Here is a 72,089-nt window from a genome sequence, read left to right as displayed (position 1 = left end):
AAGACCAACAGCGTGTTCTCCAATCGCTTTGGGATCGCTGGTACGATTACCTGCCCATTCTACAGCGTTCTCAAAAATGGCCCGCTCAATATCCGAATCCATCCGTCGGTGACATGGTTCTGGTAGAAGACGACACCTTGCCTCCAATAAAATGGTCCATCGCTCGAGTCCTGAAGACGATTGTTGGCGACGATGCGTGTGGCAGAGTTGCAGACGTGCTGTGTGATGGAAATCAAATCCGCCGTTGCTCAATCCGCAAAATGTGCCCGCTCCCACATTGCGAAGCCTCCGAATCCTCAACAGTCACGGAATCCGAGCGTCAGCCTTCCGCTCCGAGTTGCACTCCCCAACCATCTCCCACAATTGATCTTCAGGCATCATACACTTCCGACTGCAGCTCAATGCGTGCTTCTTCCGACAACACGATTGGTTCCGACGGCGACGGCTACAAATCGGTGGCGAACCAGATTACCATCGGTCATTCATCGCAGCCATCGTGTAACAACCGTTCCATCCGTTCGAGGTCATGTTGAAATGGACATTTCAAGGGGGGCGGCATGTTCCGACGCAGTCACATCGCAGCGATTCGGCATCGACACAAAATGAAATACATAAAATTTGACGAAGAAATGAAATTTACTAATTACGAATGTTAAGTGAAATAGTCTGTAAGAGAAGAAATACGATGTAATTATCATACACAAACATAAATTCCACATTACACTACTTCACACAACACACATTATAAAACGAACATGAATTACCAACACTGCACACTCACAATATAGAATAAGTAGTGAGAAAACCTTGACGAAAAAGTGATACGTGAAGTGAAATGCTATAATTTAAGTGACATGTCAAATATTTATTTGCAACAATAAAATCGCTTTTCAAACCTACTCGCGCGCAACGGACGTGTTTTTTACCACCCGAAAGTTCGTTCGTTCTTGGTTTTGTTCTGCTCCGCCATCGCTGGTCGATTGATGACCGAAATTGTTTGCTGCTCACCCGAAATTCGATAGCCGTTTGGGACCCAATTCGTGGGACACTAACAACGGAATCCTGCGTCCGTACAGTACGCTATCTCAAAATCCACTTGAAAGATTATTACCGAACTTTGCAGACGTACACATTACATTACAAAGTTTATTGGAAATTTTGTTGAGATTATCATTTGTCTTATCCGACGAATCTTCTGGCGATGATTCCGTGGTAGAACGTTTCTGAGGAGGAGAAGCGGTGTTCGATCGTACAGCTGGTGTAGGCTTTTTCTGCTGAGGTGTCTGCTGCTGTTGCTAATTCTGCTGGAGTGGTTGTTGTTCTTTAGGTTTTGGCTGGGTTGTTACGATTTTTTCGACTCCTTTTGTTTTCATTGGAGTAGGGATGGTTGTTCATCTGCTGTACGATTTTCCGAGCCTCGCCTGTTGAAATATTTTTTTTGTCCTAAGTTTAAGTGCTGCAGTTTCGGCTGTCCAGATTGGGCATGTGCGACTTATCGGTGTGTGTCCTTCTTCATAGGGTTACCACAATAGGGATTCTTCTTGCAACGGTTACAAGCTATAGGAGATGTTGCTCTTCGGATGACCATATTTGAGATACGTTCGACATAATAAAGACAACTTGTAATATGGACGAGTTCAAACTCGGAGAAGCCCAAAGTTGATAAATTCGGGAATTATCGTGCTACGGATAGTTAAGATTTGGGTATTAGTGCCTACGATTTTGCTGGAAATCTCCTTCGTGATTCTTCTGACTTCAATGATATTTTGAGACGCTAGCTCGGATAACAATGCGTTGTCTGCCATACCTTCGACCTATGGACACGTGACAACGAATTTGCGCTTGTTCAATATGGGGTGATGCTCGATCTTGACAGGTATCATCATCTAAATTCGTCAACTTGGCTAATTCCCTTCCTAAGTTTTTGTTGCGGATCTTTAGCACGTACCATCCTTGGTCTTTCTCGTAGAACGCACGTTTCAGCTTTCCGTATCGTTCGACGGATCGACTAATGATGAAAGGATTTTTCGAAAGCACATGTCCATCAGCTGCTTTTAAAACCATGTAAAACATACGCCCGTGTAGGTTCTGTAAATCTATCTATTCTGGTAACGTTCGATCGGGGTGGTCCCCCGGTCAACTCTTCTGATGAAAAAAAAATTAGAACCAAATGGGTTGTTGAATGTGAAAGAACTTATTTTTTTTTCTTTGTATATGTATAGTTATAGTGCTATTTTTATAGTCTTTTAGTGATAAATTTTTGATATTTAAAAGTTAATTACATTTTCCAAGAGTAAGCCTATATTAGACAAATAGATAGAAACCCTATCAAATGATTAAATTTTGCAGAAAAAATGAAAATGAAAATAGTGGGAGAGCCTAGATGATTGTGTTAAGGTAAAATTTCATTTGTATTTTTTTAGCTCAAACTATTTAGCAATTGTTTTAATTTTTGCCCCTAAATGTATGCAACAAAATGGTACTTTTTCAATTATAAATATTTTTGAAAAAGAACGTTAAATAGCAAGATAAAATTGATAAACTAGCATTTGTAAATATTATGAAGGAGTTTTGAATCCATTATGATCGAGAAAACTCGTTAGAACCGTAAAAATAGAGACTGATCAATGTAAGCCCAAAGCATCAAATTGAAAACTGACGATATCGATTTTTAAGTTGAATTTAAAGTGGTCTAATAAATTTCTGCAATCATTTTTAAAATAAGAATCATGTCACATTCCCCTTAACAGAAAAAAAATCGAAAAATATTAAAAAAAGTGATCAATATTACCCCGGATTACGGTACAACGACCACTTTAGGACGTTTCGCTCTTCTCGTTATAAGCGCGCGGTAAAAATCGGCAAGTTGCACCGTTGCAAAGTTCATTATACGTGTATGACAATGCCACGTTAGGACGTATTTGCTCTAAATAAAAACGCGATGTACTCGATAGTGTGCGACGCGACGATCATTAAATATTTAACTTTGCTTTGATCACATCCCTTCCCAAAGGAAATCCAGATCTTATTTACCTTCCCCACTAACAAACCACCCTTCCTGTGACGACCGTGGAGATTTAGAGGTGAATTCGGTCTCTAGTAGCAACGGAAGTCGAACTAACAATTCCTTTCCCCGATGAACCGTAATGAAGTGGCCGGCGCCGTTATTGACCATATAAATAAGGAACCTTCGAAACGTGTACACAGAAAATGGTAAGCTAATCCCAAGCCCCATTTATTTGGATCTGTGTATAATTTTGATGGTTCTAGTCAATCACGGAGAAACAACTATTGAAATGTACGGTTTATCTACGCTCAAGCTCAAGCTCAAGTAAGCTTGCAAATATGCAACGTTTGATTTACATATGAGACCCTTGGAACCAAAGGGGTATAAGTGACAAAATGGACAAAATCGAGATAACCATCTAGAACGAATCCTTGACTTTTAAACATCATATGCTATTTCATACATAATTTTATTTCACTATTTTCTTATGTTTTGATCTTGTTGAAAAAATCCTGCTAACTGAAAATTACTTTTTGTTTGGAGCCAGAGGGGTATAAGTGCAGCACTTATACCCCTTTGCCACCAAGTAATATACTTATAACCCTAATGTCATTTCCAGAAGAAGTGTTTTTCATCGGGACGAACAATTTAAGAAAAGTGGAATTTAATTTGCATTTGAAAAGTAAATCATGTTTGAAAATTAACCATTAACAGTTAATCATTTCATTGCATTTAGTGATATTTCTAGTGAACAAAATATTATCAGATTTTGTTTTTTTCACTCTCACCCCTATAAATGAACTCCAAATTCCTGATTTCTGGTCATTATTATATGGAGTATGCCAAAAATTTTGGGCTATGCTTAATACCCGATCAGAAGGGAAAAACAAAATTATATCAAGATGAGATATTTTGATACTAATTTTTTTCTATCTAAATGAGTTATAATTCAGTACTCGTAGGATGTTAAAATATCTCAAATTATATCAAAAAGTCTATACAATCATAGCTAAATTATATCAGTTTTTGATATGCTCCTTTCAGGATTATATCTCGTTCAGATAGCATAGTTTGATATTAGGCAGAACAAAACCTATCAAAATTATAACTTATCAAGATATGAATGCTTCGAGAAAAATTTCTAGTGGAATGTCAATAAACTACATTATATGCTAAAACCATGCTCCATTTTTGGTTTCCCATAAATTGGATTCAATTTTATGGATTTGTTGAGCGAAACTCTTTAATGCACGGTTTGGGTCCTTCCCGATCAGAAGGGAAAAACAAAATTATATCAAAATGAGATATTTTGATACCAATTTTTTTCTATCTATATGAGTTATAATTCAGTACTCGTAGGATGTTAAAATATCTCAAATTATATCAAAAAATCTATACGATCATAACTAAATTATATCAGTTTTAGATATGCTCCTGTCAAGATTATATCTCGTTCAGATAGCATAGTTTGATATTGGGCAGAACAAATCCTATCAAAATTATAACTTATCAAGATATGAATGCTTCGAGAAAATTTTCTAGTGGAATGCCGATAAATCACATTATTGGCTAAAACCATGATCCATTTTTAGTTTCCCAAAATTAGGATTCAATCAATGGATCTGTTGAGCGGAACCAATGATTTTACGGTTTGGGCCGTTGACTTCGATGTCCGTGTTTCATAAAAAATTGTACGTATATCAAAATAAGATATGATCATTCAATTTTAAGACAATTCGAAAAAAAATCTTCATCATTGAAAATGAGCTCAATCTTATTCAAGTCTGTCAATCAGAATAGGATATAATTCAGATTGGAGATACTTAAAACCGAAAATTTTGAGTTCCTAATTATAACTGTATCAGATGTAAATATCTTGGTGAGATAGGTTTGCGTTTGAGTAATCATTTTGATATGCTCTCCTGATCGGGTTGACTTCGATGTCCGTGTTTTATAAAAAGTTGCACGTATATCAAAATATGATATAATCATTTTATTTTAGGAAAATCCAAAAATATCTTTATCATTGAAAATGAGCTCAACCCCATTCAAGTCTGTCAATCAGAATAAGATATAATTCAGATTGGAGGAACTCAAAATCGAAAATTTAGAGTACTTAATTATAACTGAATCAGATGTAAATATCTTGGTGAGATACGTTTGAGATATTATTTTGATATGCTCTCCTGATCGGGTATGTATTTGAATGAGATGATTAGGTTAATGTTAAAGCGCTAGTCGTAAATGTACTGTTAAAAATCAACCTTTAAATGAGCGGAAGTCCTTTTCCAATGTCCAATTTATCTGTTGTAAAAGGCACAGGAAACATGCAATGATTGGGAATTCATAGAAAAATACCTTTCACGAATTATTCTTATAATTATCCTGATGAAAAACTTTTGTTTGAAGAGATTTACTCCAACTGACAAGACAAGGTTGATCTTTAGACATAAAATCTCTCGATTAACTGTATCAGGGTACATTTCCCATCATAACTCTAAAAAATGAATATGTTAAAAAAATTATTTGATTTTCGCCTGATAAAATCTCTATGTTTTCTGAATAAGACAAAATCACCTGAAAATGGATATTTGTTGATGGCAAAGGGGTATAAGTGAATTTATTTGGTGGCAAAGGGGTATAAGTACATAAGTTTGGAGCCAAAGGGGTATAAGTAAAAAAATCAAAAATCACGTGTCGTCTCAATTTTCGTCAAATAAATATTGTTTTTCTTAAAAATGATGCCAAATGATTTGTTTTTATTTAAGAAGATCATACTCATTAAAAAATTTCATAAAAAATATCTATGAAATTGATTGGAATTCAACGAACTCTAAGTGCTTTTTTCTCGAAATCAGCTTTCATGCACTTATACCCCTTTGGCTCTAAGGGCCTCATATGTTTCCATACGTTTAGAGATCCCAAGTTTTGGTTTTTAGTGGAGTGTTTCATGATTTTCGATCTTAGTTCTGTAGTATTTAAAACAATAATTTGATGTTAACAAGTTTAATTTTTTTTTTGTAGCTTTTGATTTTATTTACGATATCGTTATCAATTTTGACTTAATACACTTTTAATTTGGATAATATTGATGATAATTTTCAAATCAATATAATCACAATTAAGCAACGCATCGACCTATTTTCAATAAATTAATTGACATTTCCCAGCAAACATGAAATCGCATTAAAATGATATCTCAAGTCATTAAAAACGTTACGGCGAATCGTAATTCCATCTAACGCAAGTAAAAGGTCGTAAAAATCGTTACTCGAAGTCGCAATAAATGGATATGATAAAAAGTCCGCCATGTTTGCAGGTTTTGAAGACGATTTCGTTCCTTTGCTTTCTCCCGCGTGGGTCAAGTGAGAGAACAGCTTTGTTGTTCTCTCTGCGACCAGCAGTGCAACCAGATTGCTAATCAGATAGTGTATTTGCAAGAATTGCTCCCCAATGCCCAATGACAGAGGCAGCAAATATTGTCGCTGGAAACGGTTCTGTTGAAACTCACTCGCGACGAACGACCGACTGTTTACCGCGACGACTATACGGTACTGACCGCATGGCGAATATAAACAACAACAGAGAGTCTCAAGTGAGAACGTCAATTCGCTATTGTTTCAACAATCGATGAAGAGTGAATTCGTAGTGTTCACTGGAAGTGTTGCCAGTTGAACACTACGGAAACCAATAGAGAAGTGTTGCCAATATGGCAGATAATCCATTTATCAATATCAATCACTATTGTAACCTGACCTTTTAACATCACTTGACATAAATAAAGATGATTACGATATCAGTTTTCCGATACAAACTTGCGTTCTTTATTTTCGATATTACAACAGGTTCGCATGTGTTGAGCGAAAAAAACTGGTGCTCTCTTGCATTCTTTCAGTATGTATGAATATGCTGTCCAATATCGTCCAAATCGTATAATCTTATCGCTTTATCCAGAAGTTGAAAATATGTATGTATATTGCCTCCACTTTGGTAGGTAAATGCTGTTTTTTCGAGTTTCATACGATCATTCCATAATGTATATGAGACGTATAACAAAGTTGTTAAGAAATATACCTACAAAAATGTTTGCTGGGTTTATACAATTTTGAAAAAAAGTTTGATTATGTTTTAGGAAAAAATCATGAGTTAATTTTTTGTGCTGAAGTTTCCCAAAAAGTTCATAATATTTTAATTACAAATTCAGTTTCATTACTTCTCTTGGGCATCTTTAAATTTGACTTTAAATTCATGCACGCGATAGGGAAATCAAGTAGGCAATCAGCTAAATTGCCACTGCCGCAATGAAATTCATCAATAAATGGAATAGGAATTTCCTTAGGAAATATATAGGAGCGTAGGAGGTGTAGGAAAACAAGGTCGCACCGTGTTCTAGAATGGATCCTGATTTATACCTTTCTCTTACTAACAAAACACTCTTCCTTAAATACATAAATATAGATTCGCAGACGTATAGACGGTTTCTTTAGTTGGTGATCCCGGTTTATTCTTGTGTGGTTTTTCCGACATCGCGTTTTTTCCGTCTGTTTTTTCGCGAATAAAAAATTTGGTGAATTCTATGGAAAATCTAATCAATTTCTAAAATTCAAGTACAAAATAATGGTGCAACGTGGACAAACTATTAATAAATGTGATGCAGAGAAAAAATGTTTGCAAGTTGTTCGAAAAATTTAGAGGAAAATAAGTGCAATTATTTCAAATAGCGGAACTAACCGCTAGCTGCGGAAAGCAGAGCAAAATGACCGGAAGTGTAGACTGAATAGATGAGACTGTGAAACGAAGAAAAGCACAAACTTAGCGTGGTGGAAAATTCCTGCTCTAAAATGTTCAGTTAAAATATTTAAATGTATATCGCGAAAAATAAGTTAAAATAAGTGTTATCTTCTGACGAATTGCTGTAGTGCTTCCACGCCACCACCAGTGTGTTTTTTAATTCTACTTACTGCTACCCTCCGAAGATTTTTTCGCAATGCGATCTGTATTTGAAGTTTAAATATCCGAAAATTACAGCATTCATTAAATCAGAAGTCGGGGGATGTAGGTTCACTAAAAGTGTATTGCAGCGCATCTTGCATAGTACGATGTCCATCTACAGATCGTCTACAGGTTGGGGAGCTCGTTCCTTTTTTTCTCCTTGTTTATAAACTTATATGATTTAGCAATTGTATTTTAATTCTTCATCAATCCTACCTGCCAAGTAGGATTTCCTATAAAACAACCTTTCCCCTTCCTATCTGAAAACAGCATCCTGGGTCGTATGAGTTCTCTGCACCTAAAAAGTTTTTTTAGCTGTTTCAGATTATACCCACAATGATAACATTGACTTGTCGAGGTGTACATTGTAGTACCTACACTGATCTTCAATGGCAACACTTGAAATGAGTTTTGAATCCAGATACTCGTTTTGGCATCTTGTGTTGTTCTTGATAATTAGTTGTGCGGCATGTATCAGCCAATGCAAGATGTGTGTAGTCACCCAATGCTATGCTATGCTATGCTATGATATGCTATGCTATGCTATGGTGATACCGGTTTATTTTTGTTTCTCAATATTTCATAATTATCTTTAGGAACATGGGGAGACGAGAGATTCTGGTTAGTACTGTGGTAGATATGTCATGAAGATTTAAATATATGAAATTCTAATTGTTGAAATTAATATACATTGATCAATACAACATTAAAATAATTGAATATTATTTATTCAAGATTATTCATTTGACTTGAATGACCGCATTTTATTAACTAAGCTGATTGATTCAAACTAACAGTGTAAAACACAATCATCTCTTCGCGCAATTTGAGTGGTGCCTGTGAGAGAGAAAAATATAGATGGATGAATGAATGGGTGAGAGTGAACTGATTGAGCGGAGAAGATACGGGGATGAACGATGGAAAATTATTCTAGACTCGATTTTGATGGTGAAAGTACGGAAAAATTACGGAAGGTTTTGTGTGGTCGGAAAAGTGAGAGTTGAAATAGAAGAGAAAGGTAAAATGTTTGAATAAAATACTATTTCGAAGGAGAGTTGCTACAGTTACCATAAGTACCTAAAAAGTATTCAACAAACATTCCTTCCTTTTATCCCCATTGACTACTAGGACGTGGCCGGCGCCATTATTGATCATTTTTGGAAAGCATGAGATTTGTGCATTGAGAATGTACTCTTAGTCCCAAGCACCATTCTATTGGACTTTGCACAAAATTGATGGCCTCGATTAATCACGAAGAAGCAACCATTGGCGATGTGGAACTTGTTCCACTTGTATGGCAAAAATATGTTAAATTGGTCAAAACTAAGTGAACAACTTGGGCTTCTCTCTACTCTTTCAATTATCATGTTACATCCATGTGTCTTCTGGCTACCTCCAAGGACCCAGAGGAGCGTACCATATTGGTGTGCCAATCTCATGCCAAATCCTTTCAAGTAACGTAGTAGAAGAAGCAAAATTATAACGTTTCCTCGAAGAATTGGTTTAACGAAAAGTAAACCAGGCAGATCGGACTGACAATTAAAGTTTGAACGGAACAATGTGTTCTCCGAAATTCAACCTGATTACTTGCCAAATGTATGTGTTATGTAGGTATTATGAGCTATGAGCTGAGCATGTATTTGACCAACAGAGTTGTTCACGTTTGAGGAAGCATTCAAATATGTTCAAGTTCAAGAGATTCAATTCTACCGACTTCCACTCGCTTCTGTGAGTTTTGCGTAACGAAAATTAAACCAATAATAAGAAGTTAAAAATGCAGCTTACCTGCGAAGTTTGAGTGCGTATACATTAACTTTGAAATAATAAAACAGGGTGCAAATGTTTTGCAATTCGAAACTCAACTTGGATGCTCCCGTAGTTGGTTTGAGCGTAGGACACAGGAAAAAAGTAAACCGTCAGAGGAAAAAGATTGAAGCCACGAGCCGGACCGCGAGCAACACGCTAACCCAACCAAACCCTTTGCCCCACCGGATCGCGATTTATGTTTCGCCTTTTTTATTTTTCTTTGAGTGGGACGAACGAATTGGAGGTAACCGAAATTGAGCTTTATCCGTCAGATCGAAAAAAAAAGAACGCCACAACAGAAAGGAAAACACAGAAAGAACAAACACCGGTGATGGTTCTACCGGATCGAGAAGTCCTTTCTTTCAAGTTTGTGGTCACGCACGGTTGATCGGGAGATGAATTAAAGATGTTTGGTTAAATTATCCCCGCGAAACGAACTCTGAGTTAGAGACAGCTGTCCGAGAAGGAGAGATTCACGTTGCTAGGGGGTTCGATTTTTTTTGACTAACAGGAAGTTGATTTTAGTTGGTATTAGTTACGGTTTGTAAACCGCCCATCCGAATGGCCTTTACGTGATCTAAATTCCTCGGTTACAAAAACAAAATTTGGCATATTTACATGCACTAGAAAACGATAGCCCGATAGCTTGACGTCTTCGTCATCGGTTGAAGTGTACGATGATAGGATTCCAATCGGGCCAATATCAAGAGCAAACGGAAGGAAGTGGCATAAACATGTGCATTCGTAATCGAGCTTTGAATGCTGATGAATGGCGATGTTTTCTTTCAGTAGTAGTATACCTACCTTTATAAAATATGTCCATCCGTAATTCAAGGATACTGGGGAACCTAGCCTTAACACTCCGAAATCTGACGCAAATGGCGTTTATTTTCTATTGAACGATTTCTGAAAATTGAAACACTTCCATATCGGTATCACCAGGTGGAGAAGCACGAACATTTTAGTAAAGCAAATTTTTTATTCATCACTCACTGATAACCAGTATGGTCACAGCTGGGAGGTTTCGAATGATTTTAATTCACCTAGATCAACTGCAGTTGTCGGTGCCAAGATGGATATCTTGTTTCATTTGAAGCATCATGTACCTACATGATGATATTTTTTTGTTGGCTCTAGTAACAACGCATCTCCACAGTCAAACATGAAAACCTTTAAAACCTGTATAAATGACCTGCTGCCCAAGTTGGGATCGACGAATTAATATACAGTGAGCGAAATAAGAATAGCACCACTATGTGTTTTGCTTGTTAAAATACGAATGATTGAAAATTACATAAATTTTCTTCCACAGTTTTTTTCTGAATTGCTTAACGGATAAATCAAGCATAAGTTTAATTTTTTTGGACGTAGCAATTGGCGTTGAGGACCAAAAATGTGGAAAAGGGGTGCGAAATAAGAATAACACCACTTGACCACAACAAAAACAAGACTATTTTCAAAAATTTACTGTGTAAAAGTGAATAATAATCCCCCTTATTCTGCGCCGCGCGTGAGGTGACGATAGTCGAGTCGAGTCGGAGTCGCGTGAGTCTTGTCACCTTATTCCCGAAACCGATGTGACAGAGCATACGATTTGTCACTCACGGTGACTACTAGATTAGGATAATAATTCAAAAAGTTAATTCTAAAAGATGTTTCTCACCTAAAGCGACTACTGGAATCGGGTGACTCGACTATCGTCACCTCACGCGCGGCGCAGAATAAGGGGGAATGCTTCTACGAACTATTTGAATAGATAACTGCATTTTAAGGAGTTTTCCAGAATTCCAAAGTTTTTCAAAGGTTTTAAAAGGGGGTTTAAATAGATGCTCCTCTAGCGTTAACGAATTTGATATATGAGATGTAATTTTTTACCAAACTACTTACTTTCTTCATTAGAATGACGTGAAATGATGAAACAAACATTCGGGATTAATTTTGAATCAGAAAAAAATAGGTTGGAAATCAAAAACTTTGATTTTGTTCAGTAGACCATAATTTTTCCAGTTTCAAGTCGTAGATGGCAGCACTATCTTGCAGTTAAAACCAAATTTAGTCTTAATATTGATTTTCCAGGTTTGTTTAGGCCCATATTCATCATTTTGAGGTAATTTCGCATCAGAGTTTTGTGGAAGTTCACGCAGCAGAAAGCTTTTCCGGATTTGCAAAAGAACCACCAGCACAAAAATGTACAACTGCCAAAATTCCTGCTCATCTCAACTTCCGATTCAATTTCAAATCATACCAATAATACTGCCAGCCATCTGATCCATCAAGCTCCATCGGAAAGTATAACTTTATTCTGATAATCAGTCCAAAAAATCACTTTTAGTGACCTTGATGCAATTTTAATTTTTTTTTTAATTTAGTGATCTTAGAATTTCCAAAGCGTTCACACGGTACATGTATTTATTTCTAGACCAAAATCATCCAGCACTCCCTAATTATTACCGAATATTCGAAAATGGCCATGAATTTGGTTAAATAGCAAGATAGTGCTGCCATCTATGACTTAAAACTAGAGAAATAGTGTTTGACTATTAAAAAAACATTAGTATTTTTGAATTCCAACCTGCTTTTTGGATTCAAACTCAGCTTCAAGTCTATGTTTCATCATTTTGCATCATACTTATTAATGTTAATGAAGAAATCAAGCAGTTTGATAAAGTTTTATAGCTCAAATATCAAATTCCTTAACGCTAGAGGAGCGTCTCTTAAAACCCCCTTTCAATAACTTTGGATTTCTAGATAACTCCTAAAATGCAGTTATCTATTCAAATAATTCAAAGAAGCATTATTATTCACTGTTACACAGTAAATTTTGAACAATAATCTTGTTTTTGTTGAAAAACTCAGGTGGTGCTATTCTTATTTCGCACCCCTTTTTCACATTTTTGGTCCTCAACGCCAATTGCTAAGTCCAAAAAAATTAAACTTATGCTTGATTTATCCGTTAAGCAATTCAGTACAAACTGTGGAAAATTTTTTTCGTAATTTTCAATCATTCATATTATAACAACCAAAACACATAGTGGTGCTATTCTTATTTCGCTCACTGTAGCATCAAAAGAATAATCTCTGCAATCAGTTTTTGAATTTAAATAATAAAATCCTGTCCTTACTTACCAGTGATAGTCATTCGGCGATTTCTACCAAAGTTTTACCTACATAATGAATTTTGAAAGTAACAATTATTTTATTACGATTACGGTAACTTAGCTATAGTTCACCGAAATTTTTGTAAAACTATCCTGATGTACAATGAATTTTAACGACATGTCGGTTTTTTTTTAAAGTGTGGCAATCTCAATACCTAAATATAAGTAGGGGAGATAAGGGCATAACGAGCACCCAGATCATCTTAAATACTCCTTTTTTTCACGAAAATACGATTTTTCTCAAATAAATTTTCATGTGAAACAGTTTCGTAGTTCCTATAGTATTAATTTTTCAGCGAAAATGAAATCTCCTTTTCATCTTCACAGAAATATTTAAAAGAAAAAACCAACAAGGTTCTCAAGTGAGGAAAATATTATAATTTTTAAGCACCGGTAAATAAGCTCTTATGATCGTTAAATCCTCTGAATCTATAAGATACAAACTGCAACATGATGTAGGGGAGATAAGGGCATAACGAGCACCCGGGGCATAGTAAACACTTCTCTTTTCTACAAAAGTACGCATTTTCTTAAATAAAATTTCATGAGGAAAAGTTTCGTGCTTCATATAGTATAAATTTTTCACCAAAAAAGAAATCTCCTTATCATCTTTACAGAAATATCTAAACAAAATATCTAGGTTCTCAAGTGACGAATATATTATAATTTTCAAGCAGCATGAAACAAGATTTTTTTTATCTTTGAATCATCTTGATCTATAATGTACGCACTGCAACATGATATACACATTGTTCCTCAATTTTCACCATCATTAATTTTTTAATTTTTCACTAAAGTCAATTTTAAAACGCGTGTTTACTTTGATTTGGTGACTCGGGGCGAACAGAGCACAATTAATCGGGGCACGATGGGCGTTGCCTGCCGTAGCATCTTGCAGCGGATTCAACTCGATGTAAACAACTGAATGGTAGTGCTACTGCTTCACTAACCTACATCTGACGATTTGGCCTATTGATAATTAGAAGACTTGAGTTCGATTCCTGTTCGGGGAGATTTTTTTTTTCATTTACCATTCATGATCGATTATTTTGACTGTTGCATTATATGACTAGTAGCATCTAGGCGGGTGATGCAAAGCACCAAAAAGTTAATGTATGAGTGTGTGTGAAATGTTTGTTTGAGTTGTTTGTTTTCTACAAACAGCAGGGCCGTAGGAAGAACCGACTCATGGGGGGGGTTTTGGTGACAAATTTTTTTCTAAAACATTTTCGCTTGAACAATGCATACACAAGGAGTAGTTGAAAAAAAAGTTCTAGAAGTTCCCGATTTGCCAAGAAGTTTAAGAAAAATAGGGATATGAAGATTCATTTCAAAGAAAAACTTTTTATATTTACTTAAATTAGAAAGTAGTAAGCTTATTCTTTTCAAGCATGCCCATTTGAGGCATTTGTAAAAAAAAATCAAATATTTAGAAATAAAGCTAAGAGATAAAGTTTGCGGTTCAAATCAGATTTATTTTCTTCTCGATTAAAATTAGAGATTTTAGTTTGAACCTTTTTTATGAAGAATCTGCAATATAAATAAAGTTAAACAAAAAACCTGTAAAATATGTTTTCAGTTGAATTTTAACTTGAAAATAAAATACAAGTTCTTTGGCCTCATAAAATTACCATTGATAATTTATTTCATGATTATAATCCTGTGAAATAAAAAAATCCTGAAATTGTTATTTTAATTTGTGATTTCTTCTGGTTTGTGTTTCAAATTGACTCTGATTTAAAATTAAATTTTTATTATTAATCCAGATTGAGAATTTGAAAATGGTTTTTGGAATTTAAGCTTTAGATAATAATTCTCACCAATTTTGAGCTAAAATGCGAAATTTTGATCAGAGTTTTCAATCAATTTTCTATTTATATTTCTTTTTTGAATTCTGAATTTTTGACTTTAAATGTGAATTTTTCTTCAGTTATTTATTCGAAATTGAACTTGTGAATCTGAATGAAAATTGCGAATGATGAAACTGTTTAAGATTTTTCAATTTTGGATCAACATTATGAAACTTTCTTTAGATCCAATTCTACATAAGAAATAAAGTGAAAATTTCAAATCTCAAAAATGGTTTGTTGTTTTAAACACTTTCTCTTAATATTCCGAAATGATGAGTTTCGAATCAGGATTTTTGCGCAATGATGATCCAAACTGAAGTTCAGTAACAATAAACCGGATACAGAATCCGAACTCTCATCACAGACATTGAGTTTTAATTCAAATTATTTTTCCGCTAGTCTCCGGGCCGTGCAAATTCGGAATATTTTTACCAATATCGAAATTTTTAATCAAAAATCATGAAGAAAAACACTCAACTTTTGTTTATCGAAATACATCAGTCGGTTTCAAATCGCATATTGAGCTTTCAAAAAAACGATCATATAATTTTGTTAAAATTTACTCAAAAACTTAAAACACGAAATACATCATTTTCGTGACTCAATTTGAATTTTTGTTTTATTTTGCAAATCAAGTGTAGAAATTCTGGCAAAATCTGAGTGATTTGGCATGTTTAGTCTTATCCTATTTGAGTAGGATATTCGAGATCAATTTCTTTCAACAAGTTAGAAATTTTAAGAAAAATTGAAGTAGAATGATTGACCTGGGATATGATTATTAGGTTTTGTCTTTATTTCTGAAAATATATCGTTACTCTGGTATAATAATAGTCGATCATTAAAATTTTATTGGAAATACGTAATTTTGAGTATAGAGAAGAACATGACATGACAAACAGTCATACATTATTTTAGTAATGCTTTGTTTGATGGACCTACGTCTCACCGTTTAGTGTAAAATGCATCGATCATGAATGGTCAATGATAAAAAATTACCTCGAACAGGAATCGAACTCGAGCCTACTGATTTCCTCTCCGACATCTAACCAATAGGCCAAATCGTCAGATGAAACAAGTCAAGCTGTAGCTCTATTATTCAGATGACTTCATCGAATGAATTTCGATGCTAGATTCCACGGCAGCAAACCACCCGGATTAATGTTGCTTATACCGCCCCAGCGGGTATTCTCATTATGCCCCTACTGTGACTGGTTTTCAGCTTTCGGCAAAAAAATTTAAATGCATTTTTAAAGGCTCTTATCTACTTTCTCACCTAAACAACCATTTGGTGGGTATTCCTAATTTGCAACACACATATACTTGCAAATATACGTGTAAACATATCGTATGTAATGCAGCAAAATCAGTATATACGCATCATTTTGGAGGCCATGTAGGTACATTAGCACACATATTCTTGATTTGGATTGTATTGAATTACGATTTGCACAATTTGTCATGCGAATCGTTTACGACTACCCTGATTTTTTTTTGGAATTTTGGAAAACTTACTATGGGGGCATCCATAAATTACGTAACGCTCCTAGGGGGGGGAGGGAGTAAGCTCGAGCGTTACAAATTGTGACATAGGGGAGGGGGGGAGGTATGCTCATCGTTACGTAACGATTTTTTCATGCAATGTTTGCTGAATGATAATCAAACTAAAATCCGCTTAAAATTTGTAAGCTTCAACATGATTGAAACTGGTTTGTAACCTTTCCTCTTTGAAGATTCTGAGATAGACGGTATTGAATATCTGTGAAATAACCGTTGGAAAACCGATCATTATGTACATTTACCCCCAAGAACTCAATTCAACCTGATGACGGATATTTCACTATTTTTTCTCAATTGATTTAAAAAAGCAATATTGATTCTTCCAACGAATAATACTAAGTAGAATTTATTTTGCATGTTCCTTTAACAAAATAAAGTAAACAAGGTACATAGATCATCAGTTAACAAGCAGAGCAGCTCGTAATGAGACAATCAATTTATTAGAGAGTTATCGAAAATGAAAACTAAGGAGCGATTTGGATACATATCAATTTCGTTTAGAAGAACGTTGAAAAATTTTGTTAACATTTTTATTTTAGCTTCAAAAATCAGTATTCAAAAACATGATAAGATGGGAGGGGGGTAATTATCAGCGTTACGTAATTTTCAGAGGGGGGTACGTCGAAGCGTTACAAGTTGTGACATACGGGGGGGAGGGGGTCAAAAAAGTGCATTTTTTGCGTTACGTAATTTATGGATGCCGCCTATGACAATTTACATCATCATAAAGATGATTGAGGCTGTAATCTTGTAGGTCTTCGGTCAATATGCGATTGGGAATATCTTTATATACGACATTTTTCGTAACAATATGGAAAGTTTGACGACTCAGTTGAATAAAAATAAGATTATTTCAAAGAAATGCGTTTTTTGCTATCAAATTCAAGTTTTTTATCGTAGAATTTATTATTTGCCTGATTGCTGAATTTTTTCAACGTTCATGTACTTAGTTATTGTAGTACCCGGATGATACCATCTGCAGCTCATGATGATTCCTCGACGCTATCTAGAATATATAAATTCAAGGGGATTTGCTTCAAAGGCATTAAACCAAAAGCAAATCGTATATTTCTATAACTGAAATCTTTTTAATCGTATAACACGTCATCGATGATCTAAAAATAGACCAACATTTTGGAGCCAACATTTTTGCACATTATAACAAATTGATGAATGTTTAAAAACATCTGACTTATTTTATGCAAAGCACGATAAGATCTGTCAATCACGGCTGATTTCTTGCGAATTGTCGTACACAAAGGTCGAGTTCATATGTACATAAATACTAGTCTCTCTTCTTGTCGTAATAACATTTTATTAAATAACATTCTATACGATATAATCACCCTTATTCTTGTTTACGGCGTATCTGACTTTCGTTCGAACGGATACTTTCGATCGAATTCGAAAATGGTATTCTTGTTTTCGTTCGAACGCGATACGTTCGATGTTGGTGTTACCAGATGAACTTCGAAATTTCTAAGCAGCCCTGCTGTATCAAAATGACATCCAGTGCCAGTCAAATGTAAACAATATTCAAATGTAATGTGATTTTGTGAAATTTGTATTATCGGACCGGAGTACGGCAAGGAAAAAGAAATCTCCTAAACCACCCAGGGACAAGGAAGAAAAGCAATCCAGGCTCGAACGGATCAGGCCCATCAACAAAACCTCCAACATGCAGTGATTTCAAGAAGACCGAAAAATCGGAACCCATGCCATTCCAGTGGAGGTGGTGCTATCGCTGTTGCTGTTGGAAAGCTGCCCCGCTGGCCGTAGGAGATCGGAACTCGAGGCAGAATTTTTATAATAAATCCAAAATTATTTTCATGAAAAGGAGTTTTTGTATTCTACAGAAAATTTGGTTATTTTCGAATAAAAAATACCATTTTGTAACATTGATCCCGAAAAAAATTAAATTTAAAAACACATTTGGACTCTACAACCGGTCTTCTAACCGGCAGAGGTTTCCATGTCAGTTGGCTCAATTCGGTCTGGATCGATTTTTTCTTATGTTTAGTTCAATTCAAGTATCACCTTTTCTCATAAGATTTGCACAAAACCACTTTTGTATTTTTTAATCTGAATTAAATTTCACCAATTGCTTTAAACGGTCATCATTCGCAGTATTAGACTCGCGTTTGTCAGTCCATAGAAAAAATACTTTCGAACGAAAACGGGAATGCAATTTTTTGTTCGTACGAACGATGTTCGAAAGATCGAACTGTTCTCATTCGTTCGATCGAAAACAAGAATACGAAATTGCCAAACTTTCGAACGAATGTCATTCGATCGAAAACAAGAATAAGGGTGAATCTGTAAAATAAAATACGACTTCTGGTTGCCTGGGCAAGTATCAGCCAGTTAGAAAATAGACTTTTTTAGTGTCTGAACACGAAACAATGATGTAAGTCACATATAATGTATAGCTGTTTTCTATGGTTAAATAAGCGTCTTCCTTAATGTGGTCATTATGCCCTTATCGCCCTTATCTATGTTTACAAAATCTGAGCTTTTCTAAACGAGCTGATTATTTCCAAATTTAAAGCTAAGCATTCTGAATTTCAGTGAATTCAACAAAAATCCTTCAAATTATCGTATTTCGATAAGTCCAAAATGCTAATAGTTTTTTTTTTTATTTCCCCAAAGTTTTCTCACGGTGACCCGGAAATTCAGCTGAAACTGGAGAAGGAGGGGGGGGGGGGGGGGGTGAATGAAAATGTTTGAAAACCACTGGTGTAGACAGATGTTTCCTCTTGAGTGTCTTAACCCTTTCCTTCCCACGAGGTTTTTCACGTTTTAAAAATAGAGATATCTATTAACAACTAAAGTTCTAGAACAAAAGATACATTATTTTAGTCCATTTACATGATCCTGTTGATAAATTTTGGTTTTAAGGTGGATCATATATGCTCCATTGGGAAGATAACAACACTGAGGGTGCAAATGAAAAATAAGAAATAACGGCAAAAATACATGGAATTTCATCACCTCATTGATCACTAACTTAAACGATCCTAATTTGTGAAATATTTCTTGGGTATATCCAGCCCTCAAAAGTAAAACTATTGAAATTTTTGAAATTTTCATTTTTGCCCTGAACAATGGCGGCCATGTCACTTTTCGTCAGAGAAACAAAACATGCCGTTTTTCGAAAAAAAAAATCAAGAGCTTTTGCAAATATTTTGAGACATGTAGTCATTTCAGTAGATGAAATACCTATCCTGAAGGGAAAATACTTTTGACGGAATGATTTTCATGATTATTGATAAAAAACTTAGCAAAATGAAAAGTACCTTTTGTTCCCAGTGTATCACCTGTGATCCACTTCACTTATTCGAAAATTTATAAGTTTTAGTAGGAATCTAAGCAAACCATCATTTGATTTTGCTTACACAAGCAATCTTCTGCACGTCAGTATTTTTATTTGAGGATAATTATGAAAACTTGTGAAGTTATTAAACATCAAATGACAACTTGATTAAAATTTCAAAAAAAATCCAACTTTAACGCAGCTTTGTCGAGCAAAAACTTGTGAATCGATTTTCTTCAAATTTTGTGCAATGATTCTTCATTCATACCTGCACATTCGATGAGAAAATGGTGTTGATCCAAAGCGCCCAGTTCAAATGCGAGCTATGCGAAGTTGTGGATCACCTGTGCTACCATGGGAAGGAAAGGGTTAAGAAGCATGCGTTTGAACTCTGGTTTGGTGACCTTGCTTGAAAAAATAATGTCTTCGACTGGCTCTAATATTCTCATTAATGGTAATCTTAATTATTCTTTCCCTATCCAAAGGTCTGTACGTCAAGGTGATCCCTTGAGGCCCTTGAGTCCCTTGAGTTTCAATGAAATTGGATTGAAGGCAAATTGATATTCGAAACATTGGAAAAACCAATTTTATTGACTAGCTACAAACTTCTTCGGAAATTGTTGAAACTGTAACATTGATTTTAACTGTTTTAAAACAAAACGGCGACAAATTCTATCAGAAATATCGGGCCTTCGGCAGAGGCAACGAAAACGGGTACACTCGTTGATCATTCATCGTGAAGCAGGTATAATCGTATGGTAAATTTTCCGGCAGCCCCGTCGTTTGTGTCCTCACGATTCCACTGTCCTGAACTTCTTCAACGTTGGATCCGCCAGAACAGTGATCGGCCCAGAACGAATCAATCATCGGCGATAGCTCGCAACGCCAGTGCTAGGTTGGTGGTAAAGAGTTTTAATTTTTCATCGAAAGTCGCAGAAAGTTAACAAGTTTACCATAACATTGTGAAGCACTTTTTCTCCGCACAGCAAATCATTTCGACTAACGGCATATTTACTGATCTTTTCCATCGTTTCAAGATTTTTCGGTTTGGCGTGTGTAATATGCTTGTAAAACATTTTCTGAAAACGATACCTGGGTGGAAAATTAGAGGGTTATTAAATTATATTGGGATACCTGTTTCTCTACTTACTTTGCTTCGTGGCACTTACTGATTTGCAAGGCATTTTCTATATTTTCGCTTATTTTGAGAATCGCAGTCTTCAATTTAGCAATAGCTATTACGCTACGAGATTCGATTTTATTAACCAGGCAAAGATTCAAACCCTCCATTAAGCGAACAGAGGTATGTACATTGATCATCGAATCGTGAGGTGTGAGGACGAAAACTGCCTGCAGTTTATTCATCCACGTGTCTGCCGTTTCCCAAGCACCATTTCTTACACACCAAAGCCAAAGATCGGCATACAGGCGATTAACTGCGTAGGCATCTTTCTGATAACCGAGGGCTTCGCAGTTTTCTAGCACAAAACTTTCGCAAGATTTGTAAGATTCGATACAACAACTCGTGTCCAACATAATGTCCATAGCAATTGCATAGTACCAGGCTTTGCCGGCATCATCCTGATATTTGGAAGTGCGTTCCTCAAAATGTTTCAGCATTTCCACAGCTTCCGGTATTCGTTTGTGGGACAACAGAAGTTCAGCCAGTATAGGAATTATGTGCCACTCTCCGGATTTGTATTGCAGTGTATCAGTAATTTCCAGCACAACTTTACCTAATTCTATCGATAGTGTTTTCGTGCTTCGAATAGTTCTGCAAATACTAGGCGTGAGTGAACTGTTTTCAAGCCACCTTTTAAAAACACTTACTGACACATCAACAGAGCCGTGTAATACCTAATAATGGATTTCATATAATCGACATTGACTTCATAAACATTGGATGCTATTATCTGCAGGGATCGCTCTTGCATCCAAGCAATACTCTCGGAAAATCCCATGTGAAATGCTTAAGCAATTTACAGTTAGTATTAATTTAACGAAAACTTACTCCTAAAATCAAACTCACCAATCTGGAACAAAGCTGCGAAGGCATCCACTAGCACTCCTCCATTGCGTCGATATTTCAGAGCGTGCTTCAGGCTCCAGATGGCCGCCAGTTGAGCGAGTTTCCATTTGCTTAGTTTGCGAAAAAGCCCGAACATGCCTCCGAAACAGGTCGACAGCTGCGAACAGATCAGAGCATACCAAATCGGCCGGGATTGGGTAGAAGGTTTCAGTTCATTGCGTTGAAGTATTGCCTTGACTTTGTAGAACAGGATGTCGTACTGAATCTTGGCAAGTTTACTGTCAATGCAAGCAGAACAGGGGTGGATAAGCACATTTACAAAAAGAAAAATCTTATTACTGATTGTACATACTTTGATTTGGGAAACTTCACACCAAGAATTTCAGCAGATGTGTAGAAGTACTCGGTTGCCAGTGTGAACTGTTTCAGTTCGAATCTACAAAGGGCCAACAGCGTATAGAGCCGACCTTTCAAATATGTCATCAATGATATGTTTTCGAAGCGATCGATGTCCTGTAATGAGAAAATAGAACATTAATTCTTAGGTACATCTTGGCAATCTTTATATAGGGCTAGGTGGGGTAATTATGAACAAAATTTCTTCATTTGGCACACTCACAGCCACCATATGTTTATTTCTTATCATAAATTCTGAATACCTGCCAAAAATGAATGTTTCCGTGCTCTTCATCATTCTGTAGATCAACTTTTTTTTTCTGGTCACAACCCACGTCCTTGAGACGTCTGTTCATAATTACCCCGTCTGTTCATATTTACCCCCCTGTCTAGGGGGTAATTATGAACACGGATTACGGACTTGGTCTAAAATTTTTGAAATGTAAAAGTATTTATACGTTACATTTACCCATAGTAAGCAGTGTATGGTGATTTTTTACTTAAAAAATTATGTTCATAATTACCCCAAACCCTGTTCATAATTACCCCGAACGCTGTTCATATTTACCCCGAGACTTGTCCAATATGATTTATATGGTGTCAGAAAATCTCAATTCATCACCAAATAATGAAAATAATAAGCAGTAATAAGAAAATGGGTTGTTTTATAAAAACTCAATTCAATTCATGTATAAAACTTTTAAAATAAACAAATGTAATCAAAATTTAGAGGTAAAGCAACGCCAAAAATAGCTATTTAGTGTTCTTTTGTATTGATTTTTTGTATCTTTTTTTTCGGTAGTTCAATTTTTTGTTGCATCTTTTACGTTTTTGTTGGTTTCTTTTTCTTTCGTTTCTTTATGTCGTTGCAGATCATTTTTATTTGATAGGACCTCTCCATACGTGTGAAATTTTAGGCGAGTTAGGCTACTCGATAGATTTACATCCGTTTTAAATGTCCTGCGCAGCAAACATCAAGTTTTCACCTAAATGTCGTGGGTTAGGCTTTTCACGTACGTGCGAGACATCATGAAATCGAAACCTATACATATACAGAAAATTCTAGTTTTTTTTAAAGATGGTTGTATCACAAAAACACCCATTAAAATCTTCTTGGATCAGTGAATAGTCATATTTTGCAAGGCTTGTCAGTTCTATATGATCAACTGTTTTGAAAAATATTTATACTAAATATTTTTTTTACACCTGTACGAAATTTCACATTAGTAGCTCTATTTTCTCAAAAAATTATTACTGCAGAAGTTTTCCTCGCCAAACTGAAAGAGAAAATCTTCAACCAAAAGATTTCCATTTTGTACTAAATTTAAAAACATGTATTCGAACAAATAAAGATTGAAAAAAGTAACTAAGTTTAAAAATAAGACAGCAAGAAAATATATTTAGGATCTTTGCTCTCCGAATGTAACTCATAAACAATTATTCTTTGCTATAATTCTAATGCTCTGAATACCAGCACGTTGTCCAAACACACAGGAAAATTTATCTTTTTGATCTTCTTTTTTGTGGACTTATTCACCTATTAAATTTATCATGGTTTTTCATATATTTTACTGTTTACCACAGAGATTTAAGGTTTATAATAATGTGAAGTTTCACGCGGTGATGAATTAAAGCTCCAGCAGCAAACCTTTTGTTAAAAAATGGTAAATTTTATTTTTAGTAAAATTAAAAATCAACAAAAAGCAAGATCTTATCACTTTTTTTTTAAACAAAATTAAGACTCGTTTAAATGCGGATTTAGCTTTTTTTCAAAATTTCTGTTTTATAAATTTTTTCCACCCTTGAAGTTTTATTCAGTTTTGATAGAATTGTGTTCAAATTTTTTTTTCAAAGACTGAAAAGAGCTGGCATAGCTTTTTTTCTAAATCCGAATCTCATTTTTAGAAAAAAAAAAAAAAAAACAATTTCTCAAAAATTCAAAACTTAAGTACATTGCGAACCTAATTTTATTATGAAACTAGCTTACCCGGTGGGCTTTGCTACACCCTTCAAAAATAAATGAAATTTGTAAAAATTTATTCAAATTTTAATTTTTATAAGCATTTTTTTAAATCAAACCTCATCATAGTTCAGAACCAACAATTTTGAAATGAGAGCTGCAGCTGGAGTTCCAAAATGCGATTCAAAGATGGTATATATTATTTACTAAAACTTGATCTCTAAATTTGTTTTTCACTGCTTGAAGAAGGTAGGCTGATCTACCCGGCTTGAGTTTACATAAATTTCTAATTGAAAGAAAAAGATTCGCATAATGGAATTTATTGCATATTGTACTTTAAGGAGATAGAATTTTGAAAACCAATCAAAAGCGTGAATCGGGACAGTTTTTTGAGTATATTCCTAATATTCTATATTATGAGAACAGCCAGCTCCTGATTGGCTTTAGATGGTATATTTCTTGAAGTTGAAGCAATAAGCTATAGAAATTTGAAAAAAAAAACAATGAAAAGGGTTTTTAATAATCATTTTCAAACAGCTTTTTTCACCATCCTCGGCCTTCGAAGCAGTTTGAATATGCCAATTTTGTTTTGCCAAAGTTATGTTAAAAAAATGTTTCGCCAGAAGCTAAACTCCTGGACATGAGACATTACAGCTTGAAGTTTTCATACCAGCACTTGACATGGTATGAAAATAATCGATTTTATACAGTGAAAAGTTCTTTTTTTTTTATAAATTTATTAAAGCAAAAAATATAAATATTTAAAAAATATATCAGTTGAATCACTAAATAAATTCTCAGCGTTTTTTATTTTCTCTTTGAAAGTCAAATATTCAAAAACGTTGTCAAAAACAAATTTCTAAGTTAACATTTGAGGACTTATATTGGGGCAAGTGTATACGCAAAGCTTATTTTCAGATGCGTCAAATTAATGGTTTAAAATGGATTTAATACGTATTTCTGTTTGTTTGTTTTATCAAATTTCATTGATATATCAGCAGTATGTCTACAGTATCAATTTATGTTTATTACCCCACTTTTAACGAATGCTGTTCAAAGCAAATGACCTTCATTTACAAAGACATTTAAAAATTTTAAATATCCGCTTCAGTTTCAACATTCGGAATACCCCCCCTGGCTTTTCCAACATATTGAATCATTTTGAAGATGCATTTCATGAAAGTTCGAAGTTTGCCCTTGCCCCACCGTGTAAGTTAAAAGGAGGGAATATTGTTTTTACGACTTCAAGAGTATAATAAAAATTTCCCATAAACATTTTGCTTCCAGTTGAGTCTAAAGTCTCACTTTTCAAAAAAGAAGCGGATCAAAAGTCTCTTTTATGCAGCCATGTAACACAAAAACACTTTCCATGTTAAGTACGTACTTGAATTGGTATGTAAGCAAAAAGTACGATGTTTTTTCAGAATTATTTAAAATAAAAAGCTCCCATTTTCATTTCTAAATTCGAGAAAAATTGCACGTTTGAACATGCTCTAGTGTTCCGTGAATGACAATTCTTTCGAAAAATGAATTCCCTAATTTTTGGTCAATAAAAATCAGTTTATTTCACCGATACCTTTCACTTATGCATACGTCAGTCCTATCTTATCTAATTTAAAGAAAAGGCTCTTAAATAGTTCATGTGTCGGATCGGATTTTTTGATCTTCTTTAAATTTAAATGGCACTTAATAAAACTTCAGTTAAGTACATTTTTACATGTTCAACAAAATGTTTCCGATCTACCTCTGTAGAAAACATCTTATTCATTTTTCTGTTATCAATATGATTCAAAAATAACCTTGCCGCCACCCCTTGCATTGAAAATATGCTTGGTTAAGAAATACGCGCCAAAATATGGGTTAAAAAATTGTATGTAAATTCTCTTCTTTCTGTTTTTTTTAATTGTCCGCTATACCATTATTTCATTAGCATCAGAACTAAATTTATATTTTTAGATAGCCAATGCTACCTACATTAACACGAACTAAATATGAAAGTATTTTTGCAAATCTTTCAATTGGTTATGATTCGATTGATAAAATACCAATCCGTGTCACATCTAGGCGTCATTTATTTCCACATGCTGTGTACAATTAAGCAAGAAAAAACACATCTAGGTTGCTTTTCGCCCCCACGTCCATAAAAAATATAGGTACTTGGTTGAGAAACAGACGTTTAATTGTTAATTTTTTCCAGTGATCAATGAACAGTTTGTTTTTGTTAGGTACTATCCACTTGCGACGACGTTTACTTGACCATAGAGACGAAAAACAAACCCCTCAAAGAAAAGAAAATCTCTAAAAATGGATGCCATGACTTTTCAATTTCAGATTTTGGCAAAAAAATGTATATGTTTTATTCGGCAAAATGTCAATCTGGATCACATCTAGCCGTCATTCACAACCATGTGCTGTACAAATGAGCTAGTAATCAAGTAGAAAAAAATCACATCAAGGCTTCATATCGCCACCACGTGCATTGAAAATTTGCTTGGTTGAGAAATACGCGCCTAAATATTCCCACTGATCAGTATGCTATGTCATGGTTACCATCCTCGCGACGCCTCGACCATGGAGACGAAATACAAACCGCCCAAAGGAAAAAAAAATGTCGAGAAAATGGATGTCATGACTTTAATTTGTTGCGAAAAACTACAAATTTTGTATGGAAGCCCCCTCTCCCTTAAGTCGGAGCGGTTTGTAACTATTATAGAAACCATCTCCGGCCCCAAAAACCCTATGATGCCAAATTTCACGATGATCGGTTCAGTAGTTTCCGAGTCTATAGGGAACAGACAGACAGACAAACATTCATTTTTATATATATAGATTTATTAAATTTGGTCCAGTAAGATCCTGGGATATAGAATGGCGAGTGTTGATGTTTCCTGGCTAAGATTTCTTCACGGTCCTGTGTTAAGATCTTACAGAAGAGGGGGGAGGTTTGTGAGAAATTTTTTACAAGGGGAGGAGGGGGAAAGAGGTCTGGAAATGCTTGGGTAATCAATGAATGGCCCCCTAAGTTGATGAATAAAACATTTGACCATCAAAAAGCCAAAGAAATGTCAGGAAATGTGTGTTCATAATTACCCCATAGGACGAAAACTATGGGGTAAATATGAACACTCATCTGTGAACCTGTGCGAATAAAATTTTTCAAAATTCCTTCAAAATCCAGACAAAGCATCATTAACTGGATGTAAAACAGTTGATAACAACATTCTAGCCGGATTTCCTATGATCAGATATTCAAAACATTGAACCTTGTCTAAAACGATTTCCGTTCCACGAGGTAATGGTTTTTTAAAACATCTGAAATGATATTATTAGGATTTGAAAACAGATCGGAAACAGCTTAAAGCTATCAATCGGATGTTAAACTACCACTTTTGGAACTTTTTGTGTCCATTCATCCCCCACAGCAGCGCGTATGGCACTTGTTCCGAATTGCCCCGTGTTCATAATTACCCCACTTGACCCTACCCTAAAATACCGGAACAAATATAGAGTTTTTCTTTTGTAACCCCACCTTCAATTTTTATGAAAATCGGAAAAAGAATAAAGTTTGAAGTATTTTTTGAACAGTTTATAAGATTTTTTGGCAATTCAAACAGTTTAAAGAGTGAAAGACAAATTGGCATGGGAAAATAGGAATTTTATAACCTATTACATTTGAAATTTTTTCAACTATTTATCTTAAATTATTTGAATTTTCTGTTTTCCTCAATTTTTGAGAAATTCAAACAGTTCAAAGAGTGAAAGACGAACTGGGATAGAAAAATGGGAATTTTGTAACCTATTACATTCGAAGATTTTAAATTTTTTTATCTCAAATTACTTGATTTTTCTGTTTTCATTAATGTGGATTGTATGCAAGTTTGTTGTAAAGGGTGATACGGTCAAAATTTGGTCAATATCAACTTGACTTATTTCTTTCAATTTTGCATTTAAAAATCCTGAACACCCCTCATTTTGAAGGTGTGTGTGTGTGTGTGTGTGTAGAATTTTGCCCCTATTTTGATTTTGGAATTCACTCTTCAGTTGTCGAAATGCCGTCCAAGGAAGAAGAACAGCGTATCAAAATTTTGCTCGCGCATCGCGAAAATCCGAGCTACTCGCACGCAAAGCTGGCAAAATCGCTAAAAGTTGCCAAATCAACCGTTACAAATGTAATTAAAGTGTTTGGGGAACTGGATCGGGGGAAAATCGAAAACCGGAAGCCGCTGAAACGACAAAGAGAGTTGCCGTTAGTTTCAAGCGAAACCCTAACCTCTCTCTCCGAGATGCCGTAAATAAGCTGGGTGTATCGTCTACAACCGTGCATCGAGCCAAAAAACGAACCGGACTATCGACTTACAAGAAGGTAGTGACTCCAAATCGCGATGATAAACAAAATACGACGGTCAAAGCGCGATCCCGGAGGCTGTACACGACGATACTGACGAAGTTTGACTTCGTGGTAATGGACGACGAAACCTACGTCAAAGCCGACTACAAGCTGCTTCCGGGACAGAAGTTTTATATGGCAAAAGGAAGGGGAAAGGTAGCAGATATTTTCAAACACATGAAACTGTCAAAGTTCGCGAAGAAATATCTGGTTTGGCAAGCCATCTGTACCTGTGGCTTGAAAAGCAGCATTTTCATAGCTTCCGAGACTGTCATCCAAGAAATTTACGTGAAAGAGTGTTTGAATATACGTCTGCTGCCTGTCCTGAAGAAACACGGTTGTTCCGTACTGTTTTGGCCGGATTTGGCATCATGCCAATACGGTAAAAAGGTCATGGAGTGGTACGCCGCCAACAGGTGGTTCCAAGGTGGTTCCCAAGGACAAGAACCTTCCCAACACGCCAGAGCTCCGCCCAATTGAGAAATACTGGGCTATTGTAAAGCGGAACTTAAAGAAGACCAAAAAAACTGCTAAGGACGAGCAGCAGTTCAAGGCTAACTGGCTTTCTGCGGCGAAGAAGGTGGACAAGGTGGCTGTACAAAATCTGATGGCAGGGGTTAAGCGTAAGGCCCGACAATTCGGATTTGGAAAAGTGGAAGCCTAACTGAATATTTTTCCTGAATTTTATACTAATTAAACTTGAAAAAGAAATTTAATTTGATTTTTTAAATAAACGATTTCACCGATTTACACGCGTTTTCCCTTGACCAAATTTTGACCGTATCACCCTTTACCCAAATTTCCTTTAGTCTTCCCCGTTAGGTGATTTTTGAAACTAAAAAAATCGAACCGCTAAATCAAGTCCAATTTATCTGAAATGTTACACAGATCAGTTTTAGGGCCAATCAAAATGAATATGGTCGAAATTTAAAATTCAATATAACCATTTTCGCTGTCACCTAAGTTGACACGTTTCATCCACGATTAAATCAGTGTCATTGTCAAACAAAAATCTGAATTACAGAATAAAATAGATGTACGAAAGAATGAAAGCGAAATTTCGTCCATTCCAGACTGTTATGGAATGTTATGATAGAATCGAAGAATCACAGTAATACCTGAAACTGTTCCAAAACGCTTTCTAACATCTGGATAGCCTTCGGAATGTTAGCTATTTTGATGCAACAATTAGCCCACTCTATTTGGGCCTCGATGTGCTTTTCCGACAATCCTGCTCCTTTGCTGTGGAATACCACTTCGCTATACATCGAATACTTTATGGTATGACATCGACATTGGGTAAAGTTGAACTCCCGATAGCTCAGAATCGGAACTTGGTTATGGAAGGGATGCCGCTTGGCAAACCAAAAACATTCTAACAATTGATTGCTCCCTAGAAGAAATAAGATTGATGTATTAATTTACCCAACTCGATCTAAATCTTGAATTTACTTCTAACGGACTCCAGTGGGTGGTACTAAAATGCAAAGAACATTGGTAAATGGTTCATTATTATCTAACATCATTGAAAGGACTCACCGTGCTGTATCGCAATTTTACATTATTGTATGGTATTTCCAAAAATTTGCGATCCTTGAAACCGACTAGAACTTCAAACTGGTCATCCAAGCTGATTAAGTTATGGAAGGATCCGCCCCCACAACTGGAACATCTAGAAGCAAAAAATGGTTCCAGCTCATCCATATGAACGAGTCACGTGATCAGGTAACCATAGAAGAAATACAAACTTTTTTGATTCACACTCAATGAATGTGAGCGCCCTGCTGTGGAATTCGGTCTTCTGCTCCTCGGTCAGCAAATTGTAAACGGTTTGCCGGAATTGGTTAGAGTTGAACTTGGCATAGCCGCATGCGGCATATCGGGGTAAATTTCTACACGCTCCTACAAAAAAACAAACAAACAAAATTAATCTTCATTATGACCGGCTAATTCTGGCGATCAAAAGACTTTGATTCCTTACTCGGAATAATTAGATTGATGCAGCCACATGTTACCTTCTTTAGGTAGCTGGCGTTGACATTTTTTTGGTACAGAACAGAGCCTTGCGTGAAATCGCCAACGGCACAGGACAAGATTTGAAGGTCAAAAAGTTTCTTGATTGCTGTAAGGCACCGAAATAAAATCATAAAACGTGACTCCATTCGAATCCAACAGCTGGACGGATCTTTTATTCATGAGTTGCCTTTGCCGCAAACTGAATAGCAGAACAATCTACGTTATCCTCGTTCATTCTTACCAATGGACACATCCTGTTCGTCATCCTGGGCGATGACAAACATTAGCGCCAACCGCAGAAACTTTTCCCCCAGGACGGCGGCACACTTGCATACAAATTGCTCATAAGAGGAAAGCGAATCGTACAGCATCAAATGAAATGCATCAAGACAGGAGGATGAAAAATAGTTTTGGGCCTCAATTTCTCCCCTCAGAGTGGCCACATCCACCAGCTTGCTCGAGAAAGAGGACTCCGCAAAGTTCATTTCCTGATCATCCCCACAGCACGACTCGAACAGATCCCAATCCGTTGTGTTCAAACGGAAAAGCAACGACGATCTGGTGTCACTTCCTCGCTGCAGGAAACCGGCCTCACAGAAAACGAATCCCTGCGATTGGGCCTGGAAATAGCTCATCCGAACCATACGCAGCATTCCACTTTGACGCAGGGACATCAGGAAGGTATTCATCCAACCCGGGTTGCCGTTGCTCCTGGTGTTAATGGCTCTGAGAATTTGAAAAAAAATTGTTTAAGCACACAAAAAAACAGTAGGGGAGATGGGGAGATTTGATCCAATTTTTTTCCATGATATTTTTTAGAAAAATTTAGCGGTTCCCCATTATTTGCATTTTGCAAAATTCAAATTAAAGACTTAGTTTGATTCAGAATTCCGATTCAAATTCAAATTCTGTTCAAACAAAAGTAAAACATTTGGCTAATCCCTCGATGAATAAAGCATAAAAAACATTTCTGATATCAGGTTTTAAGATTCAGATTCCTAGTTCAGACTTCAGGTTAAGACTTCAGAATTAAGATTCTGTTATCAGATTTATTCTTCAGATTCGGATTTCAGGTTCAATTTTCAGATTCGGATTTCAGATTCAGATTTTAGAATTAAGATTTAGATTTCCTATTTCGATTTACATTTTAGATATCAGATTCAGATTTTAGATTAAGATTTCAGATTCAGATTCAGATCTCGAATTGAAGTTGTTGGCACATCAGTGAAGTTTATTATTCGAAAAAAAAACTTAGAAATAAAAATAAATAGATAGATAGGAAGATTAGACGAAAGTAATAAATAGGTGTAGAAAAGAGCGAGATAGGGAAACTTTGCAGGGATCAGGATGGATTACGAAATAAATATGAATTGAATGAAATATAAGTTCATTTGCTCAGTAACAACGAACTGTTTGAATTAAAGTTGCCAAAAAATTTCAGCACGTATTTCGGCCGGACAAATCCGGACTATTTTATTTAAAAACTAGGCAAATTTCGACCAAAAATCCAGGCAAAAACTTCAAAAACTCAAATTACTAATTTTTTGTGTTTTCTCCAATTTTGGATGTGAAACGCCAAAACCTCACCGCCCCTGATCCTTTCCAACGCCCTAAAAGATTCAAAATTGGGCTCACAGTCTTCTTCGAAGATGTCAACGTCATCCTGGGAACGGTAGGGACCTCTTAGTGCACCACAGAATTAAGAAGATGCAGTAAAATTTTAAATCACACAATCGTTTGAAGATGTCCAAAAGCTCACATTTTTCATCTTCATATTCTATTACTTCTATTTCTTTGATCTTTCCACCTATCAACCTATCTACTTTGAATATCATAATTCGCCGATATGCCAAAAATACAAAAAGAGAATATAAAAAATAGAAAGCTGATAGCTGATAAACTATTAAACCTACATAAATTAAAAACTTATTTTGAATCTTTTTACTAACCTTTTTTTAATAAAGGATAAAGATTTTGCCAAGGTTTTCTAGTTTCAAAATGCTTTAGAAAAAAATTAAAATAAATTTTTAGAAAATTTGATTGAAAAAAATACATTTATTTCTAGCATCACAAAAAGGAGTTTTGAAGATTTGAATAAATAAGTTTTTATTTTATCTACAATTTTGTTAAAGACTTCAATACCTTGATGAAATTTCGTCAAATTCCTCAATTTTCGTTGAATGGAAAAAAAAAATAAAACTTAGGTTACTTTTTCTCAGAAGTCAAAATTACCAAAAATCATCGAGAAAGTAGACCATTGCTTCAACACCTTTATTTTAAATATAGTTATAACATTTTCCATATTTTCAAAAAAAAGTTCACAAATTTAATAAAAGAATGTTTAACTATTTTCAAATGCTAGCTTGAATCTCAGAAATTAGTACTGGTAAAATAAAATTAAATGCAACTTTAAATTAAACACGCCCAAACCAGTCAAACCATTTTATTTTTATTTTTTGTATTTCGAAAAATGTGAAGCCTTGTGATATCAGAAATTGATCCTTTATGTAATTTTTTAATTATTTCTTAAAAATAAATTTCAAAAAATTAAAATAATGTATCCATCGAGACATAAGAAACAATTTTTCACTTTATTCATACATTCTCTGTAGCAAATTTCTTACTATTCGAAACGAAACTGTATTTTCATTTCAAGGTTTCAGGGCTTGTGATATAGCTCAGTTGGCAAGTCTGTTGTCTCCTGAGCCGATGTCCGCGAGTTCGAGCCCAAGAGTAAACATCGAACACAGTTGTACCGGATAGTTTTTCAATAACGATCCGCCAACTGCAACGTTGATAAAGTCGCGAATGCCATAAAGATGGTAAAACGACTATAATCGAAACAAAAAATTTCAAGGTTTCAGGTCAGTGCATGTAAAAGTGAAAAAATTTATATGTATGAAGTACAAATCATTCAGATTAAAGTTATTTTGCATTAAAAGTTATTTATTTTTGAAAATAAGTCCTAGGATTGCCAATTTTTTTTTCATGAAGCTTTGAAAAATATGTCAGTTGCCTCCAGAAAAATTTTTCAATGACTGGTGTGCCAACTGTATCGTTTATAAGAGTCGCAAAAAAACGACTATAATCGAAACAAAAAAAAAAAAGGATTTTGAACGTTTCATTTACGTTTCAACCTTTTTTACTCATTCAAATTATCAAGCAAATTCTTTCGAACCACGAGCATAACGATTTTAAGCATGGCAGAAATTTCTGAAATAAAAGTAAAAATTAGGGTTACGGTTCAAATAAGGTTTTTTTCTACTCTTGTAAATCTGATTAAAACTTAAGATTTTAGTTAGAACTGATCTTTGATTTTAAAGAATCTGCAATATATGTAAATAATGCTAAATAAAATATCCAGCTGACTTTTATCTGAGGATAAAAAAAACAAATCCAAAATTATCATTTATTATTTTATATTTCATAATTTAAATCGCGTTATTAAAGTTTTTAAAATTAAAATCTAGGTTTATCAAATATAAATTCTTAAAAGATAAAATTTTTATATGTGATTTTCACCAGGTGTGTGTTCTCAAATGACTTTGATTGAATTCAAAATTTTAATTTTATTTCATCATTTATTTAATCAGTTTTAATTCTTAAACAAATTCTAACATTGAAATCTTAACATTGATTAAAAATCGTAAATTTGAGCTGTCATTGATATCTTGAATTTTTGTCCAAGCCTGAATTATGAACCTAAATTCAAAACCTGAATCTAAATTCCAAATAAGAAATCCTATGAATTAAAAAAAAAAGCGAAATTTGTAACAAAACCCTTAACCTGAAATCTCTTATTTGGTTCTGAATTCGTGGTTTTCAATATGAATTTTTTCTATCAATTATTTATTCGTAATTGAACTTGTAAATTAAAATAAAATTGTGAATGATGAAATTGATTCACATTTATGTTTCAACGCATATAAATTGAGGATAAAATTTTCTGATCCATATCTTAAAACTTTGAATTTGAAATATTGAGACTGATCTAAACTTATAATCAATAACAATAAACTGGATACTTACTAGATATTTTTTCGTAAGTTTCCGGGCTGGCCAAATTCAGGCAATTTTATCTTAAAAATTGGCTAAATAAGGGCATATTGTTTCAAAATGTTCCTCAAAATCCAGCCAAAATGCCGGCTAACTTCAGAGTTATTCCATTAAAAGCAAGATGAAAAACACGTAGAAACCTCATTTTCATAGGTGATGGAAAGAGTTAGAGAAACTTGAGGTATCAAAGAACGAAAAAGCATAAGCCGTAAATATCATGAATGTGATTATTTTCGGGTACAAAGATGAACCAAGCGATTTCATAACATCAGTATTGACGTAGAAACCTGTTTTTAATTTTATCGAAACACATCAGCCGATTCATATTAAGGATACCAAAAAATTGTTTACATTCATTTTGAAAAAATTTGTTACAAAATTTTCGTTAGAAAAAGAGTGAGAAAATCTGCTCAAAATCCGGACGATGTGGTAAGCTAGCTTAATCTAACTTTGTTGGGATTAAATGTTTGGGACTCAATTACTATCAACAGGTGAATTTTTTTTTTTTTTTGAAAAACTGTTGAAGAATTGTAGTCCTGGAATGAGATTTCCAGGCTTAGGAGTTGAGATTGTTACACTATTGTTACTTAGTTGTTCATCAAAATTTGATTAGAAATGTCAAATTTTATGCTAAGAAAATTCACTTGGCATTTTTGGAACTTCATGGGGGGGGGTCATAAATGATACGGCATATCGTTTACTGCTGTCGGTAAACGATACGCTGTATCAAACCGGACAAAAAAACGACTACTTTTTCGGTTAGAATCACTTAGATTCTGTAGTCGTAAGCTTAATTTTGTAATAAATTTTAGTCCCTGATTAAGATCCTGTAAGGGTCGAAACGTTGGATATGTAAAAATAAATTCGTTTTTACTAAAAAACTTGAAACTGAAAGCCGAGAATCAACCCACTAAAAGTAAACTAAACAGTCGCCCCAAAAAGAGAAAATTGTGGTCAAAATTTGAGAATAAATATTCCAAAACATAAAATTGCTGATTTTCTCGCTTGCTCGTTTTTACATATGGGACTGTTATGAAAGCAGGAGCAGTAAGCAAACTATGTAATTCAACTTTAAATCCAATTTTTCTTGCAAGGAAAATTATAGATTTGCAAATTGAAGTTTTATCAAAGGATATCGAAATAAGATTTTTTTATGAACTTACAAATTCCTAAAAAAATAAAAATTTATGTATACAAGGTTTACATTATGATGTAATATTTTTACTTTAAAAAACTATACGTAAGGAAGCCTAAAACAAAAACTTTGGTGGTTTTTTTTCTTAATCGAATGAACTTAAAAAGTAAAACAAATTTATGCTTTTATGAAGGTTTAATGATAATTATTAGAAAGTGCAATAAGAGAGTGTTTTTGTCATGTTTGTAAAATGCCTATATTCTTAAATAACAGGATAAATAGAATAAATAGGTAGACGATTTTTACCATGAAAACTTCGAATTTAACTTCTGGTTGACATCTTAAGAGAAAATTGAAGATCTTAAAACAGATTTGATAATCTTTTTCTCATGGATAAACTGCCTCCATAATAGGGCAACCCTAACTTTTGTTTTATTCCATAAAATTAAAAATAACATAGATTTTTATAAATACTTCACCTTTGTCGTATGAAAATTATCAGTTTCTTGCATTTTCAATAGAAATGTACGGAAATATTGCCAGAAAAAACACAAATTTTGCCCATAACATAAATAGGCGCATTTTGCCCGCACGATTTGAGGTTCGGCATTTTTGACAACAGTTATAATAAAATCGTTTCCTCGAAAACTGAAGGAGATTTCAACATAAAAATTACTCCAATTTATAGAGAACACACGCCTGAAAAGTTTTTCGAATTAAAATTACCCTTCCGCTCATTTTCATCATTTTTCACCTTATTCTAATCTTCTATCCGTCTATAATCTTTCAATTCTTAAATATTCTTTCTAAAAGAATATAAAATTTCACCGATATAGCCGATTGCATAAAATAAATTCACGGTGATTAATTCTTCATTTAAAAAAGTAAAGAAAGTGTTAGAATTCCTTAAAACAATTCAGCTGTACGATAGAATCTGAAACAACTTTGTAATTACAAAAAGGATATATGGACCTGAATGTAAAAAAAAGGTTTTTAATAAGCAAAAAAAAAATTCTTCATTTCAGAAACAGATTTCAAGTTCTTAATTCGATTTTGTATTCGGAATTAATTTTCTAATGGATTGTTTTGTGAATATTTAGAAGCTTCGTACAAAAAACTTAATGATTATTTCAAAACATTTGAGCGCATTGTCGCATAATTGATTTAGGTACAACTAAAGATTGAAAGGGGAACAACAAATATTTACAAATAATAGAATCCAACAATCGGCAATCACTCAAAATAGGAAACCTTCCATTGCCAATCTTTCCAAGAATGACCATCGAACCATCCAGAAAGCGATATTATATGTGCATAAATAAGACGCAACTGAAAATCAACTGTTAACCATTCAGTTTTTCCGCTAGGATCGTGCGATAAGCTCGCCTACAAATTTGAATCATGCAAATGTACCCGCAAATACCTACACTGGCAGTGCGCTTACCGCTCTAAGTCCAACGGAATGGCGTTAACATTCAAGAACTGGCACGCGATCGCCTTCTGCAGCAGGGTATCGATCGGCAACAGCTTCATCTGGAAGACGCGTGGGTCATCGAACACCTTCAGGCACCTCTGCTCGACCCGCCGCTGATAGCCGAAGGCGAGCACCGAAATGACCTGCGGCATTTTCCAGATCACTTCAAACAGCTCGAAGGATTCGTTGTCCATGAATTCTGCATCGTCAATAATTAAAACCCATAAGTTTTGGAAGGCCTGTGGGAAGAAATGTGGAACTGGTTGATTTCAAACGCCCGGAAGGTAGGCAATCTTTTAGTCGCAATGCTAATAGGTCAACTAAGGTGTAACACGATTTTGGGTAACAACCTTGAGGCACAATAACTCGAACAGTTTATGCCGCTGAATTTCCTGTTCCGCTTTGCTCATATTTCGAATGGCTTCTGTTTCGGGAAACTCCACCTTAAGAATTTCATTCAATAACCAAAGTTTACTGAAAACTCTGTACTCCACCAAATATTGTTTGATGCGGTTTTGACGAGTTATGCTTGTGATAGTTTCGGTGAATCCGAGCGGACGCGACAAATAAAGATATGCAGCGGAGTATGGACTCTTCAATGAAACAAGCTCTATTAGATAACAAATCAACTTGATGATAACACACAAAAATACCTTACTGTCTTTCATACACAACGTTAGCCTCAAGGTACTGCTTTTCTTATTTTTCAGCGAAACATTGAATAATTCATTTAACAGTCTAGATTTTCCCATCTGAGCCTCTCCCTTGATGAGCAAACAGTTTTGGTTGTTGGCGGTTTCAATGGATAAACTGGAGGAAAAATGTCGCGACTGAAACAGACCGTCTTCTAGCATGTCCTGAAATACTTCGAGAATTTCATCGCGACCGACGAGTGGATACTCGTACTCGATCGGCTTTATCAATTCTCGTTCCCTAGAAAAAAGAAAAATTTTGATAACTATGGTTTGTTTGGAATCTAGAAATATAAAAATACATCTTAGCGATTGTTTCTTGTTTCGTATTCATTGAAAGTTTCCTTCTGAAAAACATGCATAGAAAGAGAGCCCAAACTTGCGTAATAAAACACGGAAATCACCAGGGATTATTAATAGCTTATTACCCCCGACGGAGATCTTCGGATATCATCATAGGATCATATGATCATCATCATAGCCTTAGATCTGAACACTTTGGGTGATTTCTATAGACTGCTTATAATTTGTATTTCCAGATAGGTATTTGGTGTAAGGAATGAATGTGTGTGTTGGTGTAGTTTGTGTAGAGTTTAACAAAATTCAATGGGTTCTACCCTTTTCGTATAAAATTCATTACACTTGTCATGGTCCATAAACTGGCACTTCAAAATAAAGGGTGTCCACGATGAAATTGCCACACACAAAAATGATACGCAAAATTCGAGTTTTCATCCGATTGCCTTCGAATTTTCAGGGATTGAAAAATAACTATTAAACATAATTTTACCATTTTATTCGTATTTTATTTACAGTCCATACGCAAATGCCCACACCATGCCCCTAACCCCGGCCATAAGATTCTGCACTACCAGTGAATCAACCATTTTTTGCATGTAAACCCATACTTTCTTCAGTTCCTCGACGGTGCTGCTTCATAATCGCCCAGTACTTCTCGATGAGCGGAGCTCCGGAGTGTTGGGAGGGTTGAACATTTTCGGCACGAAATTGACCTTATTGTCCGCATACCACTTCAGCAGGTCCTTGGAGTCCAAATGCGGCCAGAAGATTGTTGGGACGTTGTGGGTCTTCAGGAGAAAAAAAAAAAACAGCCGCTTCTGGAGACACTCTTTCATGTACACCTGTCCGTTCATCGTGTCCTGGGTCACGAAAGGTGCGGGAAGCGGGCACGTGCAGGAATTTATTCGCAATTTTGGACATCTTCTGAGTGCGGACATGCCCGGAACGCTGAACTTATCCTTGACCGTGAAAATAGGTTGCCGGGGATCTGTTTGAAGTCGGCCTTCACAGATTTTTCGTCGTCCATGATGCAGCATTCAACTTTCGTCAGCATGTTGAGATACAACTTCCTGTCACGGGTTTTGGCGGACTTGTTCTGCTTCTCGTCGCGATTAGGGGCCTATTGTACCTCGAACGTTCGAAGCACAGTCTTAGTTTTGGCCATCTGGACAAAACATCGGCTTAGGTGCAGCTTCTTAGCCGGAGGCGTTCAGGTTTCAGTTGAAGGCCCCAACTACGGGGTTGTGATTTTTGGTGTTGTACGGAATACTTTTTCCTTCACTTCTGGGCTTCTGTACGGTGGTCAATCGTTCCTCGAACCGCTTAATCACTCGCGAAACCGTGGAATTCGCGATTCCCAAAGTTTTAGCGATGGAACGATGCGAGAGATCCTTGTTCTCGTGATGAATTCGCAAGATTTCATCACGTACGAGCTGTTCTTTCGACACCATTTCCGCAAATTTTGATCACAAAACTTTAAAACTTACAGAATGTAAACAATGCACTATGAATTAAATCCATCCAAATTTTCATTAAATTCTACCCAACGGTTAAAAAGTAAGAGCAATTTCATAGTGTGGCAATTTCATCTTGGACACCCTTTAGAGGTCTTAAAAAAATCATACATCTAATAAAATCAAGTATGTTGACATTCTGCACATAGTTTATCCAGAATTAAATACTTTTGAACAAACACAACACGAATTTTCAATGAATTTACATATATATTCTTTTTTTTTTTTTTTTTTTTTTGAATAAGTGAGCCTATTAGTGTTTTCGTTTCAAAAACTGGCACAGGGACAAACTTTTTCTTTATAAAAAAACTAATTTGTCACCAGGTACGATGCGAATATATGGCTGCTACACTCACCCAAACGCTTACCCCCAACACTGATGGGATTTTATGGGTTGCAATCGCTTGCTTGACGTTCAAAACTAGTGGACTTCTGAATGAATATTATGTGTATAGCACCAAACCGAATAGCGACAGTAGGACTAGCGACGCTTTTTTACTAGCGAGATTCCTGTCATTCACAGGTTTGTTTTTCTTTTTTCAGTCCAGTAGGCGATTTCGATGTAGTACTCGAACAATGCTTATGTTATTTACTGTACATTTTCCTTAGGCGGTCGATCGCATGCTTCAAGTCTCCTAGGAAACTCGCGCTGCGTCGTTATTATGTTCAACGTCGCGTCGCGACGTATGCGACGTGTCGCTAGTAGGCAAAGCTGCTATGATTATTAGCGCTCATATTTTGGATTTTTTCTGCATGCATAATAAATGAACACAAAGACAGCAGTTAGTGGAAAACTCATAGAGAACTAGGTTGCCTCTGCTGGTAAACGAAATGTTTTAAACGAGGGCCAACTTTTAGAACTAAGAAACGGTTATGGTTAGGAAGAAGGGTTAAGTCTAAGAGTTTTGCAGTGATTATGCAGTCAACAGTTTGAAGGCATTTATCTTTATTAATTTAGTTCTGAAGCGACAACTTGCCTAAAGAAGCCAACCATGTCTAAGATGCCAAATTTGAGAACATTAACACCAAAATCACTTCAGTTGAATTTTCTTATCTGATATAAAGCACAGGAAACTTGCTATAGGTCACGTTGAAAGAATAGATCATAAATAGCTATAGATGAAAAAGAGGTTCAATTTCAAATATAATAAGCAAAGTATTCGTACAAATAACGCAACCCCAATTTAAAATTGAAAAGTGTTTTTGATTGTAATTGCGTATTCAGACAACAAAAAGTTACTTAAGAATCCCGATTTCAGAAGCCACGTCTAACAAATCTCAAAATCCCTTCATTTTAAAATGGTCAATATTGAATATACATGTAGGTTAGAGTGCCCCAAATGAACCGACTTTTGAAAAAGTTATGCGGTGCAGGCTAAAGTTGATTCAGGCCTAGTACAAGATCCCATGCCAAATTTGGGCCAGATCGGATCACGGGAAAGGGTCGCTCAACGGGCCTGAAATTTGAATGGGATTTTGAGTCATTTTGCTCGGGAGAAACATGAAAAACCAGTTTTTCATCAATAACTTTGGACCCCGTCGACCGATTTCTTTCGAAAATGGTTTTTCTTAAAGCCTAAACTATGAAAAATATTTCATCCGAAGACTGCATTTCGATAAGAGTCAAGATAAAGAAGTTATTAGGCTTCAAAAATGGGATAACTTTTTTAAGGATGCCTCGATTCATTAACAGTGATGATTACCATCCTCAAAAAAGTTATTCCATTTTTGAAGCCTAATAACTTCTTTATCTTAACTCTTATCGAAATGCAGTCTTCGGATGAAATATTTTTTCATAATTTAGGCTTCAAGAAAAACCGTTATTGAAAGAAATCGGTTGACGGGGTCCAAAGTTATTGATGAAAAACTGGTTTTTCATGTTTCTTCCGAACAAAATGACTCAAAATCCCATACAAAATTCAGGCCCGTTGAGCGACCCCTTCCCGTGATCCGATCTGGCCCAAATTTAGCATGGGATCTTGTAATAGGCCTAGGATCAATTTTAGCCTGCAGCGCATAACATTTCACAGCTTTTGCATTTCCTATACAAATTTGGGGCAGTCTAATGTAGGTCCTATATAAATAAACTTTGGATTACACTAAGGGAAATAATTACACTAAGGGAAAATAGATTTGGAAATAAAACTTCTAGTGTTTAGAGATCTATGTTTAAATTACTTACGGTATGATTTCCCTGAACTCATAGATTGGTCCCACGTTTTGAAGCCCCTTCAACTCGATCGGTTCTTGAAGCGTGAAATGAATCGGATCCAATTTGCTCATCATAAACGTATCCCTGTCACAAGTCACCTTGTTCGGGTAGGCCATCATAAGCCGAGCCGCCTTGTTAACCGTAACACTTATGACCGAATATTCCCGCCGCACAAAATGTCCTACAACTCCGCAATAAGTCATTCCAGTTGTAACGCCTATCGATGCCGACAGAACTTTTGGATTTGATCTATACACATCCCGTATTTCGGCAGCACAGCGCAGAGCTATCTGGCTGTCAAGCTCATGTTTGTACCCACGAAGTCCGAAAATTATCAACACCATCACGTCCTTGTCGAAAAGCGACACCTTGTTGACGGTTCCTTCGTAACCCGTCACGAGTCTGAAATTTATAGGATTTTTAAACAACTAAAGAGTTAAAATATTTCCCTCGCTTACTCGCAAAGCTGGGTAAAAATTGAATTGATTTCATCAATTACCACACGTATCGCTTTCGGTTTCAACACGATGTTTAAAAAAACAGTTACAATCTGTCGCATTTCGGTCAGATATTCCAGGGGTTCTTGATTGTCAATCGCGTACAGGATAGGTTTGATCATGAATCGCCTCAACGAAGCCGAAACGGCACGGGAGGCAACGTGTTTCAAACTTGGGCGAACTGTTAATATTTAAAATAAAATTTCATTTATGGTAACCTAGCCAAAACTAATTCTAGCCAAAATAATTCATACTTCGAAGCGTTTCCAAGTCAAGCTTCACCTCATCGGTTCCAACCATCATTTCTGATTCATCTTCGTCCAAGTCATGCATCATATCGAACAGATTTAAACGTTGAGTCGATCGCCAATAGCTTGTGAAACCCAAAATTTTAACATGAACCTTATCATCGCAGTGCTCAGAAATGTACTCGTTGTCGTGAATATAATTCCAAGCTTGAAAGAAAAAAAAATAATCAGAAAAATCCTTGAATAATTTTATTTATTTTACCCAAGAAGTTCACAACGATGTCTCCAGCTTCCGCAACCTTTTCGGCAATCTTCACCTTCCACACCGGCTGCCCAATAACGATGTAGTGCGAAAAGAGCTCCGATCCTATCAGCGTAAAGTAAACTTCCCCAGCCGAAATGGCAATTTTGACCCGTAACGTAACACCAACTTCCGTTACATAGGCCCCGAACGACTTCTGCAAAATGATAGCAGTATCGATGGCCCTGTGGGTAGCATCCGGTAGCGACAGAGATGGATTTTCTTTGAACAATACTAAAAACGCGTCGCCGGAAAACTTGAGCAGATCCCCACCGTGAGACAAAATCTCCTGGACCATGGCCCCCAGATAGGAATTTAGCACCTGAGACAGCTTCGAGGCTCCGCCTTTGCCCGGTTGGTTGAATTTTTCCGACAGATCCGTGAAGCCTGATTGTAATAAATAAAAATTCTTTTATTATGAAGACACTGATAAGATGAAGACGTTTTAAATAAATGTTAAAAATTTCTAAAGAGTTTTGTTTGTAATGCTTTATTTATTCCCTCCCATGTTCCGAAAAAACGACATCAATGTGAAATACAGAACAGCAGTGTTCGGCATTAAAGCGCTAATCGCTAATTTGTCTATTCCGTTTTTGTTAAATAATTATCGTTTTAATTCAGTTTTTGACCAAACGTTTAAACTAACAGATAGACAAACTCCACCACAAGAAATCAGTCAAGAAAGAATTCTGATATATGGGTTTTTCTTGTGTCTTGCATTAAATCGCTAATCGCTAATTAGTCCGCTACTTTTTTGCTGGCAAATTTATTTTATTACGAGATTTCTATTGAAATAACGGATAAACAAACTCCACTAGGTGCCATTTTTCAAGCCGGAATGCTGATAAATGTTATTTTCTGCAAGGTGATGGAGTTTTTTCAGCCGTAGTTTTTCTAAAAATAAAGTTATTGAATAAATATATAAACAAAAATGTAGCGGACTAACTAGCGAATAGCGTTTTAATGCCGACCTCTGCAGAACAGGAAACATTTTTTACTATGGTCCTTAAAAATTGACAAATTACTGTCTGGTATTCCCGTTTTCATGTGAATCGATCTACATCATTAACCAAAAAAGGTTCAAGCCTTTTCCATTTCCTTTTTTTTTTTTTTGAAAGCTGAAGAACATGAAATGTTTTAAATGCAATGTATATTCCGCATGACAGCTTTCTTCTTTCCTTAAATCGTTGGTTCGTTAATCTCTAATTGTTTGCACTCGGCTTTTTAACACAGTTTCTCGGAATAAGCACGGTTTGTTACGCGGTTTTCGCAACGGTTTCTGAGAGAAAATAGTCCTTTTCAATGGAGAACACTTAGATATTTTTTAAAGTTGGAAGAATCTTAGATCTAAGGCTAGGAAGATGAGACCTTGGACTTGAGTCTTGAGAACTCAGACCTGAGACCTGAGACCTCTCAGGTCTCAAGTCGCAAGTTTCACCCCTCAGGGCCAGGTCTTATGTCTCAGGTCTCATGTCTCTTGACTTAGGTCTCAGGTCTCATGTCTCTTGACTTAGGTCTCAGGTCAGGTCTAAGGTTTCAAGTTTCAGGTTTCATGTCTACGGCCTTAGGTCTTTCATGTCTCATTTTTCTTGTGTTCTAGGGTATCAGATTCCAGGGCTCAGGTCCCATGTTTTAGGTCTTAGGTCTCAGGTCTCTGGTGCAGCACAAGTTTCATGTCTAATTATTTCAACTATCAGAGCAGTTGCTGCCAGTTTTTTGTACACGAGTTTCCGCAATTATTTAGCACGGCATTTTTCACATGTTTTAACACGGTTTTACGCGGTACATGTTACAGTACCAGTGTAGAAAAAAAAACCTTACTGTATATTTACTAAGTATACAGGCTGTTAAATCGGTTCGAATAAAAATTAAAATCACGATAATTAAAAAGCAACTGGTCAGAATTAAATTTTTTATTGTTATGAAATGGCAATTTCATAATAATCAATCACACGTTTTGTATACGAAAAGTTTAACTTTAAAACACTTAAAAGAGCTTCGTAAGTTTCGCAAGTCCAAGTTTATTCAGTCTGTAAAGACTAAATCGGCTAATAAGGTACACAATGAGCTTGAGCTTGAGCTTAGATAAACCGTACATTTCAGTAGTTGCTTCTCCGTGATTGACAAGAACCATCAAAATTGTACATAGATCCAAATAAATGGGGCTTGGGATTAGCTTACCATTTTCTGTGTACACGTTTCGAAGGTTCCTTATCTTATATGGTCAATAACGGCGCCGGCCACGTCCTTACGGTTCATCGTGGAAAGGGAAGGATTGTTAGTTCGACTTCCGTTGCTACTAGAGACCGAATACACCTCTAAATCTCCACGGTCGTCACAGGAAGGGTGGTTTGTCAGTGGGGAAGGTAAATTAGATCTGGATTCCCTTTGGGAAGGGATGTGATCAAAGCAAAGTTAAATATTTAATGTTCGTCGCGTCGCACACTATCGAGTTCATCGCGTTTTTATTTAGAGCAAATACGTCCTAACGTGGCATTGTCATACACATACAATGTACTTAGCACCGGTGCAACTCACCGAATTTTACCGCGCGTTTATGACGAGGAGAGCAAAACGTCCTAACGTGGCATTGCCATACACTTACAATGCACAATTTTATCGCGCGCTTAATATGAGCAGAGCAAAACGTCCTAACGTGGCATTGTCATACACGTATAATGCACTTGGCGCCGGTGCAACTCACCGAAGTTTTTTCACGCGTTTAAAACGAGAAGAGCAAGAACGACCTAACGAGCAAAAACGTTCTAACGCATTATGCAAACGGGGAGAGAAAGAGGAAAAGAAAGGAAAGAAAAAACGCATCCGATCGCGCCTCGCTTGCCTGATGTACACTTTTCGCAAGCAACTGAACGGAGGAGGAAATCACCATTGTTGCTCTCTTGCTCCAGCAGCATTAATAGACTTTATTTATTAACACCGACGACCGAACGAACCTAATCACGTCAATTTTCACCACGCTAACACACACACACACACGCGCGCGCACAGAATTATGTTAACTTGATTCAGGATAAACGATTTTTGAATTTTGTTTGCGTTTTATGACAAATGTGTTTCAATCTCTTTATCTTGAAAAACAAATAGTTTTATCATTTTTATCACATATCTAACACATTTTAAAAAAATCATTCCCTAGATAGCGCTAGCACAAAAACAAAATTACTCACTAGATGTCGGTAGCACAAAGTACGCGAACCTTTTTAAAACTCTACTAGTGACATCTGTATGTCACTAGTGGAATTTTTTAGAACCACCATGCACTGACGCGTCATCACACAACCATTGCAAAATCGAAAAATAAGAATTCTTAAATTACCTGTTATCTGCGACAATTTTACCTATACCTCCATAACCGTCAGTAGCACAAACACTTCAGCAACGCTCCAAATGAAATTATTTATCAAAAGCACATATTTAACACCTGAAAATCGGCTTTATAAAAACTGATACTAAAAAAACACTTTCAGCTTGAGCCAGGGGTGCCAGTTCTCTAAATCGGCTAATACGGTACACAATGGGAGAAAAAGTGTATCAACCGCGAAGAAATTCAATATCTTCCCTCTTGCTCGAAATAAATTTATGAAAAAGTTCTTTCCATCAGTGCAAATTTCCAGATAAGCGAATGGACATAGTTTCAGACGCAGCACGAGCTTACGAACGGAGTTATAGTGCCTGTTTAACCCCTATTTCCCCTATATTTTGTAAAAATTTCCTGCAAAAAACTTAGTTTGAACATAAATAGACCTATCTCGTGCCATTATTTCTGAGAAATCGAATAAAGGCTGTTTGAGTCACCGCACGCTTCGGAAAGTGGAGTTTTGGCTATTTTTACCCTGAATTCCACTATTTTTTGAATTATTTAAGAAAAAAAAGCATGTACAGCTTTCCAAATTTTTGAACCAAATGTAACGTATCGTGTGTGATTTTTTTTCGATGAATCCAATGAAGGCTGTTTGAGCCACTGCAAGCTTCGGAAAATGGAGTTATAGCCGTTTTATCCTCAATTTCCCTACATTTGTCAAATAATTAAGAAAACACATTTTCGGACTTGAAAATTTTGAACCAAATAAGACTTATTTTAAGAGATTTTTTCCGAGGAATGCGACGAAGCCTGCTTTGAGTCACCGCACGGATTGAAAACTGGAGTTATGGCTGTTTTACCCTCAATTTCCAAACATTTTTTAAATAGTTCAGAACAGTAAGTTCAGACTTTAAAACTTTAAACAACCCAACGAAGCTTATTTAAGCTAAGGCACGCATTGGAAACAGGAGTTATGAAAGTTTTGCCCATACATTTTGCAAATAGTCAGAAAAAACCTGTTCCGACTTGAAAATTTTTAACCAAATAAGACTTATCTTATGGGATTTTTTTCCGCGGAATCGAATGAAGGCTGTCGAATGAGACACCGTACGCTTCGGAAAATGAAGTTATGGCTGTTTTTGCCCTCATTTCCCCTACATTTTTAAATTATTTCAAAAAAATGCATGTTCGGACTTGAAAATTTTGAACCGAATGGAACGTATCTTACGTGATTTTTTTTTCGAAGAATCCAACAAAGTAAATTTGAGCCACCACACGGATTGAAAACTGGAGTTATGGCTGCTTTACCCAACATTTTTTAAAAAGTTCAAAATAAGAATGTTCGAACTTCAAAATTTTGAACCAAATGAAACTTTTCTTATAAATTTTTTCAATGGGATTCAATGGAGGCTATTTTTCTCCCATTGTGCGGTGGATGTCTTTTAGTTTGTAGGCGTTCTATACTGGTCGAAATAATAACCAATTTTGATGTTATTAACTTCATTGTGTAGATAATCTTGTTCTTAATATTTTAAAATGAAGCCAATATTCTTAAGAAGGTTATCTGAGGTTGGATCCAAATTAAAAAAAATAAAATATGTGTAATGGTCAGGAATAAATCTTTCCAGCAATTATGAATATGTGGGGGTCCACCGAAAATTTTGACAGTTATCACGGATTTTCCGGTAAATTAAAAAAATGAAAGTTCATCGTTTGCAGAGAGGTTTCGAAGTAATCTCACTTTCAAGTGCTTTTAAAAGGGTAAAATATTTGAAGAACCTTTCGAGCTCTTAACAGACCTTGAAAGGTTTAATGTTCTATTAATTTTTCCGTTTCTTTTTTATTTTCAAGAGCGAGTAAAGGCGCTTTATCCTTGGTCTAAGACCAGAAATGATTGTACACTGAAATCCAAAACAGTTCAACGCAGAAAAATAAAAGTAAATTTTTAATAATCTTTCATCAAATAAATCAAATTTTCAAAAAGAATTTTAGTTTCAAGTTTTGTGATTTCTGTGTACCAAATAAATCATTTCCAGCCCATGAAGAATGGCTCTAGTGATTGGTGAAGTTACATTACATTTAGCATGGTATGTTCATCACGGAGCATTTTTCTTAGCATGCTTCCAACGATCCCCTTCGAAACGTACGGTACTGGTGGTCCACGTTTCTTCCTGTTCTTGTGTTCCAGATTTCTCTGCGTTCTCTGCTCTGCCCAACCATTTTATGTTTTTGATCATTTTGATGTGTTGATGTTAAAATGATCCAAAACATGAACAAAGACAAGAAGAATAATAATACACGCTTATTATTCTTTGGGACTCAGACATAAGTTCTGGCTGTGGAAGTACGATTAGTGATTAGTGATTAGTGATTTATCACGGATTTTCCGGTAAATTAAAAAAAAAACAGAATTTTATGCGCGAGATGACCGATGCAAATAAATACTAAAAAAACCGCGAGTGGCGATAAAAACTGATGGTTCTGGTTAGAAAACTACATCGTTTGCACGATTTAGTAGTGGTAAATTTAAAAAATAGTTGACTTGACATTTTAAAACGTAATTTAAAATCCTTTAAATATAGAGTAAATTAAAGCTCTACTAACTAAAACTAGACACTTCCAGTAATTCAACAAGGCCAAGTTTGTGAAATCAGTGGTTGATAAGATATAGCCCAAGCAACCAAAAGTCCTTTAAAACAGGTACTAAGGCCCCACCCATTGATCGGAAGTACGATCCTAGCAGCTCAGAATTAAGGGTTTTGTTCAGTCTTTCAAGTTCCAAAAAAAGCGGTCTTTTAATTCAGCTTTCAAAAATCGTAAAAGGATCTAAAATTCTTTCTCTATCTTAATTTTCGTCTTTTGGTTATTTACTATGTTCAGTACATGGTAATGCCATGATGCAACACACCGGATTCAAAACTCAACAAATTGCGATTTGCCGAGATGTGTTCAATTTGCTCCTGGATGTTTTCTTTCCTACATTTCCTACATACCTACATCGTATAAGAATGGTCACTCAAGTAATAAAACAACTTACTGAAAAAAAACTTGCCCGACTTGGGGATCGAACCCCGACTTCGTGGTGACAATCGAACACGTTACCACACGATCACGCCTAAGTGTTGTTCTAACTGAAACTAAAAATCGGATTTGTGATATTGTTCTGTAGCATATCTACAAGTGCACCCGCCCAACCAGACAGCCCGCCAGCCTAGAAGAAAGCACTGTAACTTAAGTTCCTTACAACGTACGTGAAATCATTTTTGTAACTTTTAAGTTCATCAATGAGTACATATAGTTAACTCATGGGAATTGGGCAGTTGTTTCTTTTTGTCAACCAATCTGTAACTTTCAAAGTTGTTAGAATTTTTAGGACCAATTTTTTTAGGCTTGGCTTTAAGTGTTAAAATATGTTTAGAAGGGTATATCTTTTGAAGAAGACAAACTACCATCCCGTCCATGGTGTCCATCCCGCATTGTGAAGAAGATGAAGAAATTAATATGTGAAATTTATCTAATAGTTGAACAACACATACCGTAAGGGTACCGTAAGGGTACCGTAAGGGTTAAAAACCACACTCATAAATTTATCAATCATCTAAAACAGGAATTCTCAAGATAGGTAAACGATTACATAATCGGCAACAAAAATAAGATACGATGTTTAGTCTGGATTGATTTCAACGCTATAAACACACACACAGAGGAGGGCTCAGCATATATGACTTATTCGAAATGTCTTGAGTAATATTAAAAAACAATAATTGTATAATTCCGTATGTTGAAAACATAACACTTATGCAAAATGTTTTTCCAATATTTTTTTCATAATGATAAATAAAATTATTTAAAATAAACCAAGATTGTACAGTTGTAGACAGTACAGTAAGACTTATCTTGAACGCTTTATTTGGACATTAGCTTTTTTAATAAGTATTATCTTCATAATTGTACAACTAAAACCCACACTTTCTTACTCTGACAATACCTACTTCCCCAGATTCGAACACTTTTTTTTCTTGGCAAAAATCCAGACACATCTGCTCGAACGAAATGACCCCATCATATCCAACCCCTCCGGTTGCAAACGCCGGCCGGCAATTCAAGGTCCACTGTGTTGTTGTTTGCCGGCTTTTCGGTGCCGTGGTATTGGTGGTGGTTAGAAAATAAAAACGCTCCCCGTGTATAGTTAAAACGATGAACATGTGCCAGTAGGTGCTAATCATCGAACGAGGCAGGTCGTTGAAACCAGATAGATAAGGGTAAGTAATTTTTTGTACTGTTTATCAAAAGTCCCAAAAAGGAAATTCACTATCAGCCACTGCACTATCGGGTTTGTGCTGGTTTAAATCATTTGATTAATTCTATCGCAAGTCAGCGTAGAGAACGAAATAAATCTGCAAGTCACAAACCATGTTTGCGCGATGTTGGTTGCCCAAAGATAGTTGGAAAAGAAAATGTACATAGTTGAACCCAAACTACCTCACCTGATGTTTGTTTTTTATTTTATTCAGTAGGTAGTCAATAATCGATGGCGCAGAAATTTTCTGCTTGGAGAAGTGCTAAGACTGAAAAGTTCTTCAAATTATTTTGTTTTATTCTGAGCTGCACATTCCATGAACCATTTATTTCATAACTTTCAATTATGTACCTACACGTGTTGATTTTTTTATTAAAACATTATTCTTTGTCAAATAATTTGTCTAAGCTGCATCTTTGGTTTTGATAAGAATATTCCAAATTGAATTCTTAGAAAGTTATTGGTCCAAAACACAACCTATATTTAAACGGGAAAAGTCACCCTTCATAACTGGCTCAACTTGTCATAAATCCATCATCATCTTCAAAACTTCAGGTTCATTTTTTAACCCACACAAATCACACTGCATGTTTCTTGTCATTAGTAAGGCTAATGGGTTTTATAAAACCCCAACCTTAATTGCCTCAGCATCACTTACATGTAATCGATATAAAAACAACTTGTGTTGTGGGTAATTATTTTCGTTTGTTAGTTTCTGTGGTGCGACTAAACTAGACTCTGATGAATGAGATTCATGAATGTTACAAGCCAGAACAGAGCTATCATCTGAGATAATTTGCAATGTTTAGTAATCAACTTCAAGACACCTCATTGGAAATTTTAAAGAGGAGAAAAAATATTTTCAACTAAATTTCTTTTTGGTTATTTTAATAGTAAAAATTGTTTATTACTGATTTGAGGTCAAATATGTAAAAGAATATCGCTTTCAGATCGTCAAGATGGGATTTCTGGGCCCGGTCACATTCGGAGCCATCGTCTTGCTGGTGGCTTTTTCGTACAAGCAGTATCGGGATATGTCCAGCCCACTTCCGGTTCCGGAGCTCGATCTTAAACAATACTGGGGCCCTGGAGACGGAAAATCGTACAAAGAAGACACATCCATCAAACCGTTCAAGGTAGCTTACTCCGCTGAGGTGATCGAAAAGCTACGCAGCAAGCTGAGCGATGCTCCAAATTTTGCTAAGCCCCTCGAGGGTGTTGGGTTTGAGTACGGATTCAACAGCAATCGGCTACAGGAAATATTGAAGTATTGGCGTACCGATTACCTTGGCAAATGGACTGACCGTGAGAAATTCTTCAACCAGTATCCTCACTTTAAGACACAGATCCAAGGACTGGATATCCATTTCATTCACGTTAAACCGAAAGTGTCAGCAGGCACTAAAGTGTATCCGCTGCTTTTGTTGCACGGTTGGCCCGGATCTGTACGGGAGTTCTACGAAATGATCCCTAAACTGATCAACAAAGAAGCCGGTCAGGACTTCGTGTTTGAAGTTATTGTACCCAGTTTACCGGGCTACGGCTGGTCCCAAGGATCATCCAAACAAGGATTGAGTCCATCGAAAATTGCCATCATAATGAAAAATTTGATGACCCGGATCGGCCATCCGAAATTCTTCGTTCAAGGCGGCGACTGGGGATCTTTAATCGCTAGCATTTTGGCTACGTTTTTCCAGGATGACGTTTTAGGTATTTTCGAGTAAATTGTTTATTTGACCAAGTAATTAAATGTCTATTTTTTCGCAGGAGCTCACATGAACATGTGCGCTTTGGATAGCCCGACCGCCATACTGAAAACCGTCATCGCCAGCTATTTCCCTTCATACTTCATCGAAGAGAAATATGTCCCCTATTATTTCCCTGCTCTTCCAAAAATGAAGGAGCTGATAGTCGAGTCAGGATACATGCACATCCAGGCCACCAAACCGGATACCATTGGCTCGGTTCTCGTCGGGAATCCCATAGGACTTGCAGCGTACATTCTGGAGAAATTCTCGACCTGGACCAATCCGGCCTACCGACAGCTAGCCGATGGAGGTCTGGAGAAGTACTTCACCATGGATGCTTTGCTGGACAACATCATGCTGTACTATCTTACCGATTCCATTACCACCTCGCAGCGAATCTACGCCGAAGCTTTCACGGGGCAGGAGATGGCCGTTGGAATTAGTCGTATTCCGACTCGAGTACCCACGGGATGTGCCAAATTTCGTTATGAGCTGGCTCACACTGTCGATTGGGCCCTCAAAGATCGCTTCGTCAATCTGATTCACAGCAAACATTTCGATGATGGGGGTCATTTTGCTGCCATGCAGCTGCCAGCCGTCCTAGCCAAAGACTTTATCGAGTTTGTGAAGAAAATTGAAAAAGTTAACCTGTAGGCTAGGTCTTTTGTGAGATATGTTACATCCAATAAACAAATTATTTCTGTAATAATGGCATATGTACATTTGCTTGTGAAAAATCACGAAAGAAACAGGCTTCGAACGCCCCCTCTCACATTACAGCAAATGAAAAGCCTGTCCAAAGGTCACCATATTAGGATTGTGAGATCGATCTTTTGAACTCCAATTTTCGATTTTTTTAGATCGATTCTTTAGCCTTGGGAAACCGATGAAATTGGTTTATTTTCGATCCGATCATTCAATTTTTTGATTTTCTTTAATTTATTCCAGAGAAATGAGTTGATAAGTTTTTTGCAAAATTTTGATACCTTCACTATCCAAGAGACTGTTTTTCATTGTTGGTGCTTCCATGCCACCAATAAAATCGAGCCCGATCGAATGCTCAAGTTATCAAAAATTCCATGGAACGGTCACCTGAAAACTTACTCAGCCTTGAATTTAGCATCAATATTATATAGCACTTTACTCAGCTCAAGCTTTAAGTTCTTATCGAAAATTTCGAGACTCACTGTCGAAATTCGATAAAAGGTTATTCAGCTTTCACATGAGATTACAATAAAAAGTATTTCTGAAAAATATAGCGTTCATTTTATATCTATAATTGAACAAAAGAAGAATTTGATATTTATTCCAGCCTAAATAGTTATAGTTAATATTACAAAAAAAACATTAACTAACATAAACTATTTAGTCTTAAATTCCTTTAATTTATAATATTTATTGTCTGGACAGCATATTCTTGATTTGAAAAACAAATTTAAAGTTGTTTTGCTAATCTTTTCAGCCATTTTTGTGAATTCTTCAGATTACGCAAAAGTTGCGCAAATTGGATGGTTCTGCGACGCCCGTTTGCATCTATGCTTGCTCTCATATCATCATATTTCTTGCAAACGCATATGCTGGCAAAAACAATCGATTTCACGCTAATCAGTTGCGAGCTCGATCAAACTGCGCCATGAACGATGCGAGTGGTATTCGAAATCACAGAATATCATAGCATTTGCACAAATTGAGTAGAATTGATGGCCCAACGCATTGATGGCATTAACGCTTTTTTATTTGAGACGGAAGCGATTGAAACGATGATGAGAAAGAGTTTATCACCTTTTCTAGGAAAATCAGCAACGTAGTGCACGATTATTGTCTCGAAAACAACTATTAACAAGCAAATTCCATGTCCGGCACGGTTAGTAGGATTTGTCACTAGTTGGACAATCCTTACACTATCGTCTCGATTTATGTTGGACTTTAAATCCGAACCAATCCGAAAGAAATGACCGACCTGGAACTTTGGCGACGACTTCAAGCATGAAAACAAGGACACGAATTGGAACTATATAGAAACGTTTTAGCCCTTGCCCAACAAGACAAGCTGGTTCAACTTTTTTTTCCTTGTAGGGGAGAGCCCACTGCGACCAGTAGTTGATCTATTGTGGTAATTACCCCGCGTTACTGTATGCTATCAGGCTCACCTGCACTATGGGTTAAAGTGGCAGTTGATTGCTGACTAAGCATTTTATCCCAATCGGGTATGATATCAAAGATGTATGATATAACCTTCTTAGGGCTGATATGCAACCATATGTCTTATGCGCTTATTAACTTTGCCCCAAGAGCACGCTCTCTCCTATTTAGGAGGGCGCAGCAGTTGCATAGAAGATGCTCTGCAGTTTCTTTTTCGAACCCGCAGAACCGACAGTCGTCGTTTTGAATAATGTTCATCCGTTTGAGATGTTGTTTTGTTGGACAATGTCCGGTCAAGAGACCTGTGTAAGTACTTAACTCGTGCTTATTTAAGTTCAACATGTTTTTGGAGAGTCGTGCGCTTGGTTCTATGAATCTTTTCGCCTGAGCTGCTCCCTCTGCTGATCTCCAGTTGGAGCCAATAGTGGTGCTTTCCCAGTTCTTGAGCCCATATTTAAGGCACTCCTCGATACTCCGCAGAAGGGTTCTGGTCCAATTAACAGGCCCTGAGATCCTTCCCGAGCTAGCTGGTCTGCTTCTTCGTTCCCTAGGATACCGCAGTGGCCTGGAACCCAGAATAAAAATACTCTGTTCCGTATGGCCAGGTTTCTTAGTGCAACAATACACCCCCATACTAGCTTGGAGTAACATGTGAACGTACTAAGTGCCCGGAGAGCGGCCTGGCTGTCAGAAAATATATAGATACTTGTGTACCTGTATCCTCTTTTCAAACAGGCTAAAGTGCATTCTAGAATTGCTTGAACTTCTGCTTGGAATACTGTTGGCCAGTTTCCCATAGGAATTGAGGTCCTGAGTCTAGGTTCAACTTGCTAGAGAAGCTAGCCGCCTCAAACTTGAAATTTGCGAAGTCCGTTGGCCTAACACTAAAGAACACAAGACACAGTCCTGCTTTACTCTGGAATACGAAAAGAACACGCTACGCATCCATTTGAGCGACTTTGTTACTAATAAAAATCCCGTCAAGCTAGCTCAGTAGCAAGAAACTCCTCGAGCTGGGTCTCAGAGTCGGCTTACTACTGGGTAATCGGAGGACCTACGCGAACAAACTTTACACAAAATACTATCACAATTCTTTCACATAAATTAATACGCAGTTAAAATTTTACTCTACTACGAAAATTATTTTATTAAAGATTTAAAAGCAATTTAATTTGGAGTTTAAAAAGTGATTTTTAATTAGCTTTCAATTTTATATTTCAAGACTTCTTATGTGGGTGTGGGTGTAGGTGTAGGTGTGGTTTGGATGACTTTTGGATGACGTACCGGTACGATTTCTGCTGCTGCTGCTGTAGAAGTCGCCTCGTTGCTCTCTTTGCGATCGCTGGCAAGTATTCTTCGGTTGGATCGATGATACTGGTTTCTGCTCCCAGGTGGGAGTTGGGGTACTTGGTCCACAGTTCGGTTGACTTCTGGGACACGTGGCTTACAGGTGGTAATCTCGAGTTACAATACTTAGCTCATAAATGGGATGGAGCGGAGCTTAGCAGTTACAGGCGTCTTCCCTCGTAGACTCAATCGGTTCGGCCCAGGAACTGGCCAGAGTGACCGAACCGAGAGGGGAATGTTCTCCTTTATGATTATGGCCCGCGAGCCAGAGAACTCGATGCTCCTTTTACGTTTAGACGTAGCAGATCCTAGATCTGCTAGGCCGACGCGTGTGCAGTCCTTGGACACTCCCAAGGAGCCAACTGATAGGGTAAAAAAAAGCAAAATTACCCTACCAAGCCACTTCACAAACTTCGTTTTAAAGTTCTGCTCCGATGATGTTGAGCACACGCACGCCTGAACTCGAATGACCTTCTCCTTCCGGATGTGGGTCTTTACCGCTCTTTCTCGTCATCTCTCTATCCTCGGGCGAGGCGAAATGTTCATGGGCGACCCCCAGGCGAGGCGAAATCTCGCTGTTCGCCATCCAGGCGACGGCGAGGCGAAAGCGAGGCGAAGGCGAGGCGAACACCCACTAGTATCATCCTGTTTATGCCACCCCACACATAAGTGTTATACATTTTTAATTACATTTTATTACAAAATTTAAATAACAAGATAAATCAAATATAATTTATGAAAAACATACAAAATAAGAACCGTGACAGTAAACAACAACATTTAAATCAAATTGCACCCGTTAAAAAAACCAAAGATGCTTTGTAACTGAACGGTTACAACTTTAACGCAAAGATAGACTACGACAACCAGAACCAGATGTGCGAAAACGGAGAGCAGTTTGTATAACTTTGTGACCACAACAACATGTTGATCGACCAGCACGTAAGGTCACTTGAGTATCTCAAGTTGGCCGAACAGAAAATCAAATTGACCAAACCTGCCTAAGCCGAAAATGGAGAAGGAAGTGATACACGACTGAGAGTAGCGCGTGTCCATCGGCGAGAGGGGAAAGTGGGATGTCGATACGACGTCCGCCGGTTGGAGAGGTGAAAAGGGCATACGTTGAACAGCTTGAACCCGGAGCATCGGAACTGGCGATAGACGGAACAGTTGAAGAACAATGGAGTGGAATCAAGAATGCCTTTATCACCGACGGGCCATGGTTCTCACGGTAAAGAAGAAGAAGAAGTAAGTGGATGTCGGATGAAACCTGAAGGATGGTCGATGATCGGAGAAAGACTAAAGTCGGAATTGAGTAGGCATGTACCGGGTCAGCAAAGCAGCCGCCCCTTACGGCATGCGGAGCTGGAAAAGGCAGTTTGATGAGCTTGTAGACGAGACAAGAGAGCCTGGACAAACTCCCTAGCCGATGAGGGAGAAAGAGCCGCCGCCAATGAAGATATCCGATTGTTTTATGACATTTTTCGTTGCCTTAGTGGCGCAAGGACTAATGCAAGAATGCCGCTGAAAGACTGAGCAGGTCAGTTGATGACGGACAGAACAGATCAGCTCAAGCGTTGGACTGAGCATTCCGAACAACTCTTTCGAGTCACGAATAGCGATGGCCAACAGAACCCGCAGCTCGAAGCACCAACATTGAGTCGCATTAATGGCGTCACCTCGAAAACACCCTCGCTGCCTTAAATAGAAGCGGCAATAAAAGTCATGAAATCCAACAAAGCGCCTGGGATCGAATGCATCCCTGCTGAAATGCTGAAAGCCCACCCTGCCTTTGCCAGCACAAATGTTGCACCGTCTTTTCGCTGATATTTGGCATACTGCATTATTCCCGGCCGACTGGATGCAGGGTATCTTTGTGAAGGTCGCTAATAAAGGAGACTCAACAGAGTATGGTAACTGGCGTGGTATAACGTTGATCTGTACAACCCTCAAAGTACTCTGCAAAGTGGTCCTGAACAGGATCCAGGATCGACGCTACACTCCAAGGGAAACAAGCTAGATTTCGATCTGAACGATCATGTGTGGACCACACCACAATGCTACGAATAATAATACTAGAACCAGGACTCTCTTCTGCATTCGACCGACTTAACCATGAAAAAATCTGGACTGCACTTAGACGTAGAGAAGTTCCGGAGAAACTAGTCCATCTCAGCTCAGTACGAGGCAAGGTCTTGCACGACGGTGTCTTGTCTGACCCAATCCCGGTATCTGCTGGATTAAGACAGGGATCTATCTTATCACCGCTTCTTTTTCTTATCGTAATGGATGAGATTCTGACTGAATCGAGCGACTGTGCACCAAACCGAGGATTTCCGTGGAGTCCTTCAACACTGGAGCAACTAAACGACCTTGACCTGGCAGACGATATTGTTTTGCTCGCCCAAAGACAACCCGACATACAGAGCAAACTCGATGACCTCACCGAAAGCTCCAAGACAGCAGGTCTCAAAGTCAATGTCGGAAAGGCCAAGGCGATGGAGGTCAACACAGAAAATCCCTCCAGTTTCATGCTAGCTGGGCAACAAGTTGAGAAAGTGGATTGCTTCCAGTATCTTAGTAGCCAGATAACGCCTGATGGTGGTACCAAGAAAGACATCGAAACCCGGATCAGAAAAGCCCGATTTGCATTTGCGAGTCTCCGCAACATCTGGTGCTCACGCTAGATATCTCTACGAACGAAAATTTGAATATTTCACTCAAACGTAAAATCCGTATCGTTGTACGGGTGCGAAACTTGGTGCACATATGTGATAACGATGCGAAAACTGCAAGTATTTGTGAATCGCTGCCTGCGAAATCATCTGCGCTTGGTGGCCTGGCAATTGGATCGAGATTCAGGAACGTAAGTGGAGATGGATTGGGCACACACTGCGAAGAGATGAAAACGAGATTTGCAGAGAGGCTTTGGCAGTGGAGGTCTTTTACCACGGCCCTATGCGCTGGAGAATCGACGCGGGACCATTAAGTAAGTAAGTAAGTAAGTAGGTATGAATGCTTATGTATAACGTACGGCTAAGTTTTTTTAAATTTGTTTAACGCACTTGAATCGATGTACCTAAATGACATCGGCAATGTTTCCAATGTAGACTTGAGAGCGTTTTGCGTTAAGTGCCTGTATTTCTTTCATTTACCTCTACCTTTAAAAATTTCAGTATTTTTTCAGAGATGTAAAATATTGAAATCAACAATTCCCCTTTCCATGGCAAGCATTGAAGTTTGATGTGAAGTAAAAATTAAAAATAATAATTGAACGAACTCGGTTCATTTTTTTTCGAAAACGTGTCCGATTAATTTGATCATCTTATCGGTTATTCCGTTCTCGCTCCGCTCTACTATTTACCTACACGGAAAATAATAAAAAGGTAAAATTTACCGAGTTAGCAAAGGTGAACGCTCGTGAAAGCCAAAAAGGTAACTTCTACCTCTTCGAGGTGAAACTCACCTCACAGTGAGGTTGGAAAAAAGGTACAATTCACCGAGAAAAAAGGTGAATCCAAAAAAGGTAAATCTTACCTCGTAGCGAGGTGAATTGAGCTCGATAAAAAAGTATAATTCACCTAGAAAAAAAGGTAAATCCAAATAAGGTAAAACTTACCTCGTAGCGAGGTGTAATTGACCTGGATTGAGCTAAACAAAACGGTACAATTCTTCTAAAAAAAAGTAACTATTCGCCGAACCCGTTCATTGAGGTTAAGCTGTTTTGTAATTCTAGGAACAAAGTTTGCTTTGTGCCTAATATGTGAAAATCGGAATAGAATGGTAAGTGTTCTTAAATATCATTTAGTTGTGCTGGTTGTCGTCATAATACTATTGATTTTGTTTCAGATCGGCCCATAGAGCTTTGAGGTGTATTCCACCATCCTCCAGCCGGAAAAGCCGAACCTGACCGGATTAGTCGAACGGAGGAGGCCATGAATGTACGCAACGCAGGTGGATTCAGCGGCCATAGCGGCTCAGAAGAACGCGAAGCCGAATTACCAGTCCCTATTTATCTCCAATAAATATCATTTTTTAAAGGACCTTTGTATTTTTTTAATTCTTATTGAAGAAAACAATCAAACCAACCAGCATTTACCTTTTAAATCAGTAAATGGGAAAACGGTATTATTTACTATTTAGCTAGGTGAATGCGAAAAAGGTAAAATTTACCTTTTTGCTAGGTAAATTGAAAAAAGGTAAAATTTACCTTTTTGCTAGGTGAATGAAAAAAAAGGTAAAATTTACCTCGAAAGAGGGGTGGAAAAAATTCACCTCGCAAAAAGGTAAATTTTACCTTTTTTTTATTTTCCGTGTACTTCATCAATTGATACAGAACGTTGATTAATCAAATCAACAAACCGCTATACGTTTTTATCAATTTGGCCATTAGCAATCAAAAAGGCGAAAACCATATCATCGGTTAACGTTGAGAAGCAAGTCGTTTTGGGAGCTTATCTAAGGTTACCAATGTTCATGGATTTAGACATTTTGAAATTGATCGAGAGCGTAGCTAGACGACTCGATTTGAATAAAATACTCACAGAACGCCGAATGGCTCAGTTTACGGCCAACCGCGTAGAAATGAACGTTCTACATTTTATTTGTCTCGCGACTGGTGTATTACTCGCTGCCGTTATCTATCGGCAGTATCAACAGTTGGCTGCCCCATTAGCTGTGCCCAACATCGAGTTTTATGAATATTGGGGTCCAGGAGATGGTCAAAATTATAAGGAAAGCGATAAAATTGAACCGTTTCAAATTTCTTATGATGAACATGTGATTAAACGTCTTAGAAGCAAGCTCGAGGATGTCCCACATTTGGCCGAGCCACTCGAAGGGGTTGCTTTCGAATATGGTTTCAACAGTGTGCATTTGAAGGAGATCCTCGAGTATTGGAGAACTAGTTACCTCGATAGGTGGGATCAACGAGAAAAGTTTCTCAATCAGTATCCCCAGTTTAAAACTCAAATCCAGGGATTAGACATTCACTTTCTCCACGTCAGACCACCCAAAGTGAATAATCCCAAAAGAAGAGTACCGCTGCTGATGCTGCATGGATGGCCCGGTTCGGTTCGTGAATTTTACGAAATAATTCCAAAGTTAACTACCCGTAGCGATGAGTATGAATATGTTTTCGAGCTGGTGATACCGAGCTTGCCGGGATATGGATTCAGTCAAGCTGCCGCCAGACCTGGGCTAAGTGCAGCCAAGATAGCCGTTATCATGCATAATCTAATGTCGAAGCTTGGGTTTCATGAGTACTATGTGCATGCAGGCGATTGGGGAGCTGTCATTGGTTCATTGATGGGGGCCTTCTTTCCGAAAAATGTTTTGGGTAAAATTGCAGTAGCATTTAAGCGCAGACACCAGATACCCAGACAGATCAGAGGCGATTGAACCCATATGCAACTGCAATTCGCCCCGAATCATACGCCATCTGTTGGGGCATTGTGAAAGCATTGTGCTTCATCAAGAAAAAAAATACACTTTAATAATTAACAAGCCAAATGAAAACTGTTTTGATTGAATCTACTAATGGTATTTGAAATTCAATCTATAATAAGCTTGCCAGATTGCCCGGTTTTATCCGGGTTTGCCCGGATATTTGATGCAAAATTTCGAGAAAGTCCGGTCCGGCCCGGTTGCCCGGATATCGTGAAAAAAATCCGGATATTGCCCGGATTTTTTCAAAATTTTCACAAAGAAACCAGAAAAAAATCAAAGTTTTTGAGTAAGTTTCAGCAAAATCAATTAACGGTATGGACATTTTCAACGGTTGTTTGAATTAATTTCGCTGATTTACTTTTTAAACCTTTAAATATTTAAGTGTTCCAAAAAGTTTTTGGAAGTCTGCAATTACATTAATAAAATATTAATTTCATTTTTTTTACATTTTTTCTTTGCTTTTATATACAATAACACCTAAATTTTGCCCGGTTATTGCCCGGTTTTTGGATTTAAAAAATTGAAATCCATGCCCGGATTTTGCCAGGTTTTTTTGAAAAAATGCCCGGAATTGCTAGGCCCGGATGGGAGTGGAAAAAATTCTGGCAACCTCAATCTATAATATTTTCACTTTGGTCTTTGCCTTCAATGTGCCTTTCTTTTGTGTAGGTGCCCGTAAGTTTCACGATAATCTGTAGATAGCGCTGCGGAACGGGCATCAGTGGCCAGTCTGGGTATCTGGTGTCTGCGATTAAAGTCACAAGTTTTATACATGACGCATCCTTTATTTTAGAATTGTTAAGACATTCTAGTCGCTTTCAATATAAATTGTTAAAATAACTTTTTCAAACTCTAGGTGTTCACCTTACCATGTGCGTCAACCTGTCACCTCTAGCGTCAATGAAAAATATAATCGGTGGCTTCATCCCCAACTGTGTAGTCGAAAACGAGGCACACATTCCGTACTATTTCCCTCAAATGGACAAATTCAAAACGCTGCTAGCAGAAACCGGATACATGCATCTACAATCGACCAAACCGGACACAATAGGAATTGCGCTAACCGGAAATCCAATTGGTTTGGCAGCTTATATCCTGGAAAAATTCTCTGTATGGACCAACCCTAGCTACTTGAGCCTAGCAGACGGGGGTCTGTACAAATACTTCGATCGTGATGCCCTACTAGACAATGTTATGATCTACTACCTGACGGACTCGATAACCACGTCACAACGGCTGTACAAGGAGTACTTTAGTGGGGAAGCGATCAAAAATCAATACGATCGGGTACCAATCAAAGTTCCGGCTGCCTGTGCCAAGTTCCGATACGAGCTGATGCATCAAACTGACTGGGCCCTACGCGATCGTTTCCAGAATTTGGTACAATCGAACCACTTCGACGATGGGGGACATTTTGCTGCACTGCAGCTACCGGATGTGCTGTACCGAGATATTTTCGAATTTGTAAATCGGTTTTACAAAAGGGGATTCTAAGTTTGTGATAAGACTAAGATTATGTCAGGTAACAAAAGCGTATTTGTTTTAAGGTATGTTGGCAATGTGAATAAAAAACGAATGAAGTATAATTTTTCAACCATTTTTTATGAACGTTTTATGGGAAAGAAGCCTGAAGATTTGTTACAATCGCATCAATGCATCAACCATTCAGCTATACTGAGTTGAAGCGCGAAATGAAAAAAATAATCAGTAATTGAAGTCTAAAAATGAAGTTATATACGGTATCAATCCGTGGTGTAGCCAAAAACTGCATCATAAAGGTAGATTTGAAACATTATAAAAAGGGGTTAGAAAATAATTGGATAACTCACCGGAAACATCCACAAACATCATAGCGGTCATGAACTTCCGGGGCCGATAATCTTCGGCGCTGGTTAGCACCTCGTCTGGAATCATAGAGCTGATCACCTTGTTCTTCAGCTGAACGGATCGATCCGACTCACCGAGCAGCTCTTTGTAGATGTTGGTGCGCAGATGAGCATTCCGACTGATCCGGTGTCGTTCCAGAAAATCGAACAAAAAACTGGATCGCTCTGGCAAGTATTTTTGCAGCTTTTTGCGCTAACGAATAAGAAAAACAAATTCAAGATTGTTTATCCAACTGTGAAATCCCAGAAAAAAAGCATACCCCTCTGATTCGCGTTTTGCAGTTAGAGATAAACAGTTCCTTGTCAAGAGCTTTTCGCAACCGTTCGGATCCTCTTTCCGCTTCCGTGAGAGGCACTAAAATAGGATTAGGGTTGGAATAGAAGGTTATCTTAAAGGGGTTTTAAAATTTTATTTACAGAGTTCCATCATTTTGAAAACGCTTCAAATGAAATTTACTCCCGGCGCATAAAGAAGTTTGGACATGAACTTTTTGGCTTTAATTACTGCGATTGCTTCGATTAACGATTATTTATTTAACCTTCCCATGCCGTTCGGGTAAATATGACGCGAAGCAAACTTTGAAATCGTCAGACCTTGATATTATAAATACGCAGCGCACTAGATTGGCGGCGCACTTATGACTGCGACATTTATTTAAGGTTTAAAAGTTGATAATTATCGCTTATTATTTTATATTACAACAGGGAAACAGTATTAAAAGGGGATTTCTTGAAGAAATATTAAAACAAGTCCTGTTCGGATGGATGTCAGGTACAAAGAGACCGATTCTTGTTTGTTTGTTTTGTTGTTTTATTTGGGATTTTTATCCTCTTGGCGATACCGATTATTTTATTCAGCTCGCCTGTAAGTCCGTGTTCCTGAAATGGGTTCCTCTTATTGAGAAGAATGGGTTTACTTGCTCCCTTTTTCTTATTTTCATCATATCTTTTTGGGAAAATTTTGCAAGTCATCCCAAGCAACCAGAATTCCCTTAAAAAGGTTCATAGAAGCTTAATCAGCTCTCGTTTGTGTCTGAAGAGAATGCTAATCAGCCCAAAATTTAAGTTCTTAAAGCTACTTTCAAGTTCGTTTAGGTGGCTGTAGAGAACGCTATTCAGCTTCTAAGAGAATGTCAAGAAACTTCTACGCGCCGAAAAAAAATCCGATTGACAGATTGCTCTGACAACCACATGTCAGGTTGCTAGGTTGCCGGTCTATCATGGTCTACCTCATTGATTTTAATTATATCGTTTTGATTACAAAAGCTGCTTACACGCCTAGAGAATTGAACCGCTGCTCTCTAGGTTGCAATGAAACTCACCAGCCTCTCGACCAATCCAGCAATAGCTAATTGCCACTGTAATGATTAGTATTTAAACTTAATGTCATTTGAGATGATTGAGTGGGTTGGTCAATAGAAAGTACCTTATTTCGTTCAAAGGACTTTCAGTACACAATATGAATCATAACAAAAATTCGCATCATCAAAATTTATTCGAATATCTTATTTAACATTTATAAGAAAAATTCGAAAAAATCTTGAATTCCATTTGTAAATATCAGTACAGATATAAACAAAACAAATACCATGACAAAAAATTGACAGACATTTTTGACATGTCGCTTAGAATTCCCATATAGGTTCTTTAAAACACCTTCAAGTTTCTTAATGGTGCGCCTTAGAATGTTACGCAAACGTTATCGACCTTCTTGAAAAACATTTTTGACATGTCGCTTAGATTTCCCATATAGGTTCTTTAAAACACCTTCAAGTTTCTTAATGGTGCGTTTTGGAATGTAACGCGAACGTTATCGACCTTCTTGAAAGTAGTTCCATTGAAAGCGCCTAGAAGTTCCGTTATCGATAGTTTAACCTTTCAAAGGGCGATGGAAGTTCCTGAGTAACTTTTACGCGACAAGAGTCACCTGAAGTTCCCGTAAAACATTTTTTCAGCCAAATGTGAACTTCGGAGTTCCATCTTTAAGTAAAAACGCGACTTTTGGTTGCTTGGGCATCGTCTTTTGCATTTTCTGACAGCGTGTTCATTTCAAGTTTATATGCTCCAAAAGTTAAAACGATACATTAACTCGTAATTTAACTAGAAGCATTTTCGTGAGACTAAAAAAGTTGTGATAATTTTTAACCTACAAGAGGCTTGATCCTTTACTAAAGGAGTCTTGATCCTTAATTCAAGGTACCCTGACCCTAGACAAAAATCTAGTCAAATCCGAAGAGAAAGGGTCCGTTGGCTATTTTTTGCCATATTCGTTCTCATTTCGCAATTTTTAAGTATCAGACAAAGAGAATTCTGAAAGTTTGTCTACTTCCCTACAGTCATTGCATACTTCAAGGCGCAATTTTCCAGTTTTTAGAATAATACAGTATTTTAAGTCTTTTGAAACAGATAATCACTAGAAAAACATTAGTTACAGGACAGATATTAGTAATTTCATGATAACCAATTATCACTATCCATTTAGAGGAAAAAATATATCATTTTGGACTCTATGGATCAATTATACCCATAACATACATTTTGGAAAACTTTTTCTTAAAAAAATTTAGAATTTTCTTATTGCTTTGAAAATATGGTACAATGAAGTTCAAATTATACACTAACGATTGACATTTGGGAATAAAAAGTTTTGTAATAATTTTTTCATGTGAAAAACATTTTCAATTGGTAAATAGAATTTCGCAATCGCACTCAAGCAACCGAAGATGAACACAGTTATTGTTGCTCCTGCCAGCAAGTCGTTTAATTAGTGGCAGAATTTGAAATGCATTTTGGTATTGGAGAGTGAGGTAACGTGGGTCACTCTAAATATCTCATCTGTGCGTTGAGATAAAAATCTCAAACCAACTGTCATCGTCGTCGCTTTGCGTAAACATATTTTTCTATGTTGTTGACTTATGAACGTATCATATGCTTCTTTCATTTAACTAGCCTAGAAAAATGTACTTATATTATGTGTAAAGTACCAAACCGAATAGCGACAGGAGGACTAGCGACGCTTTTTTATAAGCGAGAATCCTGTCATTCGCTGGTTTGTTTTATTTTTTTTCAGTTCAGTAGGCGATTTCGATGTAGTACTCGAACATTGTTTATGTTATTTACTGTATGGGAGAGTGGGGAATCTTGGGCCACTTTTTTTCGTTGTTCCATAACTTCTTTAATATAAAAGATAAAATGAAAATAAAAAATGGTATGGTTTTCTACATTTCCAAGGTATCATAAGGTATATTTTTTTTAAATTTTAATAAGTTATTTTCCCCAAATTCTGACTGTTTGAAAAAAAGCAATTTTTTTTGGATTTTGAAAAATGGTGGAGAATCGTGGGCAACCAAATCCAAATTGACCAAATAACATGCAAAGTTTATGAGTTGACCCAAAACTGTGATTTCCTAATTCATTTCGTTATTTGAAATCAATTTCAGATGATGAAATAAAAAAAAGCGCTGTGTATGATCGCATAGATTCCAAAACCTGGCTCGCGAACGTGTTGGCAAAATTTCTTATATAGGATGGACAAAATATTTTTCATAACTCTTCATTTGGCATAAGAAAACTTTACAGATACACTCAGGCAAATTCTTATTATAATGTTCATAAGATGCGTCTTATGAACCACTTTTTAGAGTGCAAAATTGGTTTTCATAAGAGTCTTATGAAATTCTATCAAGTTTCATAGGAACATCTTATGAAAAATAGAAGATACGGCATTGGGAAAATAAAATGAACATATCATTAATTCCTTCAGTTTTTTTCATCGAAAGCCAAAGAACTCTTGTTAAATTATATGTCTTCCTAAGTGCATAGTTGAATGTGATTGTGGTATTTTAAATGGTAAGTTTTAGTTTAAGTTTCAATTTTTGCTAACGTTGAATATATTTACGAACTCAAAATACATTTTTGGTTTACTTTTCAGCATACTGACCGGCAAAAAGCGCAGGGCGGCCAAGGCGCAAAGAACCGGATGCGGCAAAAAACTTTATTGGAACTGGGTGTCGATTTACTGCTGATGGTGAGCATAGTACATTCATGATGTTATTTCAAACGAATTTGACGAAAAATAAATAGTAAACAACAAATAACTTGAATTTTTATCATTATACGTGACATTTCATGTTTCCATAAGATCCTCTTATGAAAATCAAAAACCGTTCATTAAAGTTAGTGTTCATTTCAGAATTCATTCGCGTCATAAGAGAATCTTATGAATTTCAATGATTTTTCTTATGGCGCCACTTCATAAGAGAATCTTATGGCATGTATAATAGTATTTTTCTGAGTGTAGGAAAAACGAATTTTAACTTCTGAATGTGTAAAAAAAAAATAAAAATATAGGTGATTCAAGATGTGTGGCCCACGATTCCCCACAAGCTATGATTTGCAAATTTGTTGCATTTGTGTGACTTATTGATGTTTCATCAAAAAATCCCTTTCCACGTGAAAGATCATGACAAAACTAAGATCATAAGCGTAGGAGCATATTTTTGTTATGCACTTTAGGTTCCCCATCGATGAAATTAGCGGGTGTTTTTTTAATTATGTAAGTAACTTTTTTTAGCTTGCTAAATAAAAGAAGCATATGATGCATATTTCAGTCAACAACATATAGAAATATATGCTCACGCAAAGCGACGACGATGACAGTTGGTTTGAGATTTTTATCTCAACACACATCTGAGATATTAAAAGTGGCCCACGTTTCCCCATGGCCCACGAAACCTACTCTCCCCTACATTTTCCTTAGGGCATCAATCGCATGCTTCAAGTCTCCTTGGAAACTCGCGCTGCGTCGTTATTATTTTCAACATCGCGACGACGGTTTTTTTGTTGGTGTTGCTGTTTTCGCCAGCAATCGTTTGTTTTCGCGTGAAATATGTTTGTATCGTGTGTGGGCGAGCATAGATCAAACAATCGTCGTGGAATCATCGAATTTGTACAGGCCAATTTGTGTAGTCTATGGCCCGCTTAAGACTAAAGCGTACATCTTCAAGGGTTTAATGGCTAGCATCGTACTGATGCTAACACCACCAGTCCACAGAAAAGTACTATGTGTGCCGTGACCGAGTCTCGATCTCATCACCTCTGGCTTAGAAGACTTGAACGCTATCCTCTAGGCCACGGCGGCGGCTAATACGTTATTACTATCTGTAAAGTTTTCTTATGCAAAATGAAGTGTTATGAAAAGTGTTTTGTACATCTTTTCTAATGCGATAGAGATGAACATAAATCTTACACAGTAAACGAAAATTACCGAGTTCGGTAATTTTTTTACCGAAATCCTAACATGTGTAACTCGGTAAACCGTTCGGTAATTTTTTCATGGCAGAGAAGTGACAGCTGTCAAATATTACAAACCTTTTTCGGTATAAATTACCGAACCCCGGCTGATCATATCTAAGATCACACCCAAAATTCAGCCTCTGTGCCAATGGCGTGTAGTCAATTTCATAGCATCATTGGTACAAGAAGATAACGCGACCGGCACTGATTCGATTTGCGCCCACCGGCATTACCCTCCCAGCGCAACCGAATTGCGTATGTCTGAATGAAACAAAATAAAAACGTTTTCGCGTCCCTCCCCATCGCATCACAAGCCGAAGAAGGATGGAAATAAATACCGGCCAACACCAGGCAGCCAGCGAACCGAGCACTGTGCGTGTGAATGTAGCAAAAGCAACAACAAAACATCCTTCTAATTCAATACACCGGCAAACACGGCTAAGCTGTGCGTGTGTATATAGCAAAAGCAACAACAAAAACATTCCTTCAATTCAACGGCAAACAACACCGGCCAAGCTGCCCGGCTTTAGCAGCTGTGTATATGTAGCGTGTGTATGTAATAGCAGGCAGTAAGCAAAGCACAGTTCTCATTCAATGGGTTTCCCGTTCCTTCTCTCCCGTTCCCTTTCCCGTTTCCATCTTAAGACAAAGGAATGCATTGAAAGGAGGCCAAACGCCGGGAAGCCGTCGTTGTACGTTTTTTTTTTTGTGATTGATCGGTAACTGAAAGCCTATGACAAATATACCTCGTCCTGCATGAAGCTCGAATAGTACACTGGTTAGAATGTCGGACTGGCAAGACGATACAATTGGTGAATTGAGTTCGAATCTCACTACAGCGCTGTGGTTTTAATTTTTATTTTCTTGTTTCTGGGATGAATTATCCAATAGGAAGGAAATCCCATAAAATGTTTTTCTTGTTTCGCTTGAATGTAGTGGTCATCATTTTGGTTGGGAGCCGAGTCCTTGTGCCAGTTACGGTTTTTCAAACATACCGTCTTCGGCACAGTGCACATTTCAGCGCATTATCGGCACAGAGATTTGCTAAATAGGCATTGGATTTTTGCAACCTCTTCTATGGGTGCATCTGTCAAATTATGACAGTTGTCAACGTGACAGTTAGTTATATTACCGAACAACCGGTATTGTTGAACCGAAATACCTGTAATTATTACCGAAAGTCGGCAATTTTCAACCGAAAAACAATAAAAGGTCGTTAATATATACCGAACAACCGGACGGGTTTACCGAAATACCTTAAATTATTACCGAAAAACCTAAAATTATTACCGAAATACCTGTAATTATTACCGAAATATCTGTAAAACGTGCCTTAAGAACAGGATTTTTTTACCGAAAAGCTGTAAAATTTCGGTAATATTTACCGAAAAACCAGTAATTATTGCCAAAATAACGGTAAATTATAACCAACCCCCTGGCAACTTGACGTTTCCCATACAAATCGCGTGTGCCAGTTTTTTCTGGTTCTCTGGCTGGGTTGCCAGGTGCCCAGATTTGTCTGTAAAACCAAGACTTTTGACCCTTCGTCCAGATATTGGTCAGACACAGATTTTGCCCAGATTTTTGCTCAGAGTGCCCAGATTTTACAGACTTTCAAAATTGAGTGATGAAATCAATATTTATGTATCGGGTTTGATCCGTAAGTGCCAGATTAGACTGTAAATCTTGCTTGTATGCATGGGTATTTGACCAAGCATTCATTAATTTTTTTTATAAGATCTGCAGTTATATAGTTCTCAACTTGAGACCTTCTCTCCACCCCCCCCCCCCTCCCCCCCCCCCGCTCACACGCATCGTCAAAATTCTAGTTCGGTACCAAATTTGTGATCCTTCCCTGTGCACAGACACACACAGACTTTTTTTCAAAATTGCCCAGATTTTTTGTCCTCAACACCTGGCATCCCTGTTCTCTGGTTCTGTCAAATCGAAAATCAAGCGACTTAACATGTCGGAAGGACGCATATTGAAATATATTCTCTTTCAATTGATTTAACAAATGAAAAAATGATTCGAATTTAAAAATTTTTAGCTCAGTTATGTAAAAACGATCTGTTTTCAAAAGTTAAGTCGATGCAAACGACTTACAGACGTAAATCTTTGTGTCATTTATTAGGTCTAAAATTTCTGGACTGATCAAAATAATCCACTGATAATCGGCAGTTTTTCGGAACAAGTATCCCTTCCACCGAAACTATTGTGGACAATCGTACACAATAAATGTAAAACAAAACATTACCACAACAATCATCAAGTGATTTTCATAAACTGTGATACATATGAAAATTTTAGAATGGCAAAACTTTCACATTATAGCAGAACATTTTTTGTTTTATGGAAAAACTGTTTCTATCAATAAATGAATAGGTAGATTATTGAATGTGTATATTAATTTCGGTTGAATCTTTTCTTCATTCATTCGAAAGTTATGAATTTGCCTGATTCGCACCACATTTGATGATGGGCCCTTTCCATACGCATGGCTCGAAAAGTACGCAAACAAGCGGTACACATGCGACATCTGCGATTTTGAATCACACGGAAAAATTGAGTTACTTATAAAATGTATTTCAATTACACCTTCATAATAACTAATCGGTTGTTGCTCAAAATTTGTATTTCCTCAATTCAATTTTGGGTAGTTTTGGGTTGCCAATATACATATGTGAACTAAAATTCGATTACGCAGCTCTGTATAAAAAGTTTGTTGTTGTTGGAAATCTACGGGGATGTCAAAATTTATCCAAAAAGCTTTCGGTAGCCGTTGGTACTTGACCGCAAACAATTTAAGTTTTCAATTGAATTGCTCAATTCGTTTACGAAAGTCATTAAATTTGGGATTATTGGTCTTTCGTTTGCTCAATGATTTATTTTGAGCCGAATCCAGTACTGCATTGAAAAATAACTAGAAAACAGGGTAAGTAAAACTAAAAAAATTGAATCTTCTGTCGTCCGGCAAAGAAGAAGCTTTGCGGAAGAATAAAAAAATAATCACTTAAGTGATAACTAATAAGTTTATCGCATTTTAGAATTTGGCCGATATAACTGTTCAGAATTGGAAAAAGTTATCGACTGTACTGGAGGAATGGAAAGTTCCGCTTTTGTAAACAACACTATCTCTAAAAATTTGATCATTGATGGTGATTCAGCTCAAATGGCCGTAAACGATGGATCACAGGCAGCTTTCCATCGAGATCTCAAATGTCGAAACTTATATTGTTTTTCCTCGGGCGGTTGAAGCAGATTCAAAATATATCATCATGATCAGAAGAAATTGCAACGTTCCGGGAGTTGACGAAGGTTTTGCGACGAAATTAACGCTTTGGAAACCAAAGAGGAATACAGCATATAGGTATATAATTTTTAACATAATTTATTGTTACATCCAAATAATTGATTCTAGAACATAACCGAATTTATTCTAATTCATATTTCTAAGCGTTGGGAACCAAAACAATTAAACATGAAAGTACCGAATTAAGAATTTAAAAATGTCTCATTCCCATCTATAATATGTCTGTCGTCCAGGACGCAATTCACTGAGGTGGGGGGGGGGGGACAAGTATTGCTTTTATTACCACCATTTATGTTACATGTATTTGATCATAAATAATGTTCCTAATAATTATACAAAAAGTTGAAAACATTAAAAATTGTCTCATGTACACTCAATTATGAATGTT

The 72,089-nt window shown here is 36.7% G+C and overlaps 3 protein-coding genes across 3 annotated transcripts; 2 read left to right on the top strand and 1 right to left on the bottom strand.

Annotated features, from left to right (window-relative positions):
- Positions 1-20,303: 20,303 nt before the first annotated feature.
- Positions 20,304-63,639, bottom strand: LOC129745568 (adenylate cyclase type 10-like). Its single transcript, XM_055738711.1, has 22 exons — positions 63,511-63,639; positions 63,354-63,448; positions 63,037-63,286; positions 42,862-43,287; positions 42,606-42,806; positions 42,313-42,532; positions 41,825-42,256; positions 37,790-38,069; positions 37,487-37,729; positions 37,107-37,375; positions 30,713-31,197; positions 30,437-30,577; positions 30,204-30,357; positions 29,995-30,127; positions 29,908-29,932; positions 29,574-29,848; positions 22,065-22,225; positions 21,713-21,990; positions 21,514-21,652; positions 20,834-21,457; positions 20,637-20,775; positions 20,304-20,574 (listed from the first exon to the last, which is right to left on the bottom strand). The coding sequence occupies exons 1-22, from the start codon at positions 63,521-63,523 to the stop codon at positions 20,359-20,361; spliced, it is 5,199 nt and encodes a 1,732-aa protein (XP_055594686.1). The 5' UTR covers positions 63,524-63,639; the 3' UTR covers positions 20,304-20,358.
- On the top strand, positions 50,326-52,979 carry LOC129745570 (juvenile hormone epoxide hydrolase 1-like). Its single transcript, XM_055738713.1, has 3 exons — positions 50,326-50,484; positions 51,473-52,232; positions 52,290-52,979. Exons 2-3 carry the CDS (start codon positions 51,482-51,484, stop codon positions 52,922-52,924), a joined length of 1,386 nt encoding a protein of 461 aa, XP_055594688.1. The 5' UTR covers positions 50,326-50,484; positions 51,473-51,481; the 3' UTR covers positions 52,925-52,979.
- Positions 60,337-62,793, top strand: LOC129745569 (juvenile hormone epoxide hydrolase 1-like). Its single transcript, XM_055738712.1, has 2 exons — positions 60,337-61,097; positions 62,064-62,793. Exons 1-2 carry the CDS (start codon positions 60,344-60,346, stop codon positions 62,699-62,701), a joined length of 1,392 nt encoding a protein of 463 aa, XP_055594687.1. The 5' UTR covers positions 60,337-60,343; the 3' UTR covers positions 62,702-62,793.
- Positions 63,640-72,089: the final 8,450 nt, after the last annotated feature.

The sequence above is a fragment of the Uranotaenia lowii genome, chromosome 2 (assembly GCF_029784155.1).
Source record: "Uranotaenia lowii strain MFRU-FL chromosome 2, ASM2978415v1, whole genome shotgun sequence".
NCBI lineage: Eukaryota > Metazoa > Arthropoda > Insecta > Diptera > Culicidae > Uranotaenia > Uranotaenia lowii.
Note: the sequence above shows the minus strand (reverse complement) of the source record. Positions and strands in the feature narration are given on the sequence as shown.

Bases quoted from the DNA above. Each gene is read 5' to 3' on its own strand.
- LOC129745570 (XM_055738713.1), top strand. From the start codon at position 51,482: ATGGGATTTCTGGGCCCGGTCACATTCGGAGCCATCGTCTTGCTGGTG. The intron at 52,233-52,289 runs GTATTTTCGAGT...ATTTTTTCGCAG, and splicing joins TTTCCAGGATGACGTTTTAG to GAGCTCACATGAACATGTGC.
- LOC129745569 (XM_055738712.1), top strand. From the start codon at position 60,344: ATGAACGTTCTACATTTTATTTGTCTCGCGACTGGTGTATTACTCGCT. The intron at 61,098-62,063 runs GTAAAATTGCAG...TTCAAACTCTAG, and splicing joins CTTTCCGAAAAATGTTTTGG to GTGTTCACCTTACCATGTGC.
- LOC129745568 (XM_055738711.1), bottom strand. The intron at 42,257-42,312 runs GTAAGCGAGGGA...TATAAATTTCAG, and splicing joins ATTTTTACCCAGCTTTGCGA to ACTCGTGACGGGTTACGAAG. The intron at 22,226-29,573 runs GTATTACTGTGA...TTCTCATTACAG, and splicing joins GCGTTTTGGAACAGTTTCAG to GACATCGATCGCTTCGAAAA.